Source organism: Diceros bicornis, chromosome 36, assembly GCF_020826845.1.
Source record: "Diceros bicornis minor isolate mBicDic1 chromosome 36, mDicBic1.mat.cur, whole genome shotgun sequence".
Lineage (NCBI taxonomy): Eukaryota > Metazoa > Chordata > Mammalia > Perissodactyla > Rhinocerotidae > Diceros > Diceros bicornis.
Genome location: NC_080775.1, coordinates 6,253,382 through 6,325,470, shown reverse-complemented (window position 1 = coordinate 6,325,470; position 72,089 = coordinate 6,253,382). Strand labels below are relative to the sequence as shown.

General features: G+C 38.0%; 2 protein-coding genes across 2 annotated transcripts in view; both read left to right on the top strand.

Moving 5' to 3' along the window:
• The window catches only part of LOC131398936 (aldo-keto reductase family 1 member C23-like protein), a 13,638-nt gene extending 1,533 nt beyond the window's left edge, over positions 1-12,105 (top strand). The window contains exons 2-9 of the mRNA XM_058532853.1: positions 546-713; positions 1,569-1,685; positions 2,963-3,040; positions 3,498-3,620; positions 6,362-6,471; positions 7,395-7,560; positions 10,297-10,379; positions 12,063-12,105. Coding sequence (XP_058388836.1) covers positions 546-713; positions 1,569-1,685; positions 2,963-3,040; positions 3,498-3,620; positions 6,362-6,471; positions 7,395-7,560; positions 10,297-10,379; positions 12,063-12,105 — 888 coding nt within the window. The remainder of the gene's footprint in view (positions 1-545; positions 714-1,568; positions 1,686-2,962; positions 3,041-3,497; positions 3,621-6,361; positions 6,472-7,394; positions 7,561-10,296; positions 10,380-12,062) is intronic.
• A 25,929-nt stretch (positions 12,106-38,034) lies between these two features.
• Positions 38,035-51,456, top strand: LOC131398935 (aldo-keto reductase family 1 member C23-like protein). The gene is made up of 9 exons (XM_058532852.1): positions 38,035-38,118; positions 40,092-40,259; positions 40,940-41,056; positions 42,344-42,421; positions 42,872-42,994; positions 45,794-45,903; positions 46,810-46,975; positions 49,648-49,730; positions 51,414-51,456. Exons 1-9 carry the CDS (start codon positions 38,035-38,037, stop codon positions 51,454-51,456), a joined length of 972 nt encoding a protein of 323 aa, XP_058388835.1.
• The last annotated feature ends 20,633 nt before the right edge of the window (positions 51,457-72,089 follow it).

Below are 72,089 nucleotides of genomic sequence, written 5' to 3'. Positions count from 1 at the left end.
GCTTAATTGTAATCATTTCACAATGTATACATATATGAAAACATCACATTGTACACCAATGTGTTGGTGTACAAATATGTATTTTATTTATTTCTATGTAATTTTTATTTAGTATGATCTGTGTGACTACACTGGTAGAGGACTCTTCAAAGCTTTCAATTTGTTTCTTGAGACTTCGTTTCATGTATCTTTTCCCTTTGTTGATTTTGCTTAGTAACTTCTGACAATATAAATTATATCCATGACTATAACTATATGCTGAGTCCTGTGAGTTCTTTTAGTAAATCACTGAACCTTGGGGTGGTCATGGGGACCTCTGATGCTAGTGATCAACCAGTGATCACCTGGGATTGAAGGGGTCCTGGAATGCTCAACTTTTATTACTTACCAGGAAAGACCCAAGCAAACTGCTGTGGGTTCATCACCACACATGCAGAACTAACTTAAAATGAGGAAAAGTTGATTCTTGGGAAGGTGAAAGTTTGTGCCATAGCTATGTCTCAACCATGTGGATATCCAACTACTACCTTTGGTTGCTCATCTAGGTTCCTAAGAGCAAAGCTCTGGAGGCCACCAAATTAGCTATAGATGCTGGGTTCCGCCATATTGATTCTGCTCATTGGTACAATAATGAAAAAGAGGTTGGACAGGCCATTCGAAGCAAAATTGAAGATGGTACTGTGAAGAGAGAAGACATATTCTACACTTCAAAGGTGCTGTATATATGGTGTGTGTGTGTGCTCTTGTGTGATCATGATTGTGTCGAGATGACAATTGTATGATAGGACCAGTATTTGTTTGGTGAATTGTGCTTATTGGTACAACTTTCTACACACATATTCATGTATTAAATCTACTATCAAAAAAAGATAATAGCTTTCTGATCATTGCTTTGTTCAAATTTTATGATTTGAAAGTAAAGTCAATTTACTTTTCTGATCCTCAGACGATATTAGTGTGATTTAGCATGGACTATTGGATCAGACAGAATTGTGATCAGATTATAGCTTTCCTTATTATCTGAGTGATTTCCTACAATTTCTTAACATTTTACATCTCACTTCTCACCTCCATCAATGTGAGAAAGCAATATAAAATGTACTTTGTGTATTAAACAAGATATAGCTAAAGTGACTTGAATTGTGTCCAGCACATATTAATATGCTCAAAGTACTTTCTCCCTATAGTTATATAAACAAAAAGGGATACTACTTATTCCCCAAAGGATTGAACATTTGCCAGAATTAGGCTATGTTTGTGAACTGCTTTGTAAACTCCATCAAGCTTGATTCAGATAATGGACATGGTTATTATTTGATAGCATGTTTTATCTCCTGGATTATTTCCTTCCATTGATAGTAGATGTTCCGATGACAAATCCAAATAAATAATAAAGTTTCTATGGGCAAGTCAGATCAAACCGGAATGCAATAAGGAAAAAAACATTTTTCCTCAGTATTCACCAGTTTCCAACCATAAGAAAAGTGTCTAATTATTAGGTGAAAGAAGAAAAATAAAACCGACTGAAGTAATAATCCAACACAACTTCCCTTCTTTATCCTCTGCAGCTTTGGATCACTTTCCTTCGACCAGACTTGGTCCAACCAGCCTTAGAAAACTCTCTGAAAAATCTTCAACTGGACTATGTTGATCTGTATATTATTCATTTTCCGACTGCTCTGAAGGTTGGCAATTTGCGTGGTCACACCTATTTTACTTTTTGTGTTAGAATGTCTGTCAACTTGTATGGATGGTTGAATTCATATTTTTCTCAGAAGGATGTAGGGATTCTTACAATAGAGAAGAATCCCCGAAACAGTAATGCCTGATTATCTTTTTATTGACTTCTTTTGAACCCTTAAATTCCTTTCCATTCCTCCAAGAGAAAACAGTTTAACAATCTCAAATCCTCTGCCACAAAAACTTGCGGAAATAAAAATAGGCTGGTTCAACACACAGTTCTGACTATGACTCCTGAGTCTTTTACGATATCACAAACACAGAGTTTTATGCAGCTGTGGTGAGCAATCAAACTGCCTTACACTTAATGAGTTGAACACCTCTCTTACCATTTCAAGTTGAGAGCAGATTTGGTGGTGCTCCCTCTGGGTGGCTATATAACTAGCAGAATTCATGGGAACTTGTGAGACCTTGCCTATACTGTTGGGTACCTTCACAATGGAATTTTGTAGAGTGTACTTAGCTATTAAGGACTGTGTTATGTAGAATTCTTGATTTTAGTTATAAAAAGCTACTCCAGCTCTCCTTTGAGAAGAGTTTTTTGGTCTATGTCAATAGGAAGTCCAAGCCATGGACAGACTTAAGGATTTGGAACAGTCTTCAGAAATGTCTCCTTTTCTTTGCATTACTCTTGGTTAACTTTATTTTTGTCACAATATTTTCTCTTGGTGGCAAATATGGCCTTGGGGTTGTTCAGGGCTCCTGGTCATTAACACTTGAGAGTGTCTCTGGATCTTCCAGCATCCATAGTAATCTTGAAGAGAACGTCAGTTGACCCTGTGTGGTTCATGTGCCTGTCCTTGGACCATCAAATGTTCAGAGGGATAAGGAACTCTGATGGTCTAGCCTGGGTCAAGATTGCAATAGGTATTCTGGAAATAAGGCCATGTCACTTACTGTCATTCCCAGTCAAGGGAAGCTTTTGCAAGAGGAAAGAATTGGGGGCAAAGAAACGTAACATAAGTCACTATGAGTCCCAATTAGGACTTAGGAAAATGGTATTTATTAAAACACATAAATGTAAGAGATTACAGGAAGCCTGTGTCCTAAAGACATTGCTTACAACTTAATATGCAAATCACTTTGCAAAGAGTGCTATCTGCAATATTACACCACCTACCTCATGAACGTTTGGTGTCTTGGCCCTAGATGTACCTGAAAGCCTGGCTAAGTGTGGAGAAATAATTTTTTGACATTAGTAAAATGACTGCTTCTATTCCAGCCTGGGGTGAAACTTCTTCCGGAAGATGAACAAGGAAAAGTAATAATTGACGCAGTGGATCTCTGTGCCACGTGGGCGGTGAGTGCTTGAAGGAGAGAGCTCAGAGGAGAAAGACAGAAGAAGGGAAACCTAGTTCATGTCTTCCACTTGTGAGAATGGGTTATGTACCTTCTTATTCAGCAATTCATTAACTTTTAAAGAGATGGTATGCTATATTGGTGTGGAGGAAATCATTACTGACATGTTTATAGAGAGGAACAGAGGAGAAGAATTGGAGACAGTGAGGATAGGCATCTCTTTTCTTCAATGTGTAATACTCTTTCACATTTTTCTAAGGAGCAGACAGTAATTCTTGTTCTTGCTGTCATTACATTCTTTCCCTGTTTAATTTACTACTTTTTCTCTTCTTTGTAATCATGCCAATTGGCTTCATTGTCATTTCTTGACAGTTGTTCCTTTTAACAGATTTTTCTGGCATTTATTCTTGATCTATAGCCAACTGCACAAACGATTCTTTACAGCCCTTCTTCCCCAGGCCATGGAGAAGTGTAAGGATGCAGGACTGACCAAGTCCATCGGAGTGTCCAACTTTAACCGCAGGCAGCTGGAGAAGATCCTGAACAAGCCAGGGCTCAAGTACAAGCCCGTCTGCAACCAGGTGAGCACCCTTGGCCTCTCCTTTCTGTTCTTCATCTCCTTCTTCTTGAACTACTGTCAGATTCTATTTGGACCCCCCTCCTGTTCATCCTACCTTCACGGAACAGGAGACCGTAGAGACCAGAGCTTCCATCTAAAAGGGTGTGAATAGAATCCATAATTATATCTCTGTTTTGTAAAGTCTTAGTGAAAAAAGTTGTGAGACCTTTCCGCTAAATTGTGTGTAAGAATTTAGGGAATGTAAAAGAGGTGACAGAGGGCTGGAATAGTTACCACACTTTAGGGGGAAGGTGACATTGCTCTGAGCTGTAAAGGATACCCAGAGATGAGATGGGTGACAGTGATTTGGAGAGAATTGTGTACAGAAAGGAAGGCCATGAAAAGTTGAACTAGCAATAAGTAAGGAAAGAGTGAAAATAAGATGTAGGTGATAGGGGTTTGTGTGCGGTTTGTATGCCTGAATCCCTCATCTTGTTATCTCTGCTTTCAGGAGTCTTTGAGTAGGAAGCATAGATACAAGAAAAATTAACTGGAAACTATGAAAGTCATCCAGCCTAGAGGGATGAAGTTACTGGTTTATGGAGATACTAATGGTAGATGAAATCAAGGAAATCCACACACAGGAACATTTAGCAGGAACACACAGTAGACTTGTTGAATTACTCAATCTTAGTCTGGTTTTCCTCATTGATTTCCATGCTGAAATTAACTGTTTAGACACTTTATTCTGTGTCTGGCTCTGTGCTCTTACTTTTTTTTTGTTCTATTTTTATTTTTATGAGGTCTACCCTCTTCACAAATTTTAAAGTATACGATACAATGTTGTTAACTATGGAGACAATGTTATACAATAGATCTCTAGAACTTATTCATGTTGCATAATTGAGACATCATGCCTACAATTAGCAACTCCCAATTTCTCCCTCCTGCCAGACATTGGTGACCACCATTCTACTCTTTGATTTTGTGAGTTTGAGTATTTCAGGTTCCTCATATAACTGGTATCATGTAGTCCTTGTCCTTCTGTGAATGTCTTATTTTATTTACCTTAATGTCCTCAAAGTATGACTTGTAGTCAAGGAGTAAGTGTCTTTGATTGGAATGTATAGCTTATAAAATTCAAGAATTTGACATAGTGATATAGCGTTATTGATTTTCAGTTGTAAATATTAAAAAATTCATGTGATTCTAGCATTAGTTTTACTCCAAACATTTATTATGAAAATTTCAGCCATTCAGAAAAGTTAAGAGGATGATAGAGGACATCCATATTTTCCCTCCTATATCCAAAATTTTTCACATGCCAAATATATGTATATGTACATGAATCTATCTGCATGCATATATGTAATATTTTGCTGGCCCTCTTCAAAGTAAGCTGTAGAAATGACTATTCACCCCCATGGACCTTAGAAAGCTTATGGTTTAGTGCCCAATCCATATTCAATCTTCAGTATGGTTTTCCCAATGTCTTTCATAGATCTTCTGTAATCAGAAGCTGATGGTGGTTCACTTATTACTTTGATGCATGTTTATTAAGCTCTCTTAATCTAGAATGGTCACTCAACTCATTTTTTTGCCATGACCTCCAGATAGTTTTATGTCGAATATTTGAGATTTATCTCATTGTTATCTTGTGATGTTAATTAACTGGCTTCTCTAGTCCCAGTTTCTGTAAATTAGAAGTTAGATCTGAATGCCTTATTACATTAAGATTAAATATTTTTGGCAAGAAAATGCCCTTTGTAGGCTGTGTCCCTCAAATCGCACTCCATTATGAACCTGTCATGAAATAATCCCACCATGAGAGATATTAATTTTGTTTCCTTGGTTAAGCTAGTGGTAGCCAAGTCTTTTCTTCATAAACGTGTATTTTTCCCTTTGAAACTGCCTAGCAATCTGTTGGGTGATAATTGTCATCAGGGGAAGGCATGTTGCCCCCAAATTTTCACATAATGTTTGAGTAGCCATCAATGATTTTACACTAAATTAGTTATTTCATTGGGATTTGTAAATACTTATTTTCATTTTTAAAATCTCTTTTTAATTTTCTTGCCTAATGTTTTATTGTAAACAGAAAATTGCCTCACCAAGTCAGGATAAACTACAATTTTCCCTATAAAGCTGCACAAAAGCTTAATTCCTTCCCTTTAATTATCAGTGTTCTGACAAAGCAGTTACTCTTATACTCACCATCAGTGGGAATAAAGGTTTTTGTTCTCTCTCTCATCACTATGGACTCCTGGATTTTTACTTAATCTATGTGTAATTGTTGCTTTTAGTCCTTTTTCCCTCTGATGCTCAAATCTACCCAATGCCACCAGTGAGATCCCATCACACTGGTTCTTTTGTCCTTTAGACGTCCCCTCATGAGTCTTTGAGGAATTTCTTGCTTTCTGGCACAATTTGATGTCCAAGGTTCAAACAGTTCTCTTCTCATCCCAGATCTGGAATGAGCCACGTCTCCTTGGAGTGTACAATGGTGTTGAGTAACCACGATCTGGTCCCTAGAGTTGCTTGTTCTCAGGAACATCATTTTCTTTTTTTTTTTCTTTTTTTACCCTTTCTGGGAAGAGAGATATAGTATTTATTATAAAAAATCTTTACTTAATGTTAATATTTCCAGTTTAAATTTAATATTAAACAGCTTTCTGTTCAGCTTTTTTACTTTTAACCTTTCTCTTTCATATTAATTTTGCCGTTTCATATGATCTGACATTTTTCTATCTTGGCATTCTACAGGTAGAATGTCATCCTTATCTCAACCAGAGCAAATTATTGGATTTCTGCAAGTCGAAAGATATTGTTCTAGTTGTCTATGGTGCTTTGGGAACGCAACGTGTAAAAGGATGGTAATGAAGACAACGAAGAGTTTACCTAAAACTCCATTTTTGATGAAATATTTTTAATCATATCATACTCAGTTTTTGGAATTAACTCTCAATGGGCTTGGGGAGAGAAGGGAGGGACAGAAAAAATCCTTCTTTATAATATCATCACCCAGTCAATACTTTTACATTATATGTGTCTGGTTGTGGATTAATCAATAACAAATGCCTGAACTAAAACATACATGTAATCCAAAATTTGAGACAAAAGATATAAGCTTAAGTTGTGATTTTGATATTTATTAACTCATTAACACATTTCTAGTAATGGACTTTTTAAGTCTCACTTTCTTTATATCCGAAGTTGGGATAATCATATGTAATATATAATTCCCAGATTTACCATGATAGAAACAATTACAATCTGAAACATTTTTGTAAACTTCTATAGAAATATTGCACTCTATAATTAAGGATAAAATGAATAGTTCTCATTTTGGGACTACTCAATTTTTATCAATATCATAGAAAAGTTAAAATAAAAACTATCCCGTTCTTTTCCTTTCTCTTTTCTCCTTTCATACTCTTGTTCTTACCTTGAGGGCTATAATCAGAGAAGAAAAATAGCCACTGAGAAATAAATGAGAAAAAAATCCATGAGTTTGGAAGCATTGGTCTGAACTTAAGCATGCATCAAAATGACCTGGAGGGATTTGTAAACACAGATATTGCTAGGTGCCATACCTGAGTTTCTGAATGAGGTGGTCCTGGGTGAAGCCATGGAATTTGCCTTCCTAACAAGATCCCAGATGATAGCAATGCTTATGGTCCAGGACCACCTTTTGAGAAACACTGGTCTAGAGTGGACCTACTTGGTCTGTTTGGGAAGGGTTGTAACAAACTGAATACAGAATCTCAGGTTTTCAGCATTTCTGATTTCCTCCCAGGGTAGATCAGAGCTCCCCGGTTCTCTTGGATGATCCAGTTCTTTGTGCCATGGCAAAAAGGTACGAGCGAACTCCAGCACTGATTGCCCTTCGCTACCAGCTACAGCGTGGGGTTGTGGTCCTGGTCAAGAGTTACAATGAGAAGCGGATCAAAGAGAACATGCAGGTGATGAATGAGGCTGTGGGCATAGGACTTCTAGAGAATATCCTTCACATGTGTTCTTCATTGTAGGCTCTCAGGACATCTTTGGGCACAGATGAGTTACCTGTTATTTCCCATGCGTGTATGACAATGTATTCCCACTTGTTTTCTCCTACTATGGCTCAGGAGAGGCTGCGTGGCTGGATAGAATTCAGATTAGAAAGAAAACAGAGGTTTTAGTGCCAGCGTGAATTCTGCAATGTACTCTGTAGCCCTGTGCAAGTAAATCTCATTCCTCCATTTTAAAATGAGGGAATTGGATTATGTGATTTTCTTAGTCCATTTGGGATGCTATAACAAAATATCACAGACTGGGTGGCTTGCACAACAGATACTTATTTCTGACAGTTTTAGAGGCTGGAAGTCTGAGATCAGAGTGCCAGCATGGTTGGCTGAGGACTCTCTTCGGGGTCTCACACTTCTCATTGTATCTTAACAAGGTAGAACGGGCAAGGGAGCTCTCTCAGGTCTCTTTTATGGGGGCATTAATCCATTCAAGAGGGCTCCACTGTCATGAACTAATCACCGCTGAAGGGCCCCACTGTCTAATACCATCACAGTGAGGGTTAGGTTTCCAGTGTATAATTTTGGGGGCCCACAAACATTCAGACTGTAACAGTGATCTTGAATCTCCAAATCACTGTGGTTTTAGTTTACATTTCCTTGAATACTAATATATTTTCATTTTCAAATGTTTATTCTCTTTTGAGTTTCCACTTTTGTAAAGTGCCTTTTCAAGTCTTTGTCCATTGTCATTTAGTTGCCTGTCTTTTTTTATGTGTATGATACCATTATTTTACTACTAGCTATAGCTGCATGAGAAACTATCCAATTTAGAGTTTTCCTACAGAAGCCATTTATGTAACCTATGATTCTGTGGTTTACCAATTAGCCTGGGATCAACAAAGCAGTTCTTCTCTTGGCTGGGCTCTCTCATGTATTTGCTGTTAAATGCAGAGCAACCAGGCAGCTCTCCTTTCAGGGTTGATTTGGCTGTTATCAGAGGTGTATAAACTCTGTTCCATATAATTTTTGTATAGTTGGCTAGACTATAGCCAACCTGCCTGTTCTTCATCTCATCACAGCGGCATGTTCACAAGGCAGCGAGTGGATACTCTCAAAGCCTTTTCACGTCTATGCTCAGGATGGACTCACCAGTGTTTCTGGCAAATTTTATTATCCAGTAAAAGTTACAGGACAGGCCAGATTCAAAGGGTAGAGAATTTTGTAAAAGAGTTTTTGGTTTTCCATTCAAATTTGAGTCTTTAATACACTTCAAGTTGATTTTTTAATATGATGTGAAAATGGACCCAAATATGTATATGTTTAAATGGAAATCCAAATGTCCATATTTTTCCACAGATTTTCATTGTCATCTCTGTCATATATCAAATGTTTATCAGTCCATTTCTGTGCTCTCTCTTCTATTCAACTACTTAATTTTCTGCAATGTCATCTTTTAGCAGAAAATAAGTCTTCTTTTCAGAATGGTAAAATTTTTTCTTCATTCCTTTTTCTTCTTTAAGATAGTCTTCATTATTCTTGACTAGTTGTTCTTTTACATCAGATATGGTATCACGTATCAACTTCTACAAAAAATAGGAATGTAACTCTTTGTTTCATATTGCATTGAAAGTATAGATCAATTTGGAGAAAATTCACTTGTTTGCAATATTGAGATTTCCATTCCATGATTATAGTATGAATTTTTAATTACTTAGGTGTTCTTTATGTATTTTAAAAAAATTTCATAACTTTTTCCACAAAGGAATTTACATAATGCTTTTGTTAGGTTTATGCACAGTTAACTAGTAAGTTTTATATCCTTTTTGTTACTTTTTCCTAACTTTTTATTTTGAAGATTTTCAAGTGTGCAGAAAAGTTGAAAGAATAATGCAACAAATGCCTTGCTTAGCTTCAAGAATTGTGAAATTGTTGACATTTTGCCTCCTATCTATCCTCTATCTATCATCTATCTATCTGTCTGTCTGTCTATCTATCTATCTATCTATCTATCTATCTATCTATCTATCTACCAATCCATCTATCTATTTATCTATCATCTACCTATCTATCTACTGATATATCTATCCATCTTTTCTACATATCAGTATCTTGGATTATTTCTATGTATTTGTTTGGTTAAACATTTTAGCCATTACTATCATTCTTTTTGATCCTTAAGTGTCCCATATTTAGACAATGACATCCTCTTTAAGTCATTTACTGTGTCCTTTGAACATGACAGCATTAGTATTTGGACAATCATTGGTTTAATTATCTTGAAAAAAAATTTTTTTCACATTCTAACTGTTCATTGATGGCATATGGAAATCCATCTGTGTTCGTCAAAGTTACTAAATTATATTATTTATTTTTAAAATTTATCTCTAGATAGGTACACTACCCTATCTCTTTGAATAATGTCAGCTTTGTTCCCTCATCTCTTTTAAAGATCTCCTTTTTGTCTGTAGTCTTGTGTAATTTCAATATATTATATCTAGGGATGGATTTCTATTTAATTTCTGCCTGATATTTATCACCACTTGAGTATTTTGATTGATGTCTTTAAAAACTTTTGGAAACTTCTAAGACATTTTGAGTATTGCCTCTGCACCATTCCGTCTGATTTGCTTGGATTTTCCAGATTGGCAATCATGTAATCTAAAAATCATAAAAATCTTTCTACTTCTGTGATAGGTTTTTGAATTCCAGTTGACTTTAGAGGACATGGAAGTCCTAGATGGCCTAAACCGAAATCTTCGATATGTTCTTTTTAAAAAGTAAGTGACTTTGGTAAATATGTTTGCCTCAGTTTATTTTCTGACAATGACTGTATGATGATTGTTAAAATTTACCTCAATACCAGGAAGACAGAGTCCAGTTTGAGTCAGGGATGAGACAGGAGCTTTCTGGAATCTCATCCCAGACTCATTCCAGAGCTTTGTTCACTGACACAAAAACAGGGTGTGTGGACTGGTGTCAGCTTGGACTTACACATATACGTCCTGCACTCATCACTCCATGGAACTTTCCAAGAAGCTCAATATCATTGCTGAATCTACAGCTTCAATATAGGCTTCCCATTTCAACAATAGTCCAGTGGGGATACACTGTGGATGTCACCAGTGTAGCCTAATTCAATATTTCCAAAACTGTGTTTATCATCTTCTTCTTCCATCTTCTCAATTCTTTACAAGATTAAAGCCTTCTCCATCAAGCTTGTTGTCCATGCCTGAAATGTCCATCACTCCCATATGAAATCTTCATGAGATCCTGCCAAGTTTGTTTCCTTCATAAGATTCCAAATCTCTCTCTTCCTTTTCATTGCATGTTTATTCAGGACCCAAACACTGCATTTCCCTCCACAAAGCCTGGCCTTGTGGGGTCAATAGGAATTCTTGGTTTAGATTTTCTGAAATATTGAGATCTCAATGCAGAGGACAATGTTTTCAAGAAGAGAGATTGAAACCAAAGGAAGAGTGTGGAGGCAAAAGCACCATTGTTGGAAAGAATTTACAGCCACCAAATGATCTTTACTATTCCTTCATGCTTGAAGGTTCTGGAATTTTGAGAAAAGACCTTCATTTTAAATGAGAGAAACAGAAGAATGCACATTCCTTTTGCCTGTGAGAATTTTAATTCATAATAGTAATAAATGTGAAAATGTATGGAAAGGGATCAGCATAATGGCAAGTTGTGAATACTCAAAACTTGGCAGATATATTATTATCCTTGCTAATATATTTATGAATATAGAGACAAATGAAGAATAAGGGAAATAATGCAGCGAGAAAGAATGGTAATCAATCAGTCATTCTTTCAGTAAATTAGATATTTTAATAAGAAGCAATCATTTTTATATCACTTTCTATTTTGGGTTATTACTGAATAGAGATTTCCCTACTCTACAGTAAGCTCCTTGGAGATGGGACTCAATGTTTACATGACATTATTTCTATTTCTGCATCTAACTCAGTATGTGGTATGTGGTGGGCAGTTAGTAAATAGTTAATAAATTTAAAAAATGGAAGTGAAATTTCTATCAGTAACCTATATCACCCTAAAGTATTTATTAGTGCTGAGCATGTGGCTGGACTTGTCCTGTGCAAAACAAGGCAGAATCAGTCTCTTCTTCCACTGAGAATTTGAAATAAGACAGGAAAGGCTATCTTGTTGCTTTATTGACCGATGTAGCTAGGGAGAGGAACATATTTTAATATTTGACTGCATGTTCTATGTATTAAGTTCTGGGCAGGGAATACCATTTGAATAATTTAACCATTATTTTTTTTTACAAAAAATTGTTATAAAGTCATGTTTGTGAAAGAAACGCAGACGCCACAACCTGTCAGGAAATAAAATGTTTAACTTTACCCTAATGACAGCTCCATAGAAATCACTTCTATATCACCTTAGAAACAGAATCATTGAACCCATTTATTTATTTTTCTCTCTCATTTTAGGGCTGCTGACCACCCCGAGTATCCATTTTCTGATGAATATTGACGTGAAACCCGTTCTGACTTCTACCAGAAATCCTGAGTATGGATAATGAGGCAGGAACAGTCTGAGATGTTGGGGATTGGACAGGGCAGCATAGGTTCCATCCACGCTGGTTAGCAACTCATACTCAGCTAAACCTAGGTTCACAGGTCAAGAAAGAAAGGCACTCAATTTTTGTCACTTTCTTTGAAAATTAAAGATTTTTTCCCTTGAAGACTCTTACCTGCTCCAGTCTCTCTTTTGTGTATTTTCTTTCCTTCTGACTCATGAGAGCCAAAAACTGATTTGCCTAGAATTTGGGGTGGGTGGGAGATGGGATATGATAACAACAATTTTATAGACATTTCTGGAGTGGGATCTGCACATAAAATGGCCAGAGCTGAGAGTCAGGTCTAGACTTCAATGTGTGCTCAGGTAAGAGTAATGAGCTTCCTGGGTTGTAGTTGGGCAGGAATTCAAAGAAACAAATGACTGATCAAATCACCCTGAACATTAACTCCATGTTTATCAAATTTTCTCAGGTTCAAAAAAATATTAATTTAATATACTTGATCCTTTTAAATGTTTCAAACACAAGCAAGGCACACTCACAAATACAAAACACAAAATATTCCTAAGCCATTAAATATTTTCTTTAAAGCCAATATTAATATGTTGAATACATTTGGTAATTCTAATCCTCTTAAATTTTTAACACCATTGGAAATATATGCATGCAAAATAGCACAATGCTTACTACATTTGTTAACTTTTAGGAACCTCTTTTAAAAAAAACTTTGTTACAATTTTTAGCAGTACAAACTCAATCATGTAGTCCTAAGGAACCAAATTTTTATCTCAGACCTCTTTCTTAAAATTTGGGACAATCATGGACCAAATAGGGACAACCTAAGAACTTTGAGACTGACATTTGTTCAGGAGCTGGCTACACTTTCTAACACTTATACCTGCAACTATTGCTTCCTCTCATGACCACATTCAGCTCTCATAAACACTGGGCTTTCTACAGCCATGTTCTTCAGCTGGGACCTAACCAACAAGCTGTGCAACCCACAGTCTTTCCTAAAATGATTCATCCTTTAAATTAGAGGAGGTCATATATATTCTCAGATTTTAGTTCACATTTCTATGACTGTAGCATATCCGTACGTTATTAAGACCTAGTTAATAATTATTGGCATTGAATCTTTTTGGTAGACTGCAATAGTACCCCTTTTGTTTTTTATAATGGCTCCTTGGACATTTTTTTAGTAAATTGGTTAAGATTCTTCTTAAAGAGTTGCTCCCTTGGGAAGATCAGTGTATATGACAGACGTAGCCAAGTAAACTCCATAGATCTGCTTCAGGCAGGAAAAAGATAAGGAGAAGATGCAAAGGCTCAAGAATCTATATTGTCTAACCAATTCAGAGCTGTTCACAAAGGAGGGCTAAATTTTAATAATATTGAAAAAGCTAGACTTTTGGTTTCTGGTCACATAGACAAAGAACTTGGAAGTCAACACTTCCTTCCTCATAACAAGAAAAAAGATAAACTAAGAATCAACAACTCTCTTTAGATCCATCAGAATATTGAAGTCACAAGGAAAACTGCAGACCCCAAAATTGGAGAGACAGTTGGGTACAGAGAATCACAACTCAATGGGAGCAGGAGAGCAACAAAGTTAGGAGACTGACAGTCCTCAATTTCAAGGCTTACAAGAAAGCTACAGCAATCAAGATAGTGTGGTATTGGTGAAAGTACAGACAAGTTGATCAATGGGACAGAATAGGGAGCCCAGACACAGAGCCACATAAATTGAGTTAACTGATCTTTGACAAAAGAACAAAGGCAATCCAACAGAGAAAGAATAGTCTTTTCGACAAATGGTGCTGGAACAACAAGCTATCCACGTGGAAAAAGTGAATCTAGACTCAGACCTTACAGCTTTCACAAAAGTTAACTCAAAATGACTTATAGACCTATGTGTAAAATGCAATACTGTATAACTCTACAAGATAACACATGTGAAAATCTAGATGATCTTGGGCATGGTGATGACTTTTTAGACACAACACTAAATACTCAATCCATGTAAGAAAAAATCATTAGACTTCATTAAAATAAAAAAAATTCAACTCTGCCAAAGATACCATAAAGACAATGAAAAGACAAGCCACAGACTGGCAGAAAATATTTGCAAAACATACATCTGATAAAGAGATCAGTATCCAAAATATACAAAGAACTCTTAAATCTCTATCGTAAGAAAGCAAAAAATTCAATTTAAAAATGAGTGAAGATCTGAACAGACACTTCACCAAAGAAGACATACAGACGGCAAATGAGCATATGAAAAGTATCATCATCATTTGTCATCATACAATTTCAAATTTAAAAAAATGAGATACCAATTCACATCTGTTAGAATGGCCAAAATCCAAAACAGTGACAAGACCAAATGGTGGCAAGGATGTGGGGCAACAGGAACTCTCTTTCATAACTGATGGGAATGCAAAATGGTACAGCCACTTTGGAAGATAGTTTGGCCATTTCTTACAATATTAAACATATTATTACCATATGGTCCCACAATTGAAGTCCTTGGCATTTATCTGAGTAAGTTGAAAACGTCTGTCCACCCAAAAACCTTCACACAGATGTTCATAACAGCGTTTAATAATTACCAAATGAGAGGTAGTATAGAGGTTCATTGAATATGGATACTATATTTTACCCATACAGTAGAATCTTAGTGATAAGAAGAAATGAACTATCAAATGAAAAGGCATGGAATAAGCTTCACTGCATAATGCTAAGTGAAAAAAGCCTACCTTGATAGTCTACATACTGTACAATTCCAACAGTATGACATTCAGGAAATGGAAAACTATGGAAACAGCAAAAGATCAAGGTTCCAAGAGTTTGGAGGAAGAGAGAAAGGGAAGGATGGATAAATGGAGCACAGAGGATTTTCAGGATGATGAAACTTTTCTGTATTTAGATAGTAATAGAGGATACACATCAATACATATTTTTCAGTATTCATAGAGCTGTACAACACAGAGTAAACCCTAATGTAAACCATGGACATTAGTTAATTATAATATATCAATATTGGCTCATTAGTTGTCACAAATGTCCCAGAGTAAAAGCAGGATGCTAATAATAGGGAAAACTGGGGACTGGGGGACAGTATGGGAACTCTGTATTTATGTGTAATTTTTCTGTGAATCCAAAACTACTCTAAAAACTAAAGTTACTGAAAAAATTTTAAAAAGTATGTTCCAATTTTTATTCCTTCTAATAGTTTATTCTCATTAATTTAAAAAGGTTATTTGAAGAACTGTTAAGAGTCAGATTTTGTGACTGTCTCATGACATAACTCTTAAAGGATCAGATACTCACGTGGTCAATAAGTCAGAATTTCTGATAGTTCTTAGGTCCTTGAAGGTGAACTGGACAGCAGATGAGGTCATTCTCTGGTAATCACCTACATCTTAGGGAACTAGGTTAACAGGTTACCAGGCTTACTCACATGGGCTCATGTGGAGTCATTCTGTGGAAAATGGTGTCTGAGAGTATTTCCTTCATAAGGAAAGTGGAATCAGACTTCAAGGGACTGTTCACCTCTGTGAGTTGACCTGCTCATCTCTGCAGGTTTGTTCATAACCTACCCAGCAAAGTAAAGATTTCATTCCATACTGGATTGCAGTAGCACAAAGGTAAGGAGCAGATATTCCCTGGGCCTATAGGAAGGTTCAGACATGAAGCCTGAGATGACATGGTCTGTGAATGGCACCTATGCCCAGAGTAGACTGCAAGAACAGTCTTGGAGTTGTAGACCCGAGCCAAGGGCGCAAAATTCCTAGCTGGTCGATAATTTCTGCATTGTATTCTGTGGAACTGAAGCTGTCAAAAACAGTCCTCACAGAAAGAGTCCATGGAAATTGCTGTTTCAATCACAAAGGAGTTGAAAAATCATGGAATCCATTACAAAGATTGAGATAAGATCTCCAAGTAAAAGGTCAAAGGGTTATACAAATATTGGTCTATTTGGAATCAATGTCAGGAAATCTGACTTTCAGAACAAAGGGTGCAATAATACTGAATCCAAACCCAAGACCTGGAATCACAGAGTTACCACAAAACCACAAGGCGTACAGGAACAAGACCGTTTCTCAAATCAAAAATAATGAATAAAACAATGAAATCTATCACTGTGAAGAACCAACAGACCGAACAAATAGAAAAAAAAAATCACACAAGAAGAAATAAAAACAATAGAGTCACTTCAGCATGACATGAAAATAATTTGGTTTAGCACTTTCAAAGGAATTAAGAAGGGACAAACATTTATGAAAGGAGAAGGAAACCAAGTAAGTAAGAGAAGACAGATGGGAGAAAAATAGTTGAAAGTATTATGGAAAATGAATCATTTAAATAAAAAGAAGGAAATCTCAATTGATGAAATAAACAGGAGATTAGACACAACAGCTATGAAATTTTATTTAAATTAGTGACTGCTTTTAGAATCTACTTGATTCCTCTTTATTTACCAAAGCCAATGACAACAGTATATTTTGATGAAGTCCATGTCAAAGAGGTTAATCGCTGCTATTTTCCCAGTAAAAATTATTTTACCTCTAAGGCTTTTCGGTGTTTGCTTTCAATGTTAAGCCATGTGTACAAATATTTAGGTTTCACTCTTATATAATTTGCTATATAACTTTCAAACTTCAATCCCATTCTTTTTATGCACGGGTACTGCTCTTGGCTCCTTCTTCTCCCTGACCATCCTTCATGAGCCTTCACTTCTGCTCCACAGTGGAAAGCTGAATCAGGCCAACTCAGATTTAACCAGCAAATTCAGTGATTTAGTCAATTCAGGCTTAAAATTAGTCTCTTTCAAGAACTTTAGATACCGAACATCTTACTCTCAAGTTCGTGTGGCTGATGCCCAGCAAGACAAACACTGAGACATCGGTGCTTGGAGATGAGAAAGATTTACTCAAATTGGCCAAAACAAGTAGAGGGGAGCCTGGGTTTGCTCAAATCCACCTCCTCTAGAACAGAAAGTAGGGAGATTTTATAGCGCTAAGGGGCTTGGCATGAGGGGCTTCAGGGAAACAAAGGGATCACTCCTGATAAACCTCTGGGCAATCTGACTTCTAGGCTCAACAGCTGCTGAAGGATGGCCATCTGGTGATCAGCCATCCAGTGATTGCAACCTCCCTGAAGGCATTCTCTGTCTCCTATAAAACAAGCTCACAAATCCTCAAGACCCCTGAGTCACCAGAAAAACACCAAATTGATTTAATATTTACAGTATCCCTCAGATACTCGGCTTCACTTTCCATCTACAGAAATATATGCTAAGGCAAGTGCTTGCCCCCTCACTCCATCCTTTGCTGGCTCTCTTGTTCTGACTGGAAGATAATGGCAGTCTACAGGCTGTGTTTTTTTCTCACAGGTCACTTTGGTATTCCCCTCAGAATCCATGGAAACTTTCACGTGTCATGTTCTCATCTGGAATAAGATCAAATAGCTGTCATTGCTATTGGGACACATAAAATGGGATCCTGCGGAATTGCGTCCTCTAGGAAAAATTGTTAATACTCTCCAAAGGCATCTGAGACAAGGTACAGGGGAACCATGTCCCATTATTAAAGATCTGTTTGTTGGAAATGTTATAATTCAAGCAATAATTCTCCATTTAACAGCCCCTATGGCCATTTTTAAAGACAGACAAAATTGATTGGTAACTCATAGCTTACTATTGTAACTTAACTGTGGTTGTTCTGTCAAATATTACTGAAGTCATCAAAGACATCTGAAGGACCCTGTTGACTACCTTACTGGCATGGATTTGGCTACCATGTTTTACTGCATACCTATATCTGCTTTGACCTTAGGTATGAAGGCACTCAATCAACTATCTACTAGCTTCCTGTGGGTACCTCAGTAGCACTGCTGTGTCACTCAACCTCTGCCACTAGGATTGAAACAGTTAAATAATACCACATTTTGGCATTACACAAGTGATATTTTTTGTGAGGCCTTGCTTTAGAACAGGTGACCCAAGATCCTAAGTCTCTCAAAAGTTGTTTACAAAATAGGGACTAGGCCACTGCGCCTTCCAAGATTCAAAGGCCTGCCAAATTGGTCATATTCCTTGGTTAACCTTATGTATCCCTGGCTACCACCACTATGCCTATGTCTCTTGGAGTTTAAAAACCAAGCATGGCCCTTAGGACTGCCAGGGGTTTTAGGACCAAACAGCTGCCAAAAGACACATTGCAGGACACACCTTAGAAAAATAGATACTTGAGCATGCTAGGCTCTTGGATTTCCTGAGGTCTAGTTAGTGGCCTGAGAACTCACATTTCTTTCTGGAATGGGTAAGAGACACTTTACGTGGGCAGCTGGGCCCAGACATGGAGCTTTCTTGGTTAAATGACAATAAATCCTTCAGGACAGGGCCAATCTCAAGGCGGATGACTTCCTCCAAGCTCAGCCCCTCACCTGTGACCATGGGGGAGGTGGAGGTGACCCTTCAGCCTGACCTCTTGGCAAAATGAGGAGCCCCTTGGGATGATGGAGGCGACATCATTAAAGAGAATGGAGCTCAGAGGCCAGTGGTGGCATTCTACCTGCCTCTAGCACATCTTTGACTTGGATGAGACAGACAGCTCTGCTCAGTTGGAAGGGTTGAAAGCTGTCCATTGGGCCCTTCCAAGATGCCTTGAAGAGATGTCTACCTGAGGTCAGAGTTTTTACTTATTCATGGGCGGCTACTACCAGTATTGCAGCATGGCCTGGAAAATGGTAAAAGCATCATTTTTTATTACAAGGGAAACTGATCTGAGCAGTCTACTTTGGCAGGCATTGGTGCATTTTCTCCTCCTATTTGAGTGACCCTTGTCTCAGCTATCACCTGTATGATTGGTACAAGGACAGACAGGAAAAAGAGGCAACGTGCCTCACCCAGCACCAATCTATTTAAAGGAGAAATGTAGAGAGAATGAATGGAATCTGATTTAACTTCAACTTCATTTATTACCTAAGCTAATTTGAATATATAAACTTCTATAGGAACTGAAAGGATGAAAAGGAGAAAAAAAGACTCTGTGATTACAGTTCTTGATGAATCAATCACTTGATGGATTGAGGTGTAGTAGGAACCACAGAGGAAGAGAATATATCAGGATGGAATGTGTTAAAGTTAAGATTTCAGAGATGAAGCAGTTCTAAGGAGTAAACATGGGAGTAGTTACCTCGTGCAGTGTAGGTACAAGTAGAATTCTCAGACGTTGAGTACATCAGAACACTGAGAAGCTTGCACTGTCTAACATGAACAAGGATGATGTCTACATATCCTGAGGAGGAATTATCAACTTGATGAACATTATAAAGACAATGAAGGGAGTGTACAGAGAAGCGAGTAACATAGTAGGCTCAAGATGATGTCATCCTTAAAAGAACAGTCATGTGCATCTCTCTTTCTGAGGAATCTAACATCTCCATTGCAGTGGGCTACTGTCTGAGCATTCCCTGATCTAAACTTTGTTCCCATGATATTACATTCTGAGTATTAGGTTCTGAATAAACAAAGGAAGGAAACGCTGGTTGGGCTGAGGTCCAAATCTTACCAATTCAGAACAGGGTTCCATAGCACCGGGGTGTAGGGGGTGGGTGGGGGTCCTTTGCTTAGTTGGTACAAGCTGTGTGTCTGTGACCTTGGCACTGACAATGAGAATGGCAGAGAAGCTTTCCACTAGTTTGCCCAAATCCGCATCTGTTCTCTCTCAGAGGCTGTAGTTCAGGAAATTGAATTAACTTCTTTATCTTCATTATAGCTGTAATCAGAAATTCTACCTATTCTATTGTATTAGAAATTATACCTAATACTATTCTAACTCTTGCAAATAGTTAACTGATGTTGATTATTTATAAGGCAGACTTAAAATATCTATGGTCTATATTTGATGTTGGAAACCCATTTATCAATATTGCTAACTAGGAGCAAATCTCTCTACCCATATTATAATTCTCTAGAAAATGAAGAGAATAGAAACTTTGAAATTTCTTTAATTTCAGAAACTAGTGAAAATAACAACCACTATCCCTTCCCAAAGCACGGAAAACTGACCATGACTCAGGTCTGTGAAGGAGTAGAGAAAAATGGAATTGATTTTAATATTAATCCAGACAGATTCTATATATATATATATATCTCTCAACACTATAATAAGTTTAATGTTCTTCATATTAGGACCTCATCCCAACAAGTGCTTCCTTCCTATGTTTATTCAGAAGCTAATACTCAGAGTGCAGTGTGACCAAAGCAAAGATTAAAATAGGGTTATGGTTAGACACTAGCTCATTGCATTGGAAAATGCTGAATTCCTCAAAAAGGAGAAATAGGTAACCTCAAACTGGTACTAGTAACACTCTAGTTCCCCTTGAGTGTATGTGGCTGTTAATATATAACAATATTCTGACAGGACACCTGCCATTTGAGTGAATGACTTCAGTGGGACAGATGGCAGAGAGGTTGTGTAATTAGAGAGCTGACTAAAGAAAAAAATTTTGCAGGTGAAATTCAAACACCATTCACCATCAAAGAGGGCACAGGGGAAGGTCAGGCTGTGGAATATCAACTAGTATATTCTTTATCCCAGTTTCATCAATTTGTAGTCTCTATAACTTAGATCATGCGGCAAATCCTCAACATCCCCAAGTTGAAGTAGTCACTGGGACCACCCTCTTCTGGACAACCTCCTCACTGATGGTGAGTGATTCTTGGACCTTCTAACCTGGTTTATCTTAATAGGGTCAATACATGGGGGTTCAGGTGATCTACTGTATGAAGAGAGGAGCTATACCTGGCTGTTGGGATACATATAAAGATTCCATTGAATATGTAAATCACTTACATTAGTTTTGCCATACTAATATTATCTTTCATTTATAAATATGATTGTCTTTGCATATATTTGCATATTTTTAAATTTATTCATATAACTTTGTAGTGTTGATTATACAAGTCTTTTGCCTACTTGGTTAATTTATTCCAAAGTATTTTATTCTTTATCATGCTATAGTATTCTCTATCATGCTATACATTGTTCATTTTTAGTGTATAGAAATGTAATTGATTGTTCTGTGTTGATTTTGTATCCTGTACCTTTGCTGAGATTGTTTATTAGTTCCAACTGTTTGTTGCTTGATTTTTAGGGTTTTCTACACATAAGATCATGTCATCTTGGAACAGAGACAATTTTTCTTCTTCCTTCCCATTTTGGATGCATATTATTTCTTTTTATTGTCTTACTACTATAACTGGAACTTTCAATACTATGTTGACTATGAGTGGCAAAAAGACAAATTTTTCATTTTATTTATTTTAAGGGGAAATGCTTTTAGTCTTTCACCATTGAGTATGATGTTAGTTGTGGTTTTTTCATGCATGGATTTCATTATGTTTCGGAAGATTCTTTCTATTTCTAGTTTGTTAAGTGTTTTTTCTCATGAAAGGGTGTTGAGTTTTGTCAAGTGCTTTTTCCACATGAATTGAGATGATCATGTGGTTTTTCCTTCATCCTGTTAATAAGGTGTATTTCATTTACTAATTTTTGTGTGTTGAACAAGCCTGGCATTCTGTGAAGGAATCCCACTTCTTCACGGTATAAAATGTTTAGTATGCTGCTGAATTCACTTTTCTAGTATTTTTTTTGAGAATTTTTAATTCTCAAATCATATGGAATATTTATCTTTAGTTGATTTTCTTGTAATTTCTTTGTCTGGTTTGTATCAGTGTAATGCTGGCCTCATAGAATGAGTTAGTAGGTATTCTCTCCTCTTCAGTTTTTTGCAAGAGTTAAGATTTATTGTTGGTAATTCTGCTTTAAAGGGTTGGTGGAATTCAGTAGTGAAGCAGTCTGGTCCTGGGCTTTTCTGTGTTGGGAAGTATTTAATTACTGCTTCAATCTCCTTAATAGTTATAGGTCTATTCCAATTTTCTATTCCTGCATGATTCAGTCTTTGTAGCTGACGTGCTTCTAGGAATTTTCCGTTTCATCAAGATGTCTTGATTTGTTGGCATACAATTGTTCATAGTACTCTCTTTTCTATTTCCCTATGGATCTTCTGCCTGGTTCTTTTATCCACTGTTGAAAGTGAGGTATTGAAGTTTCCAAGTAGTTTCATAGTGGTGTCTATTTCTCCCTTGATTTCTGTCAATGTGGTTTTCACATATTTTGGAACTTCGATGTTTGGTACATATAAGTTTGTATTTGTTCTGTATTTCTGGCAGATTGACACTTTTATTAACATATAATATCCTTTTTTTCTCTTGTCACAATTTCTGTTGTAAATTTTTTTTCTGATACTAGAGTAGCCACACCAGCTGTCTTTTGGTTGATTTATACATGGAATATCTTTTACCGTCTTTCCCTTTCAAACTATTTGTGTCCTTAGGTCCAAAGTGAGTCTCTTACAGAGAATATACTTGATCCTGTTATTTTGTAAATACATTCTGCCAATCTATACCTTTTGATTGGAGGAGTTTATTTATATTTAAAGTAATTACTGATAGCAAAAAGCTTATATTTTTATTATTTTCCTATATGACATAAGTCCCTTATTTCCTCCATTGCTACTTTCTTTGTGTTTCAATGATTTTTGGTTGTGACGTGTTTTGATTCTCTTCTCCTTTACAATTGTGTATATTCTATTGTTATTTACTTTGTGGTTGCCATGGGGATTACAAGTAACATTGTAAAGTTATAACAATCTATATTGAATTGATAACATTTAACAGCAATGCCATACAACAACTCTACTCCTATAGAGCTTTATTCCCCTCTCCCAATTAATGTTATTGATGTCATTGATTTCATCTTGATATATCGGATACATATTAACATAGATGCATAATTTCTTTTATGAATTAATCTTTTAAATCGTGTAGAAATGAAAAAGATTTGTAAACTAAAATTATGAAATTACATAATTTTATATTTTCCCATATATTTACCTTTACTGGAGGTCTTTATATCTTCATACGACTTTGAGTTACTGTCTAGTGTCCTTTCATCTGAACCTGAATGACTCCCTTTACATTTCTTGTAGGGCAGCTCTAATGATAACAAACGCTTTCAGCTTTTGTTTATCTGAGATTGTCTTAATTACTCCCTCATTATTGAAGGACAATTTTACCTGACATAGATATTGTTTGACAGGTTTTTTCTCTTTCAGCTCTTTAAATACATCACCCCACTGCCTTATATTGTCCATAGTTTCTGATGAGAAATCTGTTGATAATCTTACCCAGGATCCCTTAGTACCTGCTGAGTCATGTTTCCTTTACTGCTTCAAGATAGTCTCTTGTCTTTGTTTTTTGACAGTTTGATTATAATGTATGTGGGTGTGGATACCTTTGAGTTTTTCCTACTGGTAATTCTTTGAGCTTCTTGGATTTGTTGATTATTCATGTCTTACATCCAGTTTTGGGAGTCATTGTTCATTATTTCTTCAAATAACCTGTCTGTTCCATTGTCTCTCTCTTCAACATTTGGGACTCTGAAAATATGTATATTTGTCCACATGATGGTCTCCTATAAGTCCTTTAGGATCTGTTTACACTTCATTTTTTTCTTTTTGTTTCTTAGTCTCCATAATTTCCATATATTTTCTGATATTATCACTTATTCTTATGTGATTTACTTGATTTCTTCTAATTCTCTGTTGAAATTTACCTTCAGCAATACCAGCATATATAAGACAGTTCTTTTAAAACTCTTTGTCTACTTAGTCCAATGCCTGTGCTTGTTCAGGAACATTTTCTGCCAATTTATTTTCCACTTTTTAATGGATTATGTTTTCTTGTATCTTTTTTTGTATGCTGGGTATGTTTATTCTTTTTTCAATTATGTTATTGAGATCATAATGGTTTACAACATTGTGTAATTTCAGGTGTACATTATTATTTATCAATTTCTGTGTAGACTGTATAGCACTCACCACCAGAAGTCTAATTTTTCTCCGTCACCATACATATATGCCCCTTTACCTCTTTCACCCACTCCTCAGCCATCTTCCCCTCTGGTAACCACTAATCTGTTCTCTTTATCCATGTGTTTCTTTATCTTCCACATATGATTGAAATCATGCAGTATTTGGCCTTCTCTGTCTGGCTTATTTCACTTAACATCTTACCCTCAAGGTTCACCCATGTTATTCAAAATGACAATTTTGTCTTTTTTTATAGCTGAGTAGTATTCCATTGTATAGATATATACCACATCTTCTTTATTCATTCATCTGTAGAAGGGCACTTGTGTTGCTTCCACATCTTGGCTATTGTGAATAATGCTGCAATAAACATATCGGTGCATAAATCTCTTTGGCTTGTTGATTTCAAGTTCTATGGGTAAATACTCAGTAGTGGGATGGCTGGATTGTATGGTATTTCTATTTTTAATTTTTTGAGAAATCTCCATACTGTTTTCCATAGTGGCTGCACCAGTTTTCATTCCCACAGGTAGTGTATGAGGGTTCCTTTTCTCTACATTTCTCCAACATTTGTTATTTTTTGTCTTTGTATTTATAGCCATTTTGACAGGTGTAAGGTGATATCTCATTGTAGCTTTAGTTTGCATTTACCTAATAATTAGTGATATTGAACATCTTTTTATGTGTCTGTTGACCATGTGTATATATTCTTTGAAAAGATCTGTTCACATCTTCTGCCCATTGTTTGATTGGGTTGTTTGTTTTCTTGTTGCTGAGTTGTATGAGTTCTTTATATATTTTGGAAAATAACCCCTTGTCAGATATATGGGTTGCAAGTATTTTCTCCCAGTTGGTAAGTTGATTTTTCTTTTTTCCATGGTTTCCTTTGCCTTGAAAAAGCTTTTCAGTCTCATGTAGTCCCACTTGTTAATTTTTTCTTTTGTTCCCATTGTCTGAGTTGACATGGTATTCAAAAAGATGCTGCTAAGACCAACGTCAAAGAGTGTCCTGCCTATATTTTCTTCTAAGAGTTTTATGGTTTCAGGTCCTACTTTCAAGTCTTTAATCCATTTTGTGTTAATTTTTGTGTATGGTGCAAGATAATGGTCTATTTTCATTCTTTTGCGTGTGGCTGTCCAGTTTTCCCAACACCATTTATTGAAGAGACTTTCCTTTCTCCATTGTATATTCTTGGCTCCTTTGTCCAAGATTAACTGTTCATAGATGTGTCATTTTATTTCTGGGCTTTGAATTCTGTACCACTGATCTGTGTGTCTGTTTTTGTGCCAGCACTGTGCTGTTTTGATTACTATATGTTTGTAGTATATTTTGAAGTCAGGGATTGTGATGCCTCCAGCTTTGTTCTTTTTTCTCAGGATTGCTTTGCTATTCTGGGTCTTTTGTTGTTCCATATAAATTTTATGATTCTTTATTCTATTTCCATGAAGAATTTCATCAGGATTCTGATTGGGATTGCATTCAGTCTGTAGATTTCTTTAGGTAATATGGGCATTTTAACTATGCTTATTCTTCCAATACATGAGCATGGAATATCTTTCCATTTCTTTATATATTCTACAATTTCTTTCAATAATGTCTTATAGTTTTCAGTGTATAGATCTTTCACCTCCTTGGTTAAATTTATTCCTAGATATTTTATTGTGATTGTACGTGGGATTGTATTCTTGACTTCTCTTTCTACAAGTTTGTTATTAGTGTATAGAAATGCAACTGATTTTTGTAAGTTGATTTTGTACCCTGCAACTTTGTTGTAGTTGTTGATTATTTCTAATAATTTCTGATGGATTCTGTAGGGTTTTCTATACATAGAATCATGTCATCTGCAAACAGCAATATTTTCATTTATTCCTTTCCAATTTATGTTCCTTTTATTCCTTTCTCTTGCCTAATTGCTCTGGCCAAATATCCAGTACTATGTTAAACAGGAGTAGCAAAAGTGGGCATGCTTATCTTGTTCCTGTTCTCAGAGGGATGGCTTTAAGTTTTTCACTGTTAACCATGATGTTGGCTATGAGTTTGTCATATATGTCTTTTATTATGTTGAGGTACTTTCCTTCAGTACCCATTTTATTGAGAGTTTTTATCATAAATGAATGTTGGATCTTGTCAAATGCTTTTCTGCATCTATTGAGATGATCATGTGATTTTTATTCCTAATTTTATTAGTATGGTGTATTATATTTTTTGATTTGCGGAAGTTGAACCATCCCTGTGTCCCTGGTATAAATTCCACTTATCATGGTGTATGATCCTTAAATGTATTGCAGTATTTTGTTTCCCAATATTTTGTTGAGGATTTTTGCATCTATGTTCATCAACGATATTGGTCTATAATTTTCCTTCTTTCTGCTGTCCTTGCCTTGTTTTGGTATCAGGGTAATACTGGCCTCTTAAAATGAGTTATGGAGTGTTCCATATTCTTCAATTCTTTGGAATAGTTTGAGAAGGATAGGTATTAAATCTCCTTTGAATGTTTGGTAGAATTCTCCAGAGAAGCCATCTGGTCCTTGACTTTTGTTTTTTGTGAGGTTTTTGATTACTGTTTTCATCTCTTTAGTTGTTATTGGTCTATTCAGATTCTCTATTTCTTCTTGATTCAGTTTTGGGACATTGTACGAGTCTAAGAATTTATTGATTTCTTCTAGGTTATCCGATTTGTGGGCATATAGTTTTTCAAAGTATTCTCTTATAATCTTTTGTATTTTTGTGGTATCCATTGTAATTTCTCCTCTTTAATTTTAATTTTATTTATTTGAGCCTTCTTTTTTTTTTTCTTTGTGAGTCTGGCTAGGGATTGTCTATTTTCTTTATCTTCTCAAAGGACCAACTGTTTGTTTCATTGATCCTTTCTATTGTTTTCTGTTTCTTTTTTAGTCTGTATTTCATTTATTTCTACTCTAATTTTCACTGCTTCCCTCCTTCTGCTGACTTTGGGCTTTTTTTTCCTTCTTTTTCTAATTCTGTCTTTGCTGTAGTTTCAGATTACTTTTTTGATATTTTTTTTGTTTATTGAGGTAACCCCATATTACTATGAATTTCCCTCTTAGGACCACATTTGCTGCATCTCATAGAGTTGGTATGATGTATTTTCATTTTCATTTGTCTCCAGGTTTTTTTAAATTTCTCCTTTGATTTCTTCATTGATCCAGTAGTTTTTAAGTAACATGTTGTTTAGTCTCCACATATTTGTCACTTGCCAGCTTTTTTCTTGTAGTTGATTTCTAGTTTCATGGCACTGATGATGAAAAGATTCTTCATATGTTTTCAGTCTTCTTAAATTTATGGAAACTTGTCTTGTTTTCCAACATATGGTTTATCTTTGAGAATGTTCCATGTGCACTTGAGAAGAATGTGTATTCTGCTGTTTTTGGATGCAACACTCTATATATCTATGAAGTCCATCTGATCCAGTGTCTCATTTACATCCACTATTTCCTAGTTGACTTTCTGTCCGGATGATCTATACATTGATGTAAGCGGGGTGTGGAGGTCCCCTACTGTTATTGTGTTGCTGTTAATTAATCCTTTTACATCTGTTAGCATTTGCTTTATATACTTTGGTCCTCCTGTGTTAGGTGCATATATATCGAGAAATGTTATTTCCTCTTGGTGGAAAGTCTCTTTTATCATTTTATACTGCTCCTCTTTGTTTCTCATTGTCTTTTTTTATCTTGAAATCTACTCCATCTGATATAAGTATGACAACACCTGCTTTATTTTGTTTGCCATTTGCTTGGAGTATCATCTTCCATCCCTTCACTCTGAGCCTATGCTTGTCAGTAGAGCTGAGATGTGTTTCCTGGATGCAGCATATTGTTGGGTCTTGTTTTTTAATTCATCCAGTTATTCTGTGTCTTTTGATTGGAGAATTCAGTCCATTTATATTTAAAGAAGTTATTGATATATGAGGCATTAATACTGCCATTTTATCTCTTATTTTCCTGTTCTATGTTTCCCTTGTTTCTCTTCCTTTGTGTTTCTGACTGCCATTTCATTTTGGTGATTTTCTCTGTTTTTTATTCTTTTTTATGAATTGTGGCTCTGATCTGATTTTTTGTTTAGTGCTTATTGTGAGGTTTGTATAAAATATCTCATAGATGAGATAGTCCATTTTCTGATAGTTTCTTATCTCCATTAGCCTAAACAAGTTCCATCACTTTCCTCTTCCTCTTCTGAGTTATTCTTGTCACATCTTATTCTGTTTTCTGTTATGAGTTTCTGACTATGGTGAAGTGTTTATGATTTCCTTCCTTTTATCTGTTAAGTTATAATTATTTGCTACCTTGTTCTGAAAGAGAGCTTCAGTTTTATGATTTTGTCTGTCTATTTATCTCCTTTCTCAAAGCTTTGTAGACATTTGGTTTTTTGTTTCATGTATAAAGGCATCTTTGATCATTTCATGTATGCAAGGTCTAGTGGCAATGAACTCCCTCAGCCTTTGTTTATCTGGGAAAACTTTTATTTCTCCGTCATACCTGAAGGGTAGTTTCACTGGATAGAGTATTCTTGGCTGAATGTTTTTCTTTCAGTATTTTGAATACATCATTCCATTCTTTCCTGGCCTGTGTTGTGTCTGCTGAGATGCTCCCTGAAAATCTGATTGTTTTTCATTTCTAGGGTATTTTCTTATGTCTTGCTGCTCTTAATATTTTTTTATTTGTAATTGACTTTTCCCAGTTTTGCTATTATATAATCTGGAGAAGATCTTTTAGCATTGATGTAATTTGGAGTTCTATTGGCTTCATGTATTTGTATGTCAGGCTCCTTCCTCAGGTTTGGGAAGTTCTTAGCTATTGTTTCTTTGAACAAGCTCTCTTCTCCTTTCTCCCTCTAGAATCCCCATAATATTTATGTTGCTTTTTCTAATTGAGTCAGATATTTCTCAAAGATTTCCTTCATTTTTTTTTAATCTTAGTTCTCTCTCCTCCACCACCTGAAGCATTTCAATATTTCTATCCTCTAAATCACTATTTCATTCTTCCATGACATCAGCTCTATTTTTTTTTTGTATTTTTTTATTGATGTTTTAATGGTTTCTAACATTGTGAAATTTTGGGTTGTACATTTTTGTTTGTCCATCACCATATATATGACTCCCTTCACCCCTTGTGCCCACCCCCACCCCCACTGCCCCTGGTAACCACAGTCCAGTTTTCTCTGTCCGTGTGTTGGTTTATATTCAACATATGAGTGAGATCATACAGTGTTTGTCTTTCTCTTTCTGGCTTATTTCACTTAACATAATACGCTCCAGGCCCATCCATGTTGTTGCAAATGGGACAATTTTGTCTTTTTTTATGGCCGAGTAGTATTCCATTGTATATATATATACCACATTTTCTTAATCCAATCGTCAGTCGAGGGACACTTAAGTTGCTTCCACTTCTTGTCTATGGTGAATAATGCTGCAATGAACATAGGGGTGCATAAGCCTCTTTGGATTGTTGAGTTCAGGTTCGTTGGATAGATTCCCAGTATTGGGATGGCTGGATCATAGGGCATCTCTATTTTTAATTCTTTGAGGAATCTCCATACTGTTTTCCATAGAGGCTGCACCAATTTGCATTCCCACCAGCTGTGTATGAGGGTTCCTGTTTCTCCACATCCTCTCCAACATTTGTTGTTTTTTGTCTTGGTGATTATAACCATTCTAATGGGCGTGAGGTGGTATCTTAGATAGCCATTCTAATGGGCATGAGGTGGTATCTTAGTGTTGTTTTGATTTGCATTTCCCTGATGATTAGTGATGTTGAGTATCTTTTCATGTGCCTCTTGGCCATCTGTATATCTTCCTTGGAGAAGTGTCTCTTCATTTACTCTGCCCATTTTTTGATCGGGTTGTTTGTTTTTTTGTTGTTCAATTGTGTGAGCTCTTTATATATTATGGAGATCAACCCCCTGTCAGATGTATGTTTTGCAAATATTCTCTCCCAGCTGGTTGGTTGTCTGTTCATCTTGATTCTGGTTTCATTTGTCTTATAAAAGTTCTTTAATCTGATAAAGTCCCACTTGTTTATTTTTTCTTTAGTTTCCCTAGTCTGGGTAGGCATGTCATCCAAAAAGATTCCTTTAAAACCAATGTCAAATAGTGTGTTGCCTATATTTTCTTCTATGAGTTTTATAGTTTCAGGTCTCACCTTCAGGTCTTTGATCCATTTTGAGTTAATTTTTGTGAATGGCGATAGCACATGGTCCACTTTCATTCTTTTGCATGTGGCTGTCCAGTTTTCCCAGCACCATTTATTGAAGAGACTTTCCTTTCTCCATTGCATGTTCTTAGCACCTTTGTCGAAAATTAGCTGTCCGTATATGTGTGGTTTTATTTCTGGGCTTTCAATTCTGTTCCATTGATCTGTGTGTCTGTTTTTGTACCAGTACCATGCTGTTTTGATTACTATTGCTTTGTAGTATGTTTTGAAGTCAGGGATTGTGATGCCTCCTGCTTTGTTCTTTTTCTTCAGCATTTCTTTAGCTATTCGGGGTCTTTTGTTGCCCCATATAAATTTTAGTATTCTTTTTTCTATTTCTGTGAAGAATGTCATTGGGATTCTGATTGGGATTGCATTGAATCTGTAGATTGCTTTAGGTAATATAGACATTTTAACTATGTTTATTATTCCAATCCAAGTGCATGGGATATTTTTCCATTTCTTTATGTCATCATAGATTTCTTTCAATAATGTCTTATAGTTCTCATTGTGTAGGTCCTTCACCTCCTTGGTAAGATTTATTCCTAGGTATTTTATTCTTTTTGATGCAATTGTAAATGGTATTATCTTTTTGAGCTCTCTTTCTGTTAGTCAATTATTAGCATATAGAAATGCAACTGATTTTTGTAGATTGATTTTGTACCCTGCAACTTTGCTGTAGTTGTTGATTGTTTCTAATAGTTTTCCAACAGATTCTTTAGGGTTTTCTATATATACAATCATGTCATCTGCAAATAGTGAGAGTTTCACTTCTTCGTTACCTATTTGGATTCCTTTTATTCCTTTTTCTTGCCTAATTGCTCTGGCCAAAACCTCCAGTACTATGTTGAACAGGAGTGGTGAGAGTGGGCAGCCCTGCCTCGTTCCTGTTCTCAGAGGAATGGCTTTCAGTCTTTCCCCGTTGAGTATGATGTTGGCTGTGGGTTTGTCATATATGGCCTTTATTATGTTGAGGTACTTTCCTTCTATTCCCATTTTATTGAGAGTTTTTATCATAAATGGATGTTGTATCTTGTCAAATGCCTTCTCTGCGTCTATTGAGATGATCATGTGGTTTTTATTCTTTGTTTTGTTGATGTGATGTATCATGTTGATTGATTTGCGGATGTTGAACCATCCCTGTATCCCTGGTATAAATCCCACTTGATCATGGTGTATGATCTTCTTAATGTATTGTTGTATTCGGTTTGCCAATATTTTGTTGAGGATTTTTGCATCAATGTTCATCAGCGATATTGGCCTGTAATTTTCTTTCTTTGTATTGTCTTTACCTGGTTTTGGTATCAGGGTGATGTTGGCCTCGTAGAATGATTTAGGAAGTGTTCCATCTTCCTCTATTTTTTGGAATAGTTTGAGAAGGATGGGTATTGAATCTTCTTTGAATGTTTGGTAAAATTCACTGGAGAAGCCATCTGGTCCTGGACTTTTATTTTTTGGGAGGTTTTTGATTACTATTTCAATCTCTTTACTTGTTATTGGTCTATTCAGATTCTCCATTTCTTCTTGGTTCAATTTTGGGAGGTTGTATAAGTCTAAGAATTTATCCATTTCTTCTAGATCGTCCAATTTGTTGGCATATGATTTCTCATAGTATTCTCTTATAATCCTCTGTATTTCCATGGTATCTGTTGTAATTTCTCCTCTTTCATTTCTAATTTTATTTACTTGAGCCTTTTCTCTTTTTTTCTTAGTAAGCCTGGCTAAGGGTTTGTCGATTTTGTTTATCTTCTCGAAGAACAAACTCTTTGTTTCATTAATCCTTTCTACTGTTTTTTTGGTCTCAATTTCATTTATTTCTGCTCTGATTTTTATTATTTCTCTCCTTCTGCTGGCTTTGGGCTTTGTTTGTTCTTCTTTTTCTAGTTCTGTTAGGTGTAATTTAAGGTTGCCTATTTGGGCTTTTTCTTGTTTGTTAAGGTGGGCTTGTATCACTATGAGTTTCCCTCTCAGGACCGCTTTTGCTGCATCCCATATGGTTTGATATGGCATATTATCATTTTCGTTTGTTTCCAGATAGTTTTTGATTTCTCCTTTAATTTCATCAATGATCCATTGGTTGTTCAGTAGCATGTTGTTTAATCTCCACATTTTTGTCACTTTCCCAGTTTTTTTTTCATGATTCATTTCCAGTTTCATAGCCTTATGGTCTGAAAAGATGCTTGTTATGATTTCAATCTTCTTAAATTTATTGAGGCTTGCTTTGTTTCCCAACATATGGTCTATCCTAGAGAATGTTCCATGCACGCTTGAGAAGAATGTGTAGTCAGCTGTTTTTGGATGGAGTGCTCTGTATATGTCTACTAAATCCATCTCATCCAGTTTTTCATTTAAGTCTAATATTTCTTTATTGACTTTTTGTCTGGATGATCTATCCATTGCTGTAAGTGGGGTGTTAAGATCCCCTACTATTATTGTGCTGTTGTTGATGTCTCCTTTAGGTTTGTTAATAGTTGCTTTATGTACATTGGTGCCCCTATGTTGGGTGCATATATATTTATAAGTGATATGTCTTCTTGATGGAGTGTCCCTTTTATCATTATATATTTCCCTTCTTTGTCTTTCTTAACCTGTTTTATCTTGAAGTCTACTTTGTCTGATATGAGTATGGCAACACCTGCTTTCTTTTGTTTTCCATTAGCTTGGAGTATTGACTTCCATCCTTTCACTCTGAGCCTGTGCTTGTCTTTAGTGCTATGATGTGTTTCCTGAAGGCAGCATATTGTTGGGTCTTGCTTTTTAATCCATCCTGCCACTCTGTATCTTTTGATTGGAGAGTTCAATCCATTTACATTTAGGGTAATTATTGATATATGAGGGCTTAATGTTGCTGTTTTGTCACTTATTTTCTGGTTCTTTTGCATTTCCTTTGTTTCTTGTCCCATTTGTTTTGGACTGCCAATTCAGTTTGGTTGTTCTGTCTTATGACTCTTCTAGTTTTCTTTTTGTTTATTATATGTAGTTTTGTTTTGATTATTTGTTTAGTGGTTACCTTGAGGTTTGAGCAAAAAATCTTGTGTATGAGATAGTCCATTATCTGATGGCCTCCTATTTCCTTATACTAAATCAATTCAGTCGCTTTCCTCTTCCCCTTCTAAGTTTTTCTGGTTATACCTTATTCTATTTTGTGTTGTGGCTGTGTGTTTACAGTGATGAGGTTAAATTTATTTTTGGTGAATTTCTTCCTTTGATCTTTGAATTTAGTATTTAAGTGGTTACTAACCTATTCCAGTAAAGATCTACTATTTTTCTGAGTTTGTCTACCTACTTTTCTCCTTCCTCCAAGCTTTGTGTTCCCTTTCTCTTCTTTTTTTCAGCCCTAGGGCCTTCTTGAGTATTTCTTGTAGTGGGCGTCTTGTGGCCATGAACTCCCTTAGCTTTTGTTTATCTGGGAGAGTTACTATTTCTCCATCATATTTGAAGGATATTTTTGCTGGATAGAGTATTCTTGGCTGAAAGATTTTATCTTTCAGTATTTTGAATATATCATTCCAGTCTCTTCTAGTCTGTAAAGTTTCTGTTGAGAAATCCCCTGAGAACCTGATGGGAGTTCCTTTGTTCATTATTTTTTGTTTTTATCTAGCTGCCCTTAATATTGTTTCTCTGTCATTGACCCTGTCTAGCCTTACCACTAGGTGTCGTGGTGAAGGCCTTTGTCTGTTAATATATATAGGTGTCCTGTTGGCTTCACTTACTGGTATTTTCTGCTCCTTCCCCAGATTTAGGAAATTCTCAGCTATTATTTCCTTGAATAGGCTCTCTGTTCCTCTTCCCCTCTCCTCTCCCTCAGGAATACCTATAATTCTTATGTTACATTTTCTAATAGAGTCAGATATTTCTCGGAGTCTTTCTTCATTTCTTTTTAGTCTTAGTTCTTCCTCCTCTTCCATCTGGAGCATATCTGTATTCCTATCCTCTATAATGCTAATTCTTTCCTCCATATTGTCAGCTCTGTTCTTTAGAGATTCCAGATTCTCCTTTATCTCCTCCATTGTGTTCTTCATCTCCATCAGCGCTGATTGGTTTTTCTTTATGATTTCAATCTCTTTTGTGAAGAAACTCCTAATCTCATTGAATTGTTTGTCTGTGTTATCTCGTATTTCGTTGAGTGTTTTTATGATAGCTATTTTGAAATCTCTGTCATTTAGTTTATGGATTTCTGTGTCTTTGGGGTTGATTTCTGGTTGCTTGTCATTTTGTTTCTGGTCTGGTGATTTCATATATTTTTGCATTGTGGTTCCTGTGTTGGTTTTGTTTTTCCTCATCCTGGAAATCTCTGGTTGCAATTTCCACCTGCTGCCACTGTCTGGTGGTAAAGGGCTGTGTAGTCTAAGGCCCCTGCGCTCTGCCCCAGTTTTTCTGCTGTGATCCGCAGTTTTGTTTTTTTTTTCCCCACTGCGATCCACGGGTCCCGTCGTTTGATCAGGTCTGCCACGGATCGCTTGGTCTGGTGTGTCGCGGATCACTTGGTCTGGTCTGCCGAGGATCACTAGGTCTTGTCTGGTCGGTTGAGCTGCAGAGTCCGGTTTGCGGGGAGGGGGGAGCTCTCTCTTTTGCCCTCTGGGTCCCTGACGGGGGAGGCTTATCGTTTGCCCCTCTTTATCTGCTCTCTGGGGTGCTCAGATGTTGATGGTAGCCCTGTGGCTCCTCTGAGTCCTCTGTGTGGGAGTTTCCCACTGGCTGAGAGAGTCCGAAGAGCCATGGTTTCTCCCCCGAGGGACGCCCCTCCTCCCTCTCTGGGAGCCACAGGGACTGGGATCGCTGATCTGATGGGGAGGGAGAGGAGTTCTCCTTACCTCTCCCCACTTCCTCCGGGGGCCCAGCACTTTCTGCTCTCAGATGTGCGGCAGTGTGGATCCCTCCGCTCTAGCTTTTCACTGTCTGGGATTCCGTTGTTGGTCTGTGACTGTTCCTTTTGTTGTATCTTATCGGGGGAAGAGTTCACGGGAAACTCACTCCGCCATGATGCTAGATCTATTTTTTAAGCATTCTAGATTATTTCTTATCTCATTAATCATGTTCTTCATATCCAGAAATTCTGTTTATTTTTATGGATTCAATCTCTTTGGTGAAGTATTCCTTCTTCTCATTAATTTTATTCCTGAGCTCATTGAACTATCTTTCTGAGTATTCCTGTAATTCATTGAGTTCCTTTATGCCAGCTATTTTAAATTCTCTGTCATTTAGATTGTAAATTTCTTTAACTTCAGGGTTGGTTTCTGTAGACTTGTCATTTTCCTTCTGCTCTGAATTGCTGCTGTAATTTCCCATGGTATTTGATGAACTAATCCTTTGTTGACACATTTGTGGTGGTATCAGGTCTTATATTCCACCTGCTACCTCTGAGGGGAAGCAGGAGCTGTGTTTCTGATCCCACCCCATCTGCTGGAAGTTCTGGTGGGACACTGTGCACTCTCATTGGCTGGGAAAACATTTGTGCACAGGTTCAGTGTTGCCGCCGCCTCTCCTTACAGTTGTGCTAAGGCATATTCCCACTTGTGGGGCTGCAGCAGTACTGTGGGGGCTCTCACTGGCTGGGAGAGCATTCACATGTGCATGCACATCTGCCACCACCTCTTCTTATGGTTGCACCAGACACTGTGCTTGATGGGTGGGGCTTCTTTGTGGAGTCTGAGCCTGGGTCACACGATGGGACCACAATGGCACAGTGTGCTCTCCCACCAGCTGGGAAAGCATTTGCATGTGTGCACAGGAATGCCTGGGAAGGGTAGGGGAGTGCTCACCTGTCTCCACTACTTCCCTGGGGGCCAGGTCCATACACATTCAGATGTATAGCTATGTGGGTCTCTCAGGCATCCTGTTGTACTTTGTGGGTATCCTATATTGGTCGATAAATGTCCATTTAGTTGTAGTTCAAAGAGGAATAGGTAAAAGGAACAGATCACTCTGCTATGTTGCAGAAGTCACTCCTCTGTGTGTGTGTTTAAGTGAGCATTTGAGAAAACAGTTATGTAACCCACTCACTGCAGATTTTTTTCTACGTCCTGACAATGCTTCACTTATTAGCTTGACTTGCTCCTAGTCTTCGGATCATCCTAACATGAAAGCTGAAGGTCTATTCAGTAATTTTCTCCCTCTCTTGTGTTGCTTTTTTTGGTCTTTTTTTGTTGTGGTAACATTGGTTTATAACATTGTATAAATTTCAAGTGTACATCATTCTACTTCTATTTCTGTGTGTGGCTTTTTTTAATTCTCTGGAAGGTGGCTGCTTTTTGAGCACCCTAAATTCTCCTCAGAGCTTTGAGGGTCTATTCCATGTCTCCACCCTTAATCTCTTGACCCTGGTATCTGTGCATCTATAGTCCCCCTTCAGCTGTAATGAGTCATATGAGCTGCTTTTCAGTTAAAGCTTAGAGTTAGGTGAAACAAAGACACTAGTCTTTCAGGCAGGCCCCAAATATGTTAGAACATTGCAAATAAGATCTTCTATGATCTCTCTGGTTTGAGTGAGGTAACTGGCAGCTGGGCTGATACCTCTTACACACCAAGCCTATCCTGTGCCAGGCAGGGAGAGGCACAAGGGTGAGTAAAACATGATGAAGTTTCCTACAACTTGGAATCTGGCTTTTCCTAACTGGGTGTTTACTTTGTTGCTATAGATCTTTGACTGTTTTCCAGAGGTCCTATTTCAGCTAGTTTCTGGTTCTTTCCTTATGATTCCATGGGAGAACTCAGAGCTTCCCAGTCCACCATTTTGCTGACATCACTCTATGTGTTCAATTTTACATGGCTTCATAATATTCCATTGTATCAATGCATCATAATTTCTTTAACTCTTCCCAAATTTATTGTAATTTAAGTTGTTTCTAGTTTTTTCTTCCATCAATACTGTTGAGAAAGATAATAAATTATATAAAATATCAGTTTTTCCTAGTTACATCATGATAGTTCTCTAAAAGTTATATAACTAGGTGAAAGATATAAACAGTCTAAGATTCTGTTTACATACTGCAAATAGTATCCAAAAGCTGTTAATAATTAATACTCCAATAATCACATTGCCAGAATGTCTTTTTTTTTTTTTATTTTGGTGGCACCCTTTTCAGGATTGCACTCTTGTTAGGACTGGATATTCACTTTATAAAGCAAAGAAAAGAGAAACAAAAATAATTTTGCTCATGGGGAAGGCACAAAGGCAAATTTTCTTTCAGTTTTAAGTTTTAATTCTTTTTGAGGGTCAACTTTTTGAAAAATGCTCGTTAATCATTCCTCTAAATTGTGTCTGTGTGGGCGTTTGTGTTTTGGTATGTGTGTATTCTGTAAGATAGTTGTTTTAAATGATGTTTGATCAAGAAGGGGCTTCATCATGGCAAAAATAAAGCAGAGATTGGTATCTGGAGGTTTCTAGTCTAACAGATGGTCAATAATTGTCTAGCAAAACTCTTTTAGTAATTTACTATTGTATGTGGACCCTGAATAAAAAACTTACTTTTGCAAGAAATTAATGATTTCTATATCACCATATAATAATTCATTAAAATTACACTTGATTTAAAGAAAACAAAAAAAACAAGGTAAATGCTTCCAATTCTAATCTTGCTCCATGGGTTACTGCTTTATCCTTGCTCCTCCTACAATCCATTTGCTGACAGTTGGACAGCGGACTTGGGAGATACCCTCCAGTAATTCACATAACCTGTGAGGCAGAAGAGTAAAACAGCGTCTGCTGAGATAGAAGAGCCACTGGCAATGGATCCCAAGTGTTGGCATGTGGAACTAAATGATGGCCACTTCATTCCTGTGCTGGGATTGGGCACTCATGCACCTGAAGAGGTAACAATAGTGGTCTTGGGGTTGAGGATTCAAAAGAAATTAGACCTAGCATGAGTGGAAGCCGATTTGGCTTGTCAAGTCATTGTGTTGTCTTGTGACTCTGGGAGGCTCACTTGGTATGTGTAACCAGACTAGGACCATTCCTTATAAAAGAGAGGAAGTATTCAGTGTTCACTCTGCATCGGGATCTGACCATGTGGTCACTTCCAGACTATTGTGGGTTTTCCTCCAGTCTCCATTTATTTCCCAGGTTTTCAAAAGAGATGAAATTCAGCAAGGAAGAGCAATGACTATCAGCTGTCTTGCTTTGAGGGTGATTCCCTGGGAGTCATTTCTCTGTATATTCCTGCAATTGAAAATCTCTCTTGCCACCAAGAGGACATGATCCAGAGAAATATTTGTGGTAAAAGGTCCTGGAGATGAGGTGAATGACAAATGATTGGAGAGAGTTGCTGTTCTGTTGTGGGGTGGCCTGCTGAGTGCAAGGCAATAAGTACTCCACCTGTAGTTCACCTCATACTTCTCCTACTGCTTGAGAATTTATCCTTAATGGAAAATCTGGTATCATTTGTGGGAATATGCTACAGTCTTCCAGGGCAAGGTTTCAATTCTTGGTCCTTGTTAATGTACTTTTGATTGAAGCAAATAGGTAGAGCTGAATGGTGGACATAAGAGGGAGCAAAGAGAACAAGTCACTAGACTGGAATCCAGAAGTTTGCTTTCCAATTTTGTCTTAGGCTATTTAGTTGTGTGAAAAGGTACTAGTACTTAAACTTTGAATTTCACTATCTCATCTATAAAACAGAAAGAAATATTCAAAGAGGTATTTTTGAAAGAGATGACAGGGCTACTTTACTTTGTAGTGCAAAGTTTGATGAAGCAGAGGGAAGAGGCAGGAATACCACTGAAGCTTCAGCTTTGGTAAACCTTTGAATGCCCATACGCATAAAGAAAGAGCATGACCTGCAGAGGGCAGTTAGACCGAGTATCTAGTTCATAGAAATATCATTAAAAAAAGAAAGTTTTTGAAAAACTTAAAAAGGAATGGAATATTATTCAGGCTTTACAAAGAAGGAAATCTTGCCATTTGCAACCACATGTTTGAACCTGGAGGACATTATGCTAAGTGAAATAAACCAGACTCAGAAGTACAAATACTGAATGATCTCACTTACACATGGAATCTAAAAAATCAATCTCCTAGAAGCAAAGAGTAGAGGAGTGGTGACCAGGGGGCTGGGCAGTGGGAAAAATGGGGATATGTAGGTCAAAGGGTATAAACTGTCAGTTATAAGATGAATAAGTTCTGGAAAACTAATGTACAGCATCTTAACTATAGTTAATATTAATGCATTACATTCCTGGGATTTGCTAAGAGAGGAGATCTTAAGTGTTCTCACCACACTCACAAAAAAGGTAACTATGTGATGTGATGGATCTGTTAATTAGCTTAATTTGATAATCATTTCACAACATACATGTATACAAAAACCTCACATTGTACACCTTAAATATATACTTTATTTATTTGTATACAATTTTTATTTAGTGTTTTCTGTGTGACTACACTGGCAGAGGACTCTTCAAAGCTTTCACCTTGTTTCTTGAGACTTAGTTCCATGTACCTTTTCCCTTTGTTGATTTTGCTTAGTAACCTCTCATAAGATAAATCATATCCATGACTATAACTAGATGCTGAATACTGCGAGTTCTTTTAACAAATCACTGAACCTTGGGGTAGTCATGGGGACTTCTGATGCTAGTGATCAACCAGGATTGAAGGGGTTGGTGGGATGCCCAACTTTTATTACATAATGGGAAAGACTCAGGCAAACTGCCATGGGTTCATCACTACACATGAAGAACTAACCTAAGAGATTAGGAAAAGTTGATTCTTGGGAAAGTCAAAGATGTGCCTTAGCTATCTCTCCACCATGTGGATATCCAACTGCTACCTTTGGTTGCTCCTCTAGGTTCCTAAGATCAAAGCTGTGGAGATCACCAAACTAGCTATAGATGCTGGGTTCCACCATATCGATTGTGCTCATGTGTACAATAATGAAAAGGAGGTTGGACAGGCCATCCGAAGCAAAATTGAAGATGGTACCGTGAAGAGAGAAGACATATTCTACACTTCAAAGGTGCTGTGTATGTAGTGTCTGTGCAGGCTCTTGTGTGAACGTTATTGTGTGGAGATGAAAGTTACATCATAGGACCAGTAGGTGTTTGGTGATTTGTGCTTATTGGTGCAACTTTCCTTACACATATGCACTTATTAAACCTAGTATCAAAAAAAGATTTTGGATTTCTCATCAGTACTTTGTTCAAATTTTATGATTTTAAATTAAAGTCACTTTACTTTTCTGATCCTCAGACCATATCAGTGTGATCTATCATGGGCTATCAGATCAGACAGAACTGTGATCAAATTATAGCTTTTCTTATCATCTGGGTGACTCGCTGCAATTTCTTAACATTCTGCATTTCAAATCTCACCTCCATCAATAAGAGAGAGCAAGATAAGAGGCACTTTATGTATTAAACAAGATACAGCTAAAGTGACTTGAATTCTGTTCAACACATATTATTATCCTAAAGTACTTTTACCATACTGTGATCTAAACAAAAGGGAAGCTACTTATTCCCCATAGGATTGAATGTTTGATAGAATTAGGCTATGTTTGTAAACTGCTTTGTGAACTCCATCAAACAGACTTAATATAATGGGCATGGTTATTATTTGATAACACTTTTTATCTCTTGGGTCATATCCTTCCATGGCAGTAATAATCAACACAACTTCCATCTTTATCTTCTACAGCTTTGGATCACTTTCCTTCAACCAGATTTGGTCCGACCAGCCTTGGAAAAGTCTCTGAAAAATCTTCAACTGGACTATGTTGATCTCTATATTATTCATTTTCCAACGGCTTTGAAGGTTGACAACTTGCGTGGTCACACCTATTTTGCTTCTTGTTTCAGAATGTCGATCAACTTGCATAGATGGTTGAATTCAGATTTTTCTTATAAGGATGTAGGGATTTTTATGGTAGAGAAGTATCCCCAGAATAGTAATTCCTGATTATCTTTTTATTCACTGTTTTTGAATCCTTAATTTCCTTCTCATGCCTCGAAGAGAAAAGAGTTCAACAATCTCAAATCCTCTGCCTCAAAAACTTGAGGAAATAAAAATAGGCATCTTCAACACACAGTCCTGATTATGACTCCTGAGTGTCTTGGGATGTCGCAATCACAGAGTTTCATGCAGCTGTGGTGAGCAATGAAACTGCCTTACACTTGTACATAACGAGTTGATCTCCTCTCTCACCATTTCAAGTTGAAAGCAGATTTGGTGGTGCTCCCTCTGGGAGGGTCTAAAAGTAACAGACTTCATAGGGACTTGTGAGACCTTGCCTACACTGTTGAGTGCCTTCACAATGGAATTTTGTAGAGTGTACTTAGGCTTCAAGGACAAGTTATGTATAATTCTTGACTTTAGTTATAGAAAGCTACTCAAGCTCTCTCCTATGCAAAAGAGTTTATGGGACTATGTATATAGGAAGTCCAAGTTGTGAATAGATTTAAGGATTTGGAATAGCCTTCAGAAATGTCTCTTTTTCTTTGCATTACTATTGGTTAACTTCATTTTTGTCTCAACATTTTCTGTTGGTGGCAAATATGGCCTTGGGGCTGTTGAAGGCTCATGGTCATTAACACGTGAGAGCTTCTCTGGATCTACAAGCATCCATGTTAATCTTGAAGAGAACCTCAACTGACCCTGTTTGGTTCATGTGCCTGTCCTTGGGCCATCAGATGTTCCAAGGGATAAGGATCTGATTTTCTATCCTGGGTCAAGATTGCAATAGTTATTCTGGAAATAAGATCATGTCACTCACTGTCATTCCCAGTGCAAGGGAGGCCTTTCACAAGAGGAAATTATAGGGGCAGAGAAAGGTAACACAAGTCACTATGAGTCCCAATTAGGACTTAGGAAAATGGTATTTATTAAAACATATCATAAGTTTAAGAGATTAGAGGAAGACTGTATCCTAAAGACATTCCTTACAACTTCACATGCAAATCACTTTGCTCATATTATTATCTACAGTGTTACACAACCTACCTCATGGAGGTTTAGTGTCCTGGCCCTAGATGTACCTGGCAGCCTGGCTAAGTGTGGAGAAATTATTTTGTGACATCACTAAAATGACTGCTTCTATTCTAGCCAGGGGAGGAACTTCTTCCAGAAGATGAACATGGAAAAGTAATATTTGACACAGTGGATCTCTGTGCCACGTGGGAGGTAAGTGCTTGAAGGAGAGAGCGTAGTAGAAGCCAGGAGAGTGGAGATCTGCTTCATTTCTTCCACTTGTGAAAATGGGTTATGCGCCTTCAGATTCTTCAAGTCATAAACATGTAAAGAGATAGTATGCTGTATTAGTGTGGAGGAAACCAGTACTGACACGTTACAGAGAGGAATGGAGGAGAAGAATTAGGCACAACAAGGATAGGCATCTCTTTCCTTCAATGTGTAATACTCTCACATTTTTCTAAGGAGAAGACAGTAATGCTTCTTCTTGCCGTCACTACATTCCTCTGTATTTAGTTTACTACTTTCTCTCTTCTTGGTAATCATGCCAATTGGCTTCATTGTCATTTTTTGACAGTTGTTCCTTTTAACAGATTTTCTTGCATTTATTCTTGATCTATAGCCAATTTCACAAATGATTCTTCACCACCCCTTCCTCCCCAGGCCATGGAGAAGTGTAAGGATGCAGGACTGACCAAATCCATCGGGGTGTCCAACTTTAACCACAGGCAGCTGGAGAAGATCCTGAACAAGCCAGGGCTCAAGTACAAACCCGTCTGCAACCAGGTGAGCAGCCTCTGCCTCCTCTCCTTTCTGTTCTTCATCTCCTTCTTCTTGTACTACTGCCAGATCTCTATTTCACCTCCCTTCCTATTTATCTTACCTTTGTGGAACAGAAGACCCTAGAGAGCAGAGCTTCTGTCTAGAAGGGTGTGAATAGAACCCATAATTGTATCTCTGTTTTGTAAATTCTTAGTGAAAAAAGTGGTGAGACCTTGTGGTAAATTGTGTGTAAGAATTTAGGGAAGGTTAAAGAAGTGACAAAGGGCTGGAATAGTTACCACACCTTAGAGGGAAGGTGACATTGCCCTGAGCTGTAAAGGGTGGCCAGAGATGCGATGGGTGAAAGTGATTTGGAGAGAATTTTCTGCAGAAAGGAAGGCCATGAAAACGCGGAAAAGGCAGTAAATAAGGAAAGAGTGAAAATAAGATGAGGTAAGTGTTAGAGGTTTGTTTGCAGTTTGGATGCCTGAATCCTTCATCTTGTTATCTCTGCGTTCAGGGGTCTTTGAGTAAGAAGCACAGATACAAGAAAAATTAACTGGAGACTATGAAAGTCATCCAGGCGAGAGGGATTAAGTAACTGGTTTCTGTTGATACTCATGGTGAACAGAATCAACACTCAGGAACATTTAACAGGAACATAGAGCAGACCTTGTGATTTACTCAATCTTACTTACTGCGTAAATCTTACTCAGTTCACTGCTTCTCCTTGTCAATTTCTACTCCTAAATTAACTGTTTAGACACTTTATTCTGTGTCTGGTTGTTGTTTCTGTGCTCTTACTTTTTTTGTCCTATTTATACTTTATTATGGTAAGAATATTTAACATGAGATCTAGCCTCTTAACAAATTTTTAAGTATATGATATAATACAATATTGTTAACTGTGCGGATAATGTTTTATAGCTGATCTCTAGAACTTATTCATCTTGCATAATTGAGACTTCACGCTCACAATTAGCAAATCCCAATTTCTCCCTCCTCCCAGCCATTGGCAACCACCATTCTAGTCTTTGATTCTGTGATTTTTAGTATTTTAGGTTCCTCACATAACTGGTATCATGTAGTACTTGTCCTTCTGTGAATGTCTTATTTCATTTACCATAATGTCCTCAAGGTATAATTTGCAGTCAAGGGGAAAAGGTCTTTGATTTGAAAATGTGGCTTATAAAACTCAAGAATTTGACATATAGTGATATAGCATTATTGATTTTCAGTTATAAATGTTAAAAAAATCATGTGATTCTAGCAATAGTTTTATTCCTAACTTTTATACGAAAATTTGCAGACATTCAGAAAAGTTAAAAGTATGATAGAGAACATCCATATTTTCCTTCCTACATCTGAAATTTTTTACATTTTACCATGTTGCCAAATATATGTGTATATATGTGGATCTATCAGCACAGATATATGTAATATTTTTCTGACTCTCTTCAAACTAAGCTGTAAAGATCACTATTCACCCCTGCAAACCTCAGAAAGCTTATCGTCTAGTGTCCAGTTCATATTCAATCGTGCATGTGGTTTTCCCAATCTTTTATAGATCTTCTTCTGTAATCAGAAGCCAATTGTGGTCCACATATTACTTTGATGCATACTTTTTAAGCACTCATTCTGGAATGGTTTCTCAATCCTTTTTCTTTTTTTTAACCATGACCTCCAGAGAGGTTTATGTCGAATATTCGGGATTTATCCGATTTCTATCTTGTGATGTTTATTAACTTGTTTCTCTATTCCCAGTTTCTGTAAATTAGAAGTTAGATTTGAATGCCTTATTACATTAATGTTACAGATTTTGGCAAAAAAATGTTCTTTGCATGCTGTGTCCCTCAAATTGCTCTCCAGTATGAAGCCTGTCATTACAAATTGTCCCATTATGAGAGATATCAGTTTGTTTTCTTGATCAAGCTAGTGGTAGCCAAGTTTTTTCTTTGTAAATGTGTATTTTCCCCTTTGAAATTGCCTAGCAATCTCTTGGGTGATAATTGTCATTGGGGAATGCACATTGCCCCCAAATTTTCACGTAATCTTTGAGCAGCCATCAATGATTTTATACTGAATTAGTTATTGGGATTTGTAAATAATTATTTCCAATCTTAATGACTCTTTTTAATTTTCCTACCTGACTTTTTAGTGCAAAAATAACATTCCCTCTCCAAGTCAGGATAAAATGTGTTTATTCCTATAAGGTTGGGTTAAAGCTTAATTCCTTCCCTTTAATTATCAATGTTCTGAGAAAGCAGTTACTGTAATAACATCAGTGGGAACAATTAGTTTTGTTCACTCTCTCTCTCATCACTGTGGACTCATGGAACTTTACTCTATGTGTAATAGTTGCTTTTAGTCATTATTCCCTTTGATGCTCAAATCTTCCCAAATGTCACCAGTGGGATCCCAATCAAACTGGTTCCTTTGTCCTTTAGACATCACTTCCTGAGTCTTTGAGGAATTTCTTGCTTTCTGGCACAATTTGATGTCCAAGGTTCAAACAGTTCTCCTCCTGTCTGGGATCTGGATTTAGCCATGTCTCCTTATAGTGTACAAGGGTATTGAGTAAGCACGATCTGGTCCCTAGAGTTGCTTGTTCTCGGGAAAATCTTTTTTTTTTTTTTTTGCCTTTTCAGGGAACAGAGATATAATAATTATTTTTTAAAAAATTATTACTTGATGTTGATATTTCCAGTTTAAATTTAATACTGAAAAATTTTCTATTCAGCTTTTTTTTTCCTTTAAACTTTCTCTTTCATGTAATACTGCCATTCCTATAATCTGACATTTTTCTGTCTTGGCATTCTACAGGTTGAGTGTCATCCTTATCTCAACCAGAACAAACTGCTGGATTTCTGCAAGTCGAAAGATATCGTCCTTGTTGCCTATAGTGCTTTGGGATCCCAGCGTCTAAAAGGATGGTAACGAAGACAACAAAGAGTTTACCTAAAACATCATTTTTAATGAAATATTTTTAATCAGACCATACTCAGATTTTGGAGTTAACTCTCAACTGGCTTGGGGAGAGAAGAGGGGGCCAGAAAAAATCCTTCTCCTTTACAATCTTATCACCCAGGCAGTGCTTTTGCATTATACGTCCCTGGTTGTAGATTAATCAATTAGAAATGTCTGCATTAAATGTATATATAATCCAAAAATTGAGACAAAAGACATAAGCTTAACAACTATTTAGATATTTATTAACTAATTAACACATTTCTAATAATAGGCTCTCGAAGCCTCACTTACTTTATGTATGAAATCAGGATAATAATTCGTATCTCCCAGGTTTATCATGATAGAAACAGTCACAATTGGAAACATTTTTGTAAACTTCTATAGGAATATTACACACTATAAGAAATGATAAAATGAATAGTTCCCATTCTTGGACTATTCAATTTTTAACAATATCATAAAAAGGTTAAAATAAAACCTATCCCATTCTTTTCCTTTCTCTTTCTTCTTTCATACTCTTGTTCTTACTTTGATCAGAGAAGAAAAATTGCCACTGAGAAGTAAAAGAGAAAAAAATCCATGAATTTGGAAGCATTGGTCTGAACTGAAGCATGTATCAAAATCACCTGGAGGGCTTTGCAAACACAGACTTCTAAGGACCACACATGAGTCTGTGAATCAGGTGGTCCTGGGTGAAGCCACGGACTTGCATTCCTAACAGGATCCCACATGATACTGATGCTTCTGGTCCAGGGACCACCTTTTGAGAAGCACTGGTCTAGAGTGGACCTACTGAATCTGTTTGGGAAAACTCCTAACAAACTGAATACTCTTTTTCTTGTCTTCAGCATTTCTGCATTTCCTTCCAGGGTAGACCAGAGTGCCCCGGTTCTCTTGGAAGATCCAGTTCTTTGTGCCATGGCAAAAAAGTATGAGCGAACTCCAGCACAGATTGTCCTTCGCTACCAGGTACAGCGTGGGGTGGTGGTCCTTGCCAAGTGTGACAATGAGAAGCAGATGAAGGAGAACATGCAGGTAATGAGTGAGGCTGTAGGCATAGGGATCCTAAATAATTTCCTTCACATATGCTTGTCTTTGTAAGGCTCTCAAGACATCTTGAGGTCCAGATGAGTTACCTGTTATTTCCCATGCATGTGTGCCTTATGTGTGTTCCCACTGGTTTTCTCCTGCTGTTGCAACAGGAGAGGCAGCATGGCTGGAAGGAACTCAGATTGGATGGAAAACAGAGGTTTAGGTGCTGCATTAAGTCTGCAATGTGCTCTATAGCCCTGTGCAAGTAAATCTCATTTTCTTCATTCTAAAATGAAGGAATTGGATTATGTGGTTTTCTTAGTGCATTTGGGCTGCTATAACAAAATATCACAGACTGGGTTGCTTATGAGCAACCCATTAGTTTGAGAAATAATTATAAGAAATTTATTTCTCACAGTTCTAGAGGCTGGAAGTCTGAGATGAGGGTGCCAGCATGGTGGGTGAGTGCTCTCTTCTGCGTTGCAGACTTATCTTTGTATCTTAAGAGGGTAGAAGGGGCAAGGGAGCTCTCTCAGGTCTCTTTTATGAGGGCATGGGTCTCACTCAAGAAGACTCAATCATCATTACCTAATCACTGCTCAAAGGCCCCACTTTCTAATACTGTCACAGTGAGGGTTAGGTTTCTAACAGACACAAAAAAATTAGACTATAGCAGTGATCTTCAGTCTCCAAATCCCTGTGGTTTTAGTTTGCATTTCCTTGAATACTAATGTAGTTTCATTTTCATGTACTTGAGTTTCCACTTTTGTGAAGTGCCTGGTTAAGTCTTTGTCTATTTTCATTAAGTTGTCTGTCTTTTTATTTACATGTAGAGAGACCATTTGTATACCATCAGGTATAGCTGCGTTAACACTATCCCCAATTTAGGGGTTTACTGTGAATGCCATTTTTTTCGTTCATGATTCTGTGATTTGACAATTAGCCTGGGCTCAACTAAGCAGTTCTATTCTTGGCTGTGCTCTCTCATGTATTTGCTGTTAAATGCAGAGCAACCTGGCACTTCTGCTTTAGGAGGTTGATTTGACTGTTGTCAGAGGTGGATAAACTCTGTTCCATATAATTTTTAATATAGTTGGCTAGACTGTTTTCATCTCATCATAGTGGCATGATCCCAAGGCAGTGAGTGTATACCTGCAAAGCTTTTTCATGTCTAATCTCAGAATGCACTCACCACTGCTTCTGGCAAATTTTATTGTCCAGTGCAAGTTACAGGCCAGGTCAGATTCAAAGAGTAGAGAAGCTTGCTAAAGTGTTTCTGTCTCTCCATTCAAATTTGGGTCTCTAATACACTTTGAGGATTTTTTAATATGATGTGAAAATGGACCCAAATATGTATATGTTTGAAAGAAAATCCAAATGTCCATATTTTCCCACCGATTTGCATTGTCATCTCTGTCATGTATTAAATGTCCCTCAAACAATCTCTCCTGTCTTTTCTATTCAGCTGCTTAATTTTCTGTAATGTCATCTTATAGTGGAAAATAAGTCTTCTTGTCAGAATGGTAAATTTTTTTCTTCATTCCTTTTTCTTCTTTAAGAATGTATTTGCTGTTTTTGACTAGTTGTTCTTTTATGTAAAATGTAGTATCACTTATCGGCTTCCACGAAATATGAGTGTAAGTCTCTGTTTCATATTGCATTGAAAATATAGATCAATTTGGAGAAAATTCACTTCTTTGCAATATTGAGATTTCCAATCCATGATTATGATATGAATTTTTAATTACTTAGGTGATCTTCATATATATTTAATAAATTTCATAACTTTCTCCACAAAGGAATTTACGTAATACTTTTGTTAGGTTTATTCACGGATAACTAGTAAGTTTGATATCCTTTTGAATATTTTTCCTAACTTTTTATTTCGAAGATTTTCAAATGTACAGAAAAGCTGAAAGAATAAGGCGATAAATGCCTTCCCTAGATTCATCAATTATGAAATTGTTGACATTTTGCCTATTATCTATCTATCTGTCTATCTACCTATCATCTATCTATATACCATCTGTTATCTATCTTTCCAACTTCTCTATCTTTCACAGTCTTGGAGTATTATTATGGATTGATGGATTTATTTGGTTCAAAATATTAGTCATTGCTAGCATTCTTTCTTATGTTTAAAGTGTCCCACATTTAGACCGTGACATCCTCTTCAAGTCAGTTACTATGTCCTTTGAACATGACATCATTAGTATTTGGACAATCATTGGTTTTAATTAATTTGAAAAAAAAATTTTTTCACATTCTAACTGTTCATTGATGGGATATAGAAATCCATCTGTGTTCATCAAAATTTTAAATTATATTATGTGTTTTTAAAATTTATTGCTATTTTCTTCTGGATCTTCAAAGTACGTGGCAATATCTCTTTGAATAATGTAAGCTTTGTTCCCTCACCTCTTTTTAATGATCTCCTTTTTGTCTGTAGTCTTGTACAATTTCAATATGCTATATCTAGTGATGAATTTCTATTTAATTTTTGCCTGATATTTATAACCACTTGATTATCTTGCTTGATATCTTTAAAAACTTTAGAAAACGTCTAAGACACTTTGAGTATTGCCTGTGCACCATTCAGTCTGATTTGCTTGAAATTTCCAGATTGGCAATTATGCTTTCCAAAAATCATAAAAATCTTTCCACTTCTGTCATAGGTTTTTGAATTCCAGTTGACTTCAGAGGACATGAAAGTTCTAGATGGCCTAAATCGAAATCTTCGATATGCACCTTATCAATTGTAAGTGGCTTTCGTAAATATGTTTGTCTCAATTTATTGTCTGATAATGAGTGTAGGATGATTGTTAAAACTTATCTCACGACCAGGAAGACAGAGACCAGTTTGAATCAGGGAGGAGACAGGTGTTTTCTGGAATTGCATCCCAGACTGACTCCAAGCTTTGTTCACTGACACAACAACATTGTGAGTGGACCAGGGTCAGCTTGGACTTACACACATACATCCTGCACTCATCACTCCATGGAACTTTCCAAGAAGCTCGATATCGTTGCTGACTCCACATCTTCCACATAGGCCTCTCATTTCTACAACAATCTAGTGGACATAGACTGTGGATATCACCAGTGTAGCCTAATTCAATATTTCCATAATCGTGTTTATCATCTTGTTCTCCCAACTTCTCAATTCTTTATTAGATTAAAGGCTTCTCCATCAAGCTTGTGGTCCATGCCAGATATGCCCGTCACCCCCTTACGGAATCTTCATGAGATGCTGCCAATTTTATGTCCTTCATAAGTTGCCGTATCTCTCGTTTCCTTTTCATTGCATGTTTGTTCAGGACCCAAATACTGAATTTTCCTCCTGAAAGGCTGGCCTTGTGGGGTCCATGGGAATTCTTGGCTTGTATTTTCTGAAACGTGGAGATCTCAAGGGAGAGGATAAAGTTTTCAAGAAGAGAGATTTAAACCAAAGGAGGAGTGTGGAGGCAAAAGCACCATTGCTGGAGAGAATTTACAGTCTCCAAAAGATCTTTACTACTGCTTCATGATCTAAGTTTCTGGAATTTTGAGAAAGGACCTTCATTTTAAATGAGTGAAAGGGAAAAATGCACATTGCTTTTGCCTGTGAGAATTTTAATTCAAAATAGTAATAAATGTGAAAATGTATGGAAAAGGATCAGCATAATGACAAGTTCTGAATACTCAAAACTTGGTAGATATATTATTGCCCTTGCTAATATATTTATTTACATAGAGACACATGAAGAATAAGAGAAATAATGCAGAGAGAAAGACAGAGTGGTATTCAATCAGTATTTCTTCCAATAAATTAGATATTTTAATAATAAGCAGTCATTTTTCTATCACTTTCTATTTTGAGTTATTACTAAATTGAGATCTACCCGCTGTATAGTCAGTTCCTTGGAGATGGGACCCAATGTTTTTATGACACCCTTTCCGTTTCTGAATCTAACTGGATGTGTTGTACGTGGTGAGAAGTTAGTAAATATTAATAAATTTAAAAGATGGACGTGAAATTGCTGTCAGTAACTTATATCACCCTTAAGTATTTATTAGTGCTGAGTATGTGGCTGGACTTGTCCTGTGCAAAACAAGGCAGAATCAATCTCTTCTTCCACAGAGTATTTGAAATAAGAAAGAACAAGCTATCTTGTTCCTTTATTGACAGATGTAGCTCGAGAGGAACATATTTGAATATTTGACTCTGTGTGTTCTGTGTATTAAGTTCTGGGCAGGGAATACTGGTTGAATAATTTAATTATTATTTTTAAAAAATTGTTATAAAGTCACATTTGTGAAAGAAAGAAAGCAGACGTCACAACCTGTCAGGAAATAAAATGTTTAACTTTACCCTAATGACAGCTCCGTAGAAATCACTTCTCTATCATCCTAGAAACAGAGTCATTGAACCCATATTGTGCCTTGTTCTTTCTCATTATAGTGCTGCTGAACACCCTGAGTATCCATTTTTTGATGAATATTAACATGGAGGCCTTTGTCCTGACTTCTACCAGAAGCCCTGCATGCGGATAATGAGGCGGGAAATGTCTCAGATATTGCTGATCGGACACAGCAGTGTGGGTTCCATCCATGCTGCTTAGCAACACATACTCAGCTAGACTTAAGGCAGGAAAGAAAGGCACTCAATTTTTCTCACTTTGTGTAAAAATTAAAGCTTTTTCTCTAAAGACTCTTACCTACTCCAGTCTCTATTTTGTTTATATTCTTTCCTTCTGACTCATGAGAGCCAAAAACTGATTTACCTAGAATCTGTGTTGGGTGGGAGATGGGATATGATAACAACAATTTTATAGACACTTCTGGAGTGGGATGGGTAGAGTTGTCAGCCTCTAGGGAAGCAGTAGTTAGCATGTATTTATCAGTCAGTGTGCCTTTAGCCCTTCTAGGAACAAAAGAACACACTCCCTATGGTCTGGATGGTGAGGCACATATTACAGGGATGACCAGCAATGCATAAGCTCCCTTCCATCAGAGCTCCAGGAAATCCCAGAATGAAGTATCCCTGTTTCAGGGCTGGCCCAAGAGGAGGGAGCAGAACCAGCCTGGAATGATTAGGATTAGGATTACGATTAGGGTTATGACCCAGACACACAGAAGGTTTAGGAGGAGAGAGTTGAGCACACATCTGTTGGATAAACTTTGGAAAATGCCTCCATCTCTACTTCTCTCCTGCACATAAAAAGAAACTTTCCACAGCATTTTAACAAAGAACAAGAGTTGAGAGTCAGGTCTAGACTTCCACGTGTGCTCAAGTAACAGTAATGAGCTTGCTGGGTTATAGTTGGGCAGGAATTCAAAGAAGCAACTGACTGATGAGATCATCCTGAACATTAACTCCATGTTTATCAAATTTTATCAGCTTCAAAAAAATATTAATTTGATATACTTGATCCTTTTAAATGTTTCAAAGACAAAGTAAGGCACACTTCCAAATGCAAAACACAAAATATTCCTAAGCCATTAAGTATTTTCTGTAAAGCCAATGTTAATATGGCAAATACACTTGGTAATTCTAATTCTCATAAACATTTAACACCATTAGAAATATATGCATGTAAAATAGCACAATGCTTACAACATTTGTTAACTTGTAGGAACATCTTTTTAAAAAAATCTTTATTTTCTACAATTTTTAACAGTACAAACTCAATCATGTAATCCTAAGGAACCAAATTTTGATCTCAGACCACCTTGTTAAAATTTGGAACAATCATGGACTAAACATGGACAATCACAGAACTTTGAGACTAAAAGTTTTTCAGGACCTGGGTACACTTTCTAACACCTTTACCTGCAACTATTACTTCCTCTCATGACCACACTCATCTGTCATAACCACTGGGCTTTCTAAAGCCATGCTCTTCAGCTGGGATCTAACCAACAAGCTGTGTACCCCACAGTCTTTCCTAAAGCGATTCATCCTCAAAGTAGAGAAGGCTGTATAGTTATGTAGCATAACTTTATGTTGTTAAGATTTAGCACATAATTATTGAGATGGAACAGGTAGGCTGCAATTGTACCCTTTTTATTCTTTATAATGTCTCCCTGGACATTTTTTCAGTCGGTTGATTGAAATTCATCTTGAAGGGCTGTTCCCCTGGGAAGATCAGTGTATATGACAAATATAGGCAAGTAAACTCCCTAGGCCTGCTTCAAGCAGGAAAAAGATAAGGAGAAGAGGCAAAGGCTCAAGAAAATATGCTGTCTAACTAATTCAGAACTGTTCACAAAAGAGAGCAAAATTTCAATATTATTGAAAAGGCTAGAGTTCCAATTTCTGATTACACAGATAAAGACGTTAGAATTGAAGATTTCCATCCTCATAACAAGAAAAAAGAAAAATAAACTAAAAATCAACAATTCTTCTTAGGTTCATCAGAAAATTGAAGTCACAGGGAGAATTGCAGACCCAACACTTGGAGAGACAGGTGGATACAGAGAATCACGACTTACTGGGAACAGGAGAATAACAAAGTTAGTCGAGTACCATTACTCAATTTCAGGGTCTACTAGAAAGTTACAGCAATCAAGAGATTGTGGTATTGGTGAAAGTATAGACCAATCAATGGATCAGAATAGGGAGACCAGAAACAGAGCTACACAAATAGAGTTAACTGATGTTTGAGAAAAGATCAAAGGCAACCCAATGGAGAAAGAATGTTCTTTTCAATGAATGGTGCTGGAACAACTAGACATCCAGATGCAAAAGTGAATCTAGACTAAGACCTTACACCTTTCACAAAAGTTAACTCAAAATAAATTAATAGACCTACATGTAAAATGCAAAGCTATAAAACTCTACAAGATAACATGGGTGAAAATCTAAATGACGTTGGGCATGGTGATGACTTTTTAGACACAACATCGAAAGCTCAATCCATGTAAGAAAAAGATTGTTAGACTTCATTAAAATAAAAAGCATTCTGCTCTGTGAAAGATGCTGTGAAGAGAATGAAAAGACAAGCCACAGACTATAGGAAAATACTTGTGAAACTATATCTAATAAAAGATAAGTATCCAAAGTATACAAAGAACTCTTAAAACTCCATAGTAAGAAAACAAAGAAACCAATTTAAAAAGGAGCGAAAGATTTGTATAGACACTTCACCAAAGAAGATATGCAGGAGGCAAATAAGCATATGAAAATTTACTCAATATCATTTGCCATTATGGAATTGCAGATTAAAAAAAATGAGATACCACTACACATCTACTAGAATGGCCAAAATCCAAAACAATGAAAACACCAAATGCTGGTAAGGATGTGGAGCAACAGCTTTCACTACAAGTGGGAATGCAAAATTTGGAAGGCACTTTGGAAGATAGCTTGGCAGTTTCTTGCAAAACTAAACATACTTTTACCATATGGTCCAGCAATTGTGCTCCCTGGTATTTATCCAAATGAGTTGAAACCTTGTGTCCATGCAGAAACCTTTACCTAATTGTTTATAACACCTTCTAATGACTGCCAAATTATGTATGGAGATTCATTGGATATGGATACATAATTGTATCTATAGAGTAGAGTCTTATTCAGTGATAAGAAGAAATGAATTATCAAACTATGAAAAGACATGGAGGAACCTTCACTGCATATCACTAAGTGAAAAAAGCCAGTCTTAAAAGGCTACATACTGCATGATTCCAACTGTATGACATTCTGGAAAAATCAAAACTATGGAGACAGTAAAGAGACCAAGGTTGCCTGGGGTTTGGAGGAAGAGAGAGAGGGAAGGGTGGATAAGTGTAGCACAGATGATTTTTGGGGTGATGAAACTATCCTGTTTGTAGACAGTAACGGTGGATACACATCAATATGCATTTTTCAATATTCATAAAGCTGTACAACCCAGAGGAACCCTAACGTAAACCATGGACCTTAGTTAATAATAATGTATAAATATTGTCTCGTCAGCTGTCACAAATGTCCCACAATAACGCTCGTCAGTTGTCACAAATGTCCCACAATAATGCAAAATACTAATAATATGGAAAGTGGGGGTATAGGAACATGGGAGAGACTGTGTAGGAACTCTCTGTGCTTTATGTGTAATTTTTCTGTAAATCCAAAACTACTTAAAAAGTAAAGTTATTAACAAAAATAAAAAATGTATGGTCCAATTTATATTTCTTCTAACAGTTCATTCCCATTAACTGAAAAAAGTTTTTGAGCACTTGCTAAGAGTCAGATTTTGTGATTGTCTCATGACACAACTGTTCAATGATCTGATATACACGTAGTCAAGATGTCAGTGCTTCTAATAGTTCTGAGGTCTGTGAAGGTGAACTGGAACAGGATGTGAGGTCACTCTCTGGTAAGCACCTACATCTTAGTGAACTAGGTTAGCAGGTTGCTAGGCTTACTGACATAAGATCAAATGGAGTCGTTTTGGGGAAACTGGTTTCCAAGGGGGTTTTCCCTCACAAGGGAAATGGAGCCAGACTTCAAGGGACCATCCACCTCTGTGAGTTGACCTACTTGATATCTGCAGGTTTGTGGCAGCTCTCTTATGCTAGACATTTTCTGCCTGCACAGCATTTGGAGATACAAAAATTCCTTCATAACCTGCAGAGTAAACTAACAATTTCATTCCATACTGGCTTACAGTAGCACAAAGGTAAAGAGCAGATATTCCCTGGGCCTATAGGAATGTTCAGAGATGAAGCCTGAGACAGCATGATCTGTGAATGGCACCTGTGTTCAATGCAGACTATAAGAACAACCTTCTATTTGTAGAACTGAGGCAAGGGAGCAAAATTCCTAGCTTGGCGATAATTTCTACATTGTGCTCTGTGAAACTGAAGCTGTCAAAAATAGTCCTTGCAAGTAAGAGGCCATGGAAACTGCAGTTCTAAACATAAAGCAGTTGAGAAATCATGGAATCCCTTACAGAGATTCAGCTAATATACTCCGAGTAAAAGGCCAGACAGTTATATCAATATTGGTCTATTTGGCATCAATATCAGGAAACTTGACTTTCAAAAGAAAGAGTGCAATCATCCTGAATCATAACTTAAGACTTGGAACCATGAGAGTTACCACAAAACCCCAAGACATGCAGGAGCAAGAGTGTTACTGAAATCAAAAATGCTGAATCAAACAAGGAAACCTACCACCATGAAAAAGAACCAACAGACTCAACAAATAGGAAACAAAACCACACAAGAAGAAATAAAACAATAGAGTCATTTGAGCATGACATGAAAATAATTTGGTTTAGCACTCTCTAAGGAATTAAGAAGGGACAAACACTTATGAAAAGACAAGGTAACTAAGTAAGAAAAGACAGAGGAGAGAAAGAATTAATTGGAAAATATTAGTTTATGAAAAATAAATCATTTCAATAAAATAGGAAAACCCCAATAGATGCAATAAATAGGAGATTAGACACAAACCGCTATGAATTTTTACTTAAATTAGTGATTCCCTTTAGAACCTACTTTATTTCTTTTTTTCTACCAAAGCCAATGACAACAGTGTATTCTGATGACTTCCATGTAAAAGAGGTTAAGTCACTTTGAACCTGAAAACAGGGACAACACCTCTAGGCTTGCTCGCCTTTGGAGAAAACACATATCCTTCTTGTTAAATTTACCACACCGAGTTCTCAAATTACTAGAGAGACTGTTTCCTTCCAGTGGGGTGACTGCAAGACTGGGCCTTGAGATTAACACTCAAGCTGTTCAGCAGGGCTGGTCTGTGGTCCCAGGTTCTGACTCTCCAGTAAGGCCCTGGCTACCACACACTATGCCTCCTGAAGTTTATGGATGAAGCATGGCCTTAAGGGCTGCCCATGGGTTTTGGGACCAAACAGCTGCCACTAGGGGCCTGAGGAGGCACCTTAGAAAAACAGATCCTTAGCCTACTGGGGTGTCTTGGAGAGTGAAGTCCTGGGCTCCTGTCAGTGGCATGAGGACTCAGATTCCTCTCTGCCATGAGAAAGAGACACTTCAAGTGGGCAGCTGGGCCTAGACACACAGCTTCCTTGGTTAAATAGCAGTAGCTCCTTCAGGACAGGGCCAAACTCCAGGAGGATGACCTCCCCCATGCTCAATCCCTCACCTGCAACCATGGGTGAGGTGGAATTGCACTTTCTGCCTACCCTCTTGGCAAAATGAGGAGGCCCTTGGGACAATGGCAGTGACGCCATCACACAGAATGGAGCTCATGGGCCAGTGGTTGCATTCCACCTGCCTCTAGCACATCCATGACTGGAATGGAACAGACGACTCTGCTAAGCTGGCAGGGTTGAAAGCTTTCCATTTGGCCCTCCCAAGATGCCCTGAAGAGACGCCTACCTGAGCTCCATGTTTTTACTTATTCATGGATGACTGCAAACGGTCTTGAAAATGGCCTGGAAAATAGAAAAAGCTTGTTTTTATTAAAAGAGAAACTGCTTTGGGCAGCCCTCATTTGGCAGGCATTTGTGTATTTTCTCCTATCATTTGTGTTACTCAAGTCATGGCTCTCACCCAAGGCTCATCAGAGGCTCCATTAATGCCACTGCAGACAACCAATAAAAACCTCAACCAGCTGTATTAGCTAGCCCCGAGTCCCAGGGTCACAAATAGGCAACCCCAACACATCAACTCTGGCCATCTGGGCTCATAGGACTTGCAGCCATAGTGGTATCCAGGCTCTGCCTTGGGACTGTCCCTGGATAAAATAGCCATTGATAACTGTGTCCCTTGTAACTAAAGTAAACACTGGAGACTCTCTCAGTGGGGAGCTCTTCCCTCTGGCCGGTTACCTTACTTCTGATAACAAATGGATTGTGTTGCTCCGCTGCCCTCCTCAGGTGCCATGTGACATGCTCTTACATGATATATACACAGCAGGGTAATGCTTGCCTATCCCACAGGGCAAGCCAGTGCAGACTCCACAATACAGGTCTTAGTCTATGTTGGTACCTCTGATCACAGCCTCTGACTGAGGCTCCCACCTGACTTCCCAGCCTGTACAAGCATGGACATTGGAACAAGGCATACAATGGAATTTTTACCCTCCTATTGCCCTCAGTGGCAGGTTTAACTAAAAGACGTAGTGGCTTCCTTAGGGAATTGCTATGTTACAATCAGGCAATGGTCCCTCTAAATGGATCTCTCTCCTGCCTTAGGCCTTGGTCATATTACATTTTATGCTGGAGGGCCTTAACATATCCCATACCAACTTTCATAAGCCACCGCGTCTCTACATATTAATTTTCAAGGGGAGGTAAAAGGATTCCATGTTCACCAAGAGTCTATTTTTATATTTACCTCATCACTCACTACTTCTTCTGCTTTCATTTTCTAATCATCCATCCTCCCATGAGGGCTGAATGCAGGGCACATCCTATGACACAGTGACAATAGAATGCCCTGAAGGACCCCTGATAGCCCTGCCGTGAGACCATCAGGGAAAGCTTATCTCTTCTCCCTGCTCCAAACTCTTTACCAGAGTTCCCAGAGTGCAATGGCTAGTTAATAAATCCTAATACTCTCTCTGTTATCTTGCAGGAAATAGAAATAATTGTCCCAGGGCTGACTTCAGGATGAGTGTGGACCACTAAGAGAGGACATGACAAGCTCCACTTAGTGAATGCTAGCTGTAACCAAAAACGACCAGGGATGAAATTCCTGTGATTTCAGTGGAGTCCCCAAACCACACACAGATAGTTGGGGGTCCACATTCCTATGGATATGGAGATAAAATGCCCCTACATCCACAATTGTCCTACCCTCCCCTGGTAATGGTACAGCTCCCTGGGAGAGCAGCTACAAAATTAACAAGAAACAAATTTATCAAACGAAGCTGATAGCCCTTATGCCGGCTGGTTGTGTCTGCATCTGGTCTGGGTACTTGGCTAGTTTGTGACACTCAGGCTCAAGTACTTCGACCTGAGGATTGTTACAAGTTCTTGGACAATCAAACGTGCCCCTAGAACAATTGGATATTTAAAATTGGAAATGTATGGAGTCTCTCCTAAACTTGTTTAGAACTGCTTGTCATGGTGTACGGTTCACCCAGGGCCTAGGTGAGAAGAAAGGTCACATGCCAGATGGACAGCGTGGAAAGCCTGCATGCCAAACCACTCACTAGGCCATTATCATAGCTGAACACATTTTACTGGAGGCGGGTCCATCTGCACCGTTACTGACATGAACTCAGGTTGCCCAAGGCACTTGTAATGACTCATCCGGGTAAAACTGGTGATTCTTTACCAACCACCCTGCCATCCCAGTTACACTGGTTTTCCAATGCGCTTCCGTAAACAAGCTCTGTGGTCAGGCTCAGAAATCACTGCATAAGCAGGCCAGGCCTTTGCCAACCTTGAGATCTCACTGATATTTGCAAGTCCAGTTCTTGAGCCCAACAATGCCAGCAGGTCGCCCAGATTGCCCAGGTCGATTTTCATCTTTAAGAGCCTAAAGTTAGTAACCCCACACCACCTGAGAGGGTAGCCACTTGGGAAGGCTATCCCAGGCCCAGAGAAATGACATTGCCCCAGCCCAAGGACTCACTAGTGGATATGATGGCCTCTCAGACCCTTCGATGCCCCAGGGACAGCACAGAGCATCCCAGGAGAGACTACAACCACACACCTCTGAGTGACCAACTTTACACAGAGTAAACACTGTACCCTGCTGACACGACTGACTTTCTACTGTTGGTGCTTATTGACCCTGGGACCTTGCTTGCTCAAGGACACCTGCCCCACTGTGAGTCCTGCCCCTCACTGCTGGGACTCCAACATAACTCAAGCCCACATTCTTCAAGTGCAGTGATTACATAACTCTCTTAAAACAGAGGTACCCACCAACATTACCACCCTATCTAGCCTACATGGCTCCCTGGCGAAATTCCCTCCCTCTGTACACTGCAAAAATCTACAGGAGATTTTCTTGGCCCAAAAAAGTGGTACCAAGAGATTTCCACAGATACTCCATTTCTCTCTAGGACTAGAGATACCCATCCCTATACAAGGCCTCCACTGGCACTTTCTCTGTCTCTTATATCAGAGAATATCCTTCCCTACAAGAGTCCTATATGGGGCCGGCACTGTGGCCTAGTGGTTAAGTTCATATGTTCCATTTCAGCAGCCCGGGGTTCCGTTCATGGGTATGGATCTACACCACCTGTCAGTGGCCATTCTGTGGTGATGACCCACAAACAAAATAGAGGAAGACTGGCACTAATGTTAGTTCAGGGCAAATCTTCCTTGGAAAAAAAAAAAAAGAATCCTCTAATAAGACCCAAATCATGTCTCATGTGATAAATTATCCATTGCTGCACGCGGCCTCCACCAACACCCTCTCTCTTTTATACCAGAGAATACCCATCCCCACACGAGGACTTTCCCATAGCCCACACTCGCTGTTACATCCTAGAACACTCATCTCAGCACCAGGCCTCGACCAACACCCACTCTCTGTCGCTTACAAGAGATTCATCATCCCAACATGAGGCTTCCAATAATATGCACTCTCTCCAGTACAGTAGATAGTATCTGTCACAACACTAGGCTTCCACTGACACCCACCTTCTCAATGACACTAGAGGATACCCATGTCAGCAGGAGGCCCCACTAATAACCACTCTTCCCAGCACTGGAGGATACCCATGCCATCGCGTGGAACCACTGACACTCTCTCTCTCTTACACTAGTGCTTATGCATTCCAACACGACACCTCCACTGACAACCCCCTTCTCCTACCATAGAGAACACCCTTCCCTGCTCTCCCATGCCACACTGTACTGCTCAGGCCCTGACCGTATCCCTCCCCCTGCTGCTCTTCCCTACTGCCACTTCAGCACCACCAACATGCATGTCCATCTTGCTCAGATGACAACTGAGCCTTTAAACAAATGCATCTATTGGACTTACCCTGATCACTGTCTTTACTGAAGCACCACATATTCCTCTACCCAACAGACGTCTAGATCAGCAACGACATATGTGAATATCAACACCACAGTCAATGCCCATCTGCCCTGTACCATGTATTCCTCTCACCCCATCTAGGCTTTCACTAATTGTTTACCACAGTCCTCCCCAGGGGTGAAGTGCAAGACCCCTCTAGAGGACAACACAAATCATGCACAGTCTGTGTCTGTGCTGCCCCATCTACTGTCCTCCTCCCTCAACTCTTGACTCATATATCACCTACTTCACTTCACATCACCCTCTTGTACAGATCGTTCCAGAGATGGGCTATCAGGTGTACTGTGGAACTGATACCTCCACTTCTCCCACTTCATAACCCATCTATTTTGTGATCCCCTTTCCCATAGATCAGCTATCAATCACTTGCTTCCCCATCGTGGTAGGATTTCTTGTTCTCATTAAGGACACCCCTACCCTGCCTGCGTCCTTCTGCCAACACAAATTGTGAGTCCTAACTACCCGTATACTCTTTGGTGTGTAAGCATTGCCCATTCCAAAGAGGACTGACACAGCAGGCAAAGTTATAGAGGCCAAAGGGCAAATGTCTCAGGCTTTAATCTCTCAAATGACACAGATGCCACAAGCCCTTGGCCTCTTAAATTAGGTAACATTTCTCTTACAGAATCTATACATAAAAGGAATTATCTTGTACTCTGAACACATTTCTTTGCAATAGCAATACTAGAAGGATGGGAGCAGGGGTTGCTAAAAGTTAGGGAACCAGAATGCTGAAAGGGAAGGTGGGGTGACATTCAAGGCAGTTTTGACAAATGTCACAAGTTACCAAGCACTAGGTCTTACCTTGTAAGAGAATCACTTAATTAAGACTTTAAGAGTGGTCAGAGTGTGTCTAATCCATTTTTATGTGTGGAGAAGAATAATATCTACAATTAATTATCCCTAGTTTCATACTAAGTAGACTAAACTTACTCCACCAATCAATACACGGAAATCAACTTTTATTGAATAGCTAGAAATTGGTTAAATTTTTGAAAAATCATATCTCTGTGGGCCATCCCCAGTGGCCTAGTGGTTAAGTTTGTCGTGCTCCACTTTGGTGGCCCAGGCTCGGTTCCTGGGTGTGGACCTACACCACTCATCAGTGGCTGTGCTCTGGCAGCGTCTCACATACAAAAAGAGGAAGATTGGCAACAGATGTTAGCTCAGGGTGAGCTCAGTTTCAATATTAATATCTCTGAAGAAACAAACTGCAGAAAAACATATGAAAGCAATGATTGTAAAATATATTACTATACCAACACTTAAACTTCTTTCAAAAGATTTTAGTTTTTCATTATTTCTAATTTAGCTTGGTAACTTTCTAGGTCTATAGCTACCTATTTTAATGCTTTCCTGGAATTTCATTCATCTTACGCTATCTGAAAGCAAAATGATACCTTCAAAGACAAGCCCAAATATTGTACAGAGCTACTTCAGGGAAATGGCAGACTGAGAAGCACCGGGAATCCATCTCTCCACCTAGACAGCAACTGTGTGGGTGGAGTCTGTCTGAAGTAAGGATTTTGGATTTCTGGGGTCTCTTTGAAAGCTTGCCACATCCCAGGGAAAGCTTGGCTGGCAAATTGCAGTTAATATCGGTTGATTACAGCCCTCAGGGTGGCAGGGTCTACCTGTTCCCCACCTCCCAGGCTGTGGCAGGCAGCTGTGAGGATGGAAACCAGAGGTTCTGGTGTGGCTTGCTGGAGCCAGGGCAGACAATAAGGAACTTGTCTCCATGTATCAGTGTTCTGTGTTTGATTATGGGTTGCTGCTTCTGCTTGCTGAGGTGCAAACATAGAGGCTGCCATTGGTTCATACCCCGCTGGCTAAAGTGGCTTCCAGGGCACTTAAAGGAGCCGTCCTTGCTTTGTTGGGTATTGAGAAACACTGTTATGGAAGGCATTGCTTGTCGGGGGTAGGGAGGCTTGTGTCAGTTTAGGGCCCCTGCAGACCACTTAGCCACACAAAATGGGTGCCGAGACAGTAATGTTATGGGGTAGTTTAGCTAAACTTTCAACAAGGCCATATATCAAAAACCCACATGTGACATCATACTTGATGTTGAAAGACTGAAAGTATTCCTCCTAAGATTGGGAACAAGACAGGGTGCCTGTTTTCACCACTGCTATTCAACACTCTTCTGCACATTCTAGCGAGAGCCATTAGACCAGAAAAAGAAAGAAAACAGTTGTGGAGGCTGGAAGTCCACGCTCAAGGTGCCAGCATGGCCTGGTTCCTGGTGAGAGCCCTTTCCCTGGATGCAGACAGCCGTCATCTTGTATCTTCATGTGTATGCTCATCTCTCTTCTGTCTCTTATTCTTATAAGGACACGAATCTCATTCGGGGGGTTCCACTCTCATGATCACCCCTGAAAGGCCACCCTCCTAATACCATCACATTGGGAGATGGGATTTCAACATACAAGTTTTGGGGGGACACAAACTGTCCATAGCACAGGCAAAGTGGCATGCACAGAAATGTCCTGCGAAAACAAGAGTCACAGATGACATGACCTACATATAGAAAATCCCAAACAATCCACAAGAAAACTACTAGAACTAATAAACAAATTCAGCGGAGTTTCAGGGTACAAGATGAACACACACAGTTCAGTTGTGTTTTTATACATCAACCCTGAACTACGCAAAAGGAAATTTTTTAACAGAATTTTTGTTGGCTATGACAAAAATGTTTTGGGTATAAATAATGGTGATGGTTCTACCACATTGTGAATATATTTAATGCCACTGGATTGTACACTTATGGATTGTCAAAATGATAAATGTTATGTTATGTATATTTTACCACAAATAAAGTAATAATAATCTATAGAAAGATAATTACAGACATTATAAAAACATCTGATAATTATATAGAGCAGAGATCCATAAACTATTGCCTATGGGCACAACTCACTGCCTGTTTTTGTATAGTCCATGGGCTAAAAATAGTTTAGACATTTTTTTAACAGTGGAAAATTTTCAAAAAAGAATATATTTCAAGGCATGTGGAAATTATGTGAATTTTAACTTTCAGTCTTCGTAAAGAAAGTTTTTTGGAACAAAAATAAATTATCCCAAATTGCTGAATTTGGATGATTGATTTATTCTTAGTAGGACCCTGGTATGGCTGCCTCTCCGAGAATGATTCCAATCCAAGCCACTGTCATCAAACTGACTTCTTTTTTGATGGCGAAACTTTACTTTCTACACACTTTTTTTTCGAGGAAGATTGGTCCTGTGCTAACATCTCTTGCCAATCATCCTCTTTTTCTTTTTTCTCCCCAAAGCCCCAGTACATAGTTATGTATCACAGTTTTAGACTTGTAGCTCTTCTATGTGGGACAACACCTCAGTATGGCTTGATGAGTGGTGAGTAGGTCCGCACCCAGGATCCGAAACAGTGAACCCTGGGCCACTGAATGGCAGTGTGCTAACTTAACTGCTATACCACCAGGCCGACCCCACCACATATTTTTTAACATGTCCATATCTTTTGCCTTTCTCCTAGGTCTTAGTATTTCTGCAATCTGGTGTCTCCTGAATTGACACACCTGTTAGAGTTTCCATTTGTCAGCATTATATAACACATGACATTTAATCACCTCTCCTCCACATTGTTGAACTCTGCTTTATCTTGGGTAATTTGACTCACCCTAGGAGTGCTTAATGTTCTTTTGGTGTAGCCCAGACGGGATCGATTGTCCCTCCTGTACTTGGCACATTTCAGAACTGCTTGGCTTGCTCTCAATTTCCTGCTTACAAAAACAGAGATGTACACAGCTCTATATCAAATTACTCATATACATTTACCTTCCTCAACTTATTAAAATCAGTGAGAAAATAAACGTATTTTATTTTTGTTCATCATTCTTTTGTATTTCAACTGCCTTTTCCTAAACTTCAACTTAGTTTTCTGTTTTCAGTATGATTAGAAATTCATGGCTTTTCATAGACTCAACTTTTTTCAAATGACAATGCTAACGTTATTTTCATTTTCAAATTGTCACAACAGGTCTAGCAGGATTCTCTCAGTAGACGCCTTTGTTTTTTCAGAGATATTGCTAGCAGCAATACCAAACCAAGTTGGCTTACCTCCTGGTGAATCAAATAAGACTCTATATCAGTGGAAGTTGTCTCACAAAGTAAAATGTATTTGCAGCAAATAGGAGGTCATGAGGAATCATTTCCAAAGTCATGGTGTCCCCAAACAAATGGAATCAGGAACTGTTATTTCAGTTGGGGAATGAATATTCAAAAGGGAGAGGCAGATATTCACTCGTGCAGGCCCAGTTGGAAAACATGCTTCCACATATACTGTAGATTACGATAGTGAGGCTTAATCTTCTCCTGAAGAGATCTACATACTAAAATTAAGGCAAGGTCATGGGCATAGCTCTTGTATGTAGGGTTGGTTAGTTTCAGGGTGGTTTCTTTTTGTGTCTCTTTAACTTAAAAACAGTTCAAAGCTTCCAAATCCACCCTTGAATTCCTCAGGGCACTAGTCAGTGACAAATCACCCCTCTAGTTTTATACTGCTCTTCATTCTTGAGGGGCAAATGTTGAAGGCCTGTCTTCTGTAACTGCTTCCTGCTGAGCATGGGCATTGTCTCAGGGACCAGTAGAGGAGCAGAATTTACAGCTAATCTTCAAATAGGTTTGTGGGTCACCAGAGTAACAGCTCTGAATTGGTCATAACAACAATTTGTAATTTTATAGCCTCAACGTTTTTAGGATCTTGGCATCCTTGCCCCCCTCCCCTCCTCCCCAGATTCCACTAGCTTTTTATAGTCTAGCTACTGGGTTGCCTATTTCTCTGATGGACCAGTCTTGCTGCCCAGGAACATGCAACCTCCTTGTAAGCATACTGTGCCTAAATGGTATGGGGTTGGTTAGGATACAGGGCAGAGCCTGGAGTGGATAGCTGGTCATTACTTATCTGCATAGTGTCACTGAAACAAGAGTTTCAAATCAGAGAGTAGTTTGAAGGAAAACTCGGAGTAATCAACTGTCTGTGATGATCTCTCTTGATGTTCAGGCATGGGTGCCTTTTTTTACCTGTGTATGGTGGATCCAAGGGGTGACTCCTTACAAAAGAATGTTTCAGCAGCTTTGATCCCATTTCACAGTCCTTTTGAAACTTAAAGCATAGTCCAGAACCTGAGTGATACCTTGTTCCATCTCACTGAACACATTTCTTAGTCCTGATAATAGATCAATCCAGTTAAGTTCATTTTAGAAGAGGGTGACTCAAGTGGGCTCCCAAAATTAGGCCTATATTGTGGAAGCAAGCAATAAGGTATTTAATAAGAAGCATTTCTATGGAAACAAAAGAAAAACAAGGTTAATGGTTGAAGCAAGTTATAAACCAGTTTCTGAGTTCAGAGGACAGCCAGTCAAGAAGATTTCTAGATGTCAGCATCAAAGTATCTTTCGCAGCTTAAAATGTCTCTGATGATGCCATCTTGCATTCGGGTATCTTTCTGAGTGGCTTACAGAGCAACAGATATGAGTCTTTAAGTTTACATCAGATTTCCCAGCTTCAGTTTGCAAGGCTTCAGGAAAAAGTGCAGGTTCAGTTCTCAGTGATTACAAATGAAAATGATGGGAAAATTGAAAATGTTAACCCAGAGATTTGTAGTCAGATATTTCAGGAGATTAGAAGAATTCAGGACCCAGTCAAGTTAACAGATATAAAACAAAAACCTCAAACACAATTAACAGAACTAGAAACTAATATCCATGAAGGTGTACTACAGTTTCTATTGAAATGTAATTTTTCTCTCTAAAATCACCCTCATTTTTACCAAAGATAGCTGAATTAAGACTAACTGGTTTGCAAAATAAGTCTAGTTTCAATAAAACTTGATTCAATTATTTACATAAATGCAGCAAGAATAGCAACTGATCATACAGGCTCTTTTAAATCTGCTTTGCTGCAACTCTATGAGGAATCTCAGATTGAACTTTAAAGGCCTCTTGAGGCCAGGAAAGCCAAGCCAAGGACTTTGTTGTAAGATTTTGCCTGTAATATCTACAGATTTGGGTGAATTCCCCTCTTCTTTTGTTGTTCCTGAAAATATTGAGGTTCCAGGCACCTGCCAGATAAGTGATCTTCCTTACTCACCATCATAAGATTGCTTGAAACTTCTGTAAACAAGGTATCAAACCAATATTTCCAAGTGGCTTTAGTCCATAACGTCCAATCTTTGTCTTTCAAAAGCTGTTTGGTCATATCTGAGTTTATGCATGTTTTTCTCAAATATAATATTCCAGTCAAAGCTTTGGTAATATAACCAATGTTTCAAATTGTGTCCTGTTATAAGGAGAACAGATTCTCATTGAACTCATGCAAATAAGTATATTGCCATGAAAATAATACTCACTTGTTAAGAGTTTCCAAATCCTGGAGTGATCAGGTAGGTAGAGAAAGACAAATGTTTCCATTTTGCTTACAAAGTTATAATTGACCAAATTATGTCATAGTTAGCTTAAGAGAAAAGAAAAAAGTTTCCTTAAAAATGTAAAAAAACAAAACATCAAAAAATCAGCAACACTTCCGATGAAAAATCATAAAAATTATAATAATCCTCCTCAGTCCATTCAGTCCTATATAAATCAATTTCTGATCTTAATCTTCTGTTAGCAGTTTCATAAAGTCATCAGTTTCTCTGTTAGAGTTCTGTAATTTCTTACCCTGTTCAGTTTTATGATCAGAAAGTTTATCATAAGCCTTACTTTAGAGTAAGTGTCAGAGTACTTTCCATGAATTTCTCTGACGTTGAAAGACAGTTTTCAAAAGCATCAGAGTAAAACAACAATTGTCTGTAAACAAGACCCCAAAATGGCAATCAGCAAAGAAATTTGGTTAATTTTTGTGACATAAAACTCTTTAAGATAATAACCAGAATTGTGACTGATAACCAGGACAGACCAGAATTTTAGTAATGTTATACAGTTTTTAAAAAACTTATATCAGTAACATTTACTGACATAATGCCACCTAAGAAGGTTTATCATCACTCATTCGACACTGCTTCCCATGTAATCTAACATACCAAACAAGCCTAATAAATTTGGTATCTTCCTCTTTATAGGAAGAGAGAAAATTTCTTTGAGAAGTCCCAGGGGCCCTCTGGGAATTCTCAAAGGGAAAAACATTTTTGTTCTTCTGGGTGAAAAGAAAGACTTCATTCAGCATCTGAATATTTTTGTGGGGAGAAGTTTCTCAAAAATATCAAAGGATTTCAAAACACTTGATCAAGTACGAAAAAAAGTTCACTGTGAAGCAATACTCAGTTATCCATTCAATCAAACTGACAACAGAAACAGTCAAGGGCAAACAGAGAGGCAAAGCAGTACCTCAGTCTTTTTAAACAGAGGAAATTATTTTAAGAGAAATAAGACCAAATTTTAATTTTGCACCAGCTTACTTTTGACGTTAAAACTCATTTACTTAATTGGATTTAGTTTAATCTTAGCCAACTTGACCATGCATAAAACTCCTCAGGGTTTAATTTCACAAACTTCCTGTCACTTTTTACATTCAGAATTTGTCCCGTGCCTTTCTTTCTTCCCTTCTGGTACTTTAGAACAAATTTATCTTTCTTAGCAAATTAAACAAAATATTTCCATTCTTTATACTTTCTTTACTGAAAACACATATCTTACTTTCCTTGAATACAAAGATGTTTTCTTCTTTAACATTTAGTTTCTTTAATCACATATTAGAATCTTATCCATTTTCATCTACCTAAATAATTTGTCTCTAACAATTATGTTTAGATTACCCATGAAAACTTCATGAGATATTAGACAAAATTAGCTATAAGTTAAAGGTATTATTTTTTATTGACGAATTTGTAACAGATAACATGAGCTTATTTGACTAATAACACCAGGCTGCATGTTGAAATCATACCTAAATACTGAATACTTTGAGGGCATGCCTACTTCAATCAAACCAACAAACTTAAACCAGCTTTCATTTACCAAAGATTAGTTTATATCAAGTTAACTTGAAAGACATTTGGGTTAATTTCTATCTCATTTTGAATTTATATAAGTGCTTACTTTAAGCCAATTTCAATAGAGCTCTTAATTTTGGTCATATCATCTGGAGGTAGAAAAATATCTCACATTTGCAACATACATATAGACACACATACACAGAAGTTTAACAGTAATTGTTTTAAAATTACTGTCATGAATCAGGCACAAGGATCCCTAGTTATGAATACAAATTTTGTTCTAAGCCTTTTTACTAATGTTTTTGGAGAAAACACTCAAGATCCTAGATTTTTGGTGAGGATGCTCTTATGTCCATATTTTGGTATTTCTCCATTTTTTTCCTCCACTCTTAGGAACTGGTGGTGGGCTAGGTAATACTTCTCAGAGAAATGATAATACTTTCTGAGATAAAGCTACTGAGTGGAATCTGAACTGCCTCTAGGGTTGCTTTTACCAGAAAATCACAGTGAACAAGAATAAGGTTGTTACACAGATTTAAGCCCTCACCTTCCGCATTAAGTTTCTAGAGATGAGGTCATCCTCCCTCTTCCTGGTACAGAGAGGGAAATACCTTTATAAATGGAGATTTCCCTTACAAAAGTAAATATTTGGTATATTGAGGGTTGATTTGAATGGGCTTAGCAAGGACCCTCCCAGGCTATCTATACCCAGAGTTATTTATGGTGATGGCCTGTCCTGGGGACCGTCCTCTTATCTTAAGTTCTTTCAGGCAGTTAGTGGTGGGGGAAGTCAAGGCTTCCCTCAGAGTCCCCTGTTCCCAAAACAATCAAGGTAAAGGAACATATTTTTAAGTGGCCAACCTTGATCCTCCCCACATACCTATAGGCACACATAAACACACAGACATAGAGAGAAACACAAAATTTTTGTTATGAATCAGGCACAATACAAAACTCACTAATTTCTGAGAAACATTTTCATTTCAAAGAATGGTTGCTGGGTTCTAGAGAAGATGGGAGCAGAAAATCTACATCATAAAGACACAAAGAAAATAGTCAAGTTTTCTTTAAGATGGAGTTTCTGGGGCATACCCCATCCAATTGAAAGTATTTCCAATTAGTTAAAATGCACTCAAGGGGTGAGTCTCCAGGGATGCTTGGGGCATCCCCGATGGCGGTAAAGCTGGTGTCTGACTGACAGCAGACTGGAGAAGGATGCTGAGCCCAAATGTGGGAGTCAATATAGCTATAAGTTTTAGCCAAGTACCACTCAACCAGGGCACGTAGTCTCTGAGCCAGCATAAGGCAAGCCAGGGAGGCCAGAGGCAAAATCCTAGAGCAGGCTGGGGGACAAAGCTCCCATTGCTGGGGTTGAGACTTAAATCCCTGGCAAAAATTTTCAAGTTTTCAATTTTACAGAAGGTCAAGTTCTGCTCAAGTCCAGCCTGAACTTAACGTCAACTTGCTGACAAAAGAGGAGGTGATGAACAAGACAAACAAAGAAGGGAAAAAGGTGATCAGACCTTGCCCTCATGGCCTCTTCCCAAGGATTATCAAGATAAGGGTCACACAAACAGCAGTTCTGGTGCTTGGGCAACAGAACCCTGAAGGACAGTTTACAGAATCCAGGTCTCTTGTCCCCACAACTGACTCATTAGGTGTTAAAAATACTCAACAGGTTCTTGACAGGAGACTAAACAGGGCTCCAGATTGTCAGTCAAATGAATGACGCAGGGGCCAACTTGGAATCCCTCCAGGTGCCCACAAACCATAGGAGAGCTCCCAGAGGTGGAGCATGGACTCTCCTAAACCAGAACTCAGAGGAGAGCCCCCACAGGTGGGGATGGGAAGTGGAGCTTTCATTATGACCATGAGAGGAGGTTAATACTCCAAATTTGATTAAGTTCTTAAGACTAGTCATTGCAAGGGCTTCTGACTGTGGATTCCAGTGTCTATTCTTATGGTCTATTTCCAACCCCCTGGGAGCAACCTGTAACAGTTAGTGGTGATGTAGATGCCACAGGTTGTGCCTAGAGGAAATTTAGCACCTTAATTGCTGGAAACTAGACCCAGACACATAACTAAATCCTTAAAGGGAAAATAAAATAGGTGGACACTGGGTGTCACTCAGCGACCACTGATAAGGAGGCAAGGACAAAAGAAGACCCAGGAATCCAGAAAAGCCAGATTGTGGAAAATGTCAACCGTCCTTGACAAAAACTCTAATGTCAAGTGTCCTTGACCAAAACACACAAACAAACAAACAAAAAAACAGGCTTAAGGGCCAGCCCGGTGGCGCAAGCGGTTAAGTGCGCACGTTCCGCTGCGGCGGCCTGGGGTTCACAGGTTCGGATCCCGGGTGCGCACCGACGCACCGCTTGTTAAGCCATGCTGTGGCGGCGTCCCATATAAAGTAGAGGAAGATGGGCATGGATGTTAGCCCGGGGCCAGTCTTCCTCAGCAAAAAAGGGGAGGATTGGCATTGGATGTTAGCTCAGGGCTGGTCCTCCTCACAAAAAAAAAAAAAAACAGGCTTAACAACTCAGAGAGGTTTAACCCCATCCAAGGGGACCCCTCCTCTGATCACAGGCACAACACAAAGACAGACTCAGTGACCTCAGGGGCCTCAAACCCCTACCTCATCACTCCAGATGAGATTCAATCTCCAGATGGAATTTGACCCATGACTAGTCACCAGGGATTGCTCCTGTTTCACCAGAGCCAAATATCGGCCCTTCGAGAGTGGCCGGGTCATGAAATACTTCCAAACAGAAGGGACTCTCACTCCCCTGAGCCATACTATCTCTGGGTGGGGAATCAAACCCTGAAGCCAGGCCCCAACAGACAGGCTTTGTGAGATAAGGAAATAACTCTTATAGCCGTGTCATGGGGTTGGCACCACTCACCTCTGTGGAGAGATCCTCTGAGCAAAGTGCTCAGTGTGGCTTTGTATCTTCATATGGCTTTGACTTACGGTCTAGTGTCCTTTCATCTGAACCTGACTGACTCCTTTTACATTTCTTGTAGGACAGTTCTAACGTAACGAACTCTTTCAGCTTTTTAAACATCTGATATTGTCTTAATTAGTGCCTCATATTTGAAGAACATTTGAAGAATTCTTGGTTGATAAGTTTTTTCTCTTTTAGGGCTTTTGATAATTTATCTCACTGTCTTATCTCATTCAAGGTTTCTGATGA

Excerpts from the sequence above, each read along its gene's own strand:
- LOC131398935 (XM_058532852.1), top strand. The coding sequence starts at position 38,035 with ATGGATCCCAAGTGTTGGCATGTGGAACTAAATGATGGCCACTTCATT. Across the intron at positions 40,260-40,939 it reads ACATATTCTACACTTCAAAG|CTTTGGATCACTTTCCTTCA; the intron begins GTGCTGTGTATG and ends TATCTTCTACAG. Across the intron at positions 46,976-49,647 it reads AGATGAAGGAGAACATGCAG|GTTTTTGAATTCCAGTTGAC; the intron begins GTAATGAGTGAG and ends CTTCTGTCATAG.